The 72,089-nt window shown below is 46.4% G+C and overlaps 1 protein-coding gene and 1 long non-coding RNA gene across 2 annotated transcripts; one reads left to right on the top strand and one right to left on the bottom strand.

The window, feature by feature from the left end:
- Nucleotides 1–30,821: 30,821 nt before the first annotated feature.
- On the bottom strand, nucleotides 30,822–63,166 carry LOC113599334 (uncharacterized). Its single transcript, XR_003420147.2, has 3 exons — nucleotides 62,099–63,166; nucleotides 55,636–55,712; nucleotides 30,822–36,128 (listed from the first exon to the last, which is right to left on the bottom strand). It is a non-coding gene; the product is annotated as an uncharacterized LOC113599334 (long non-coding RNA).
- A 176-nt stretch (nucleotides 63,167–63,342) lies between these two features.
- On the top strand, nucleotides 63,343–66,083 carry JUN (Jun proto-oncogene, AP-1 transcription factor subunit). The gene has a single exon (XM_027059048.2). It carries the CDS (start codon nucleotides 64,315–64,317, stop codon nucleotides 65,317–65,319), a length of 1,005 nt encoding a protein of 334 aa, XP_026914849.1. The 5' UTR covers nucleotides 63,343–64,314; the 3' UTR covers nucleotides 65,320–66,083.
- The last annotated feature ends 6,006 nt before the right edge of the window (nucleotides 66,084–72,089 follow it).

Genomic DNA, 72,089 nt, shown 5'->3' with positions numbered 1-72,089 from the left:
TTTCCTTCTCCCCAATGCCACACCTGTGTCCAGGCTTCCCGTGACTTACACGCACTGAGAACGGAAGTGCTAATGGCAGCATCTAGGGGATTGGAGTCAGATCTCTCAGAAGAGGAAATCAGTTTGCCATTAAACTTTCTCTGCACAATAAAAATGCACACCCCTCCCCCCCGCTCTTTTTGAAAACCATGCTCTGCTAACTCATAAGAAGCGCATTTCCTCCCCATGACATCTCTGATCAATTTCAGCCAGCAGTAACCAAGTGACTAACTGCCTGGAGAGGCAAAGAGCCAGAACTGGTGTTTGACTTCTCCCCAGCCTCTCAAGTGCAGAGATGATTCTTGCCAGATACTGGTCCTTGGAGGAAATGGGACAGAAATTCAGCCTTGGCTCCAGCACATCAACCAATAAAGGAGGCAGGGAAAAAGCTCAGTGAGAAAGACAGACTACAAAGCCCTCTTCCTGGATTCTGGCAGATGCCAAAGGAGGAATCAGTGAGTGAGTAATTCTGCAGCCTGGAGTCCAAAGTCTGCAGCCGGAGGTCTGTGCCAAGAAGACAACGCAGGGTTCGAGAGAGGTGGGTGGCTCCTGGGCCAGCCTCAGCCGGATGAGGGACAGCTCAGTGTGAGTCAGGGACCCGGTCTCTGCTCCAAGGGTCTCCTGCAGGCCACATCCATTCAGAAGCACCTCCCACAAAGGGAGCTTTTCCTTGCAGAATTTCAGATGGCCTTGATCGTGGTGGTGTGTCATCAGCGAGAATTAAATGGAAATGATAGAAAAGTCCTGTGATCCCAGCTCAAGCCAGCACAAAACAGAATGCAGACAAGTCCGGGACATCGGTACCAGGTTTGCGCCCACGGCCGTGAGCTGTCAAGTCCCACACTGTAAATGACAACAGTTGTCATTTACTGATGGCTTACCAGGTTCTGGCACTGTGCTAAGTGCAAGCCACTCCATAGCCCTTACGTGCAACTACTAAGCATTATGATCTCCAGACGGCACAGGGAAGCTGGGAGAATATCAGGTAAACCATTTCCCCTCCCATTACCTCCTTCCGCATTGCAAAATGGGGATGATCTCTGCCTACATTATGGGTGATTTCGAGAACTACACCACGGTGATTCAAAACCCAGACTTTTGAGCCAGAAAAATTGGGGTTTGTGACCCAACTCTGCCTCTAATTTACTGTGTGACCTTGGGCAAGTCTCTTAGCCTCCTGACCTTCAGTTTCCTCATCTGTGATCATAAAAGAACCAATCTCGAAGGATTAAGACAAAAATCAAATGAGGTAATGAATGAACCCGCTTCCTCATCTGTAAGCCAGAGAAAATACTATACAGCTTTCATTGTTGTGAAAAGTAAATAATACTTAAAAATGGCTTAATAAAGTATCTCTTGATGAGTCATGGTTACTACTACTACTGCTATTATTATTATTAGCATCAAATGATTCATTAATGGAAAAGTTATTGGTAAATTTTAAGATGTTGTTTTTGATAAAATTTATTACTTACTAAACTCAAGCAGGGCACTAAATGTGGTAATTAATATTTTCATTATAGCTGCCATTTTTAAAAAAATCACTCTGATTTTTTTTTCATAAGAAGGTTAGGTTATATTGGGGTTTCTGACCTCAGATCCCTGGACTCAAAGGGACCTGAAGGGTGGTAAAGACAATGAGAGAGGGGTGTTTGGGTGGCTCAGTTGGTTAAGCATCCGATTTCAGGTCAGGTCATGATCTCACAGTTCATGGGTTCGAGCCCTGTATGGGGTTCCATGATGACAGCTCGGAGCCTGGAGCCTGCTTCGGATTCTGCATCTCCTTCTCCTTCTGCCCCTCCCCTGCTTGCACTCTGCCTCTCTCTCGAAAAAAAATAAAAAATAAAAAATAAAATAAAATAAATATTAAAACAAGAAATTAAAGACTTTAAAAAAAAAAAGACAATGTGAGAAAGGTACCTAGAAGTGTTTTCAGCATTCCAAAATACACTTGTCAATAATGCGACCTCTACAAACTTCCTAGAAAAACAGGTCTCTTTGCTGTAGACTGGGATTATAGTGGCTTGGTTTGCCTTCACTAGTTACTGCTATTCACCAAAATCTCCAGTTGGCTGAGTTGTGAATGGTAGCCTAGCTCTGTCAGTCCTACAGGGCTCTAGAGCCAGAATATCTGGTTTTCATCTGTGTGGCCTTTCTCTGGCCCTCAGTCTCTTCATCTGAGAATTGAGAATGACCATACTGGATGATGACATTATCTCCCCACAGGGCTACTGAAAAGAATTATACATGCAAACATGTAGGGACAGCCTGGTCAAGAGTAATTATCCCATTCTATGAGCTTTAGGGGCCACTGTTCTCGATACTAGACTTCAGGAAACATCTTCCCAAGCTCAAACACGGCTCATCAATGGTAATGATTGGAAGCATGCTCAGGGTGAGTTTCTGTGATAAGGAAGGAAGATAGGGAAGCCACTGGACAGTGGGCTATGTGGTATAGACATCATCCTTTTGGGTCTGGTCCACCACAATGTGAGATGGGTACCCTACCGAGGAGGAACCAAGGCTAAGAGGGGTCCCCAAGTCATGCAACCAGCAAGTAGAACCAGGATCCCAGTCCAGTCCTTCGGATCCCAACAGCATGAATTCTTGGATTATACCATGAGGATCCTAGGAGAAAATTAATTGAAAGGAGGCACTTCTTAGACAACTGGTGAATCGAGCCATTAGCTTAGGGTCGCAAACATTTGGTGAAGTGGGGCATTCCTCCCCTTTCCTGATTTTAACCACAGTGAGAATCACTTCTGAGCCCTTGGGGAGAAAAGGAGCCTCAAAATCTCCTTCTGCTGGCAGGCTCCAGCTACCCTTGGCATCCTGGAACTCTACACCTGTATTTATACTGGCAATAGATTGAGGTAGCCCCAAGAGACCTTGGGTGAAAACCAAACTCCCCATCTTTGCAAGTGGCAGAAATGCAATTTTTGCTTCCCAACCCACTTTGACTGGACACTTGATTAACGTATTCAGCTCAAGTCTTGAGAAGGTGGCTAAGAATAACTGACATGTATTCATTCATTCACTTCACCAACATGCACTGTGCCCTTCTCTGTCCCAGGTTCTTAGCTGGGTGTCAGGAACACAGAGTTGCTGGCATAAAGAGGGCCCCATCTCCTAGGGGCACAGACAAAAATACAGATGCTAACATTTACCATTTTAGTGGTGGGAGGCCACTAAGCACTCAGGTGCCTGACCCTCCCTAAGGAGCCCCTGAGAAGAGGTGGGGTCTTACAGGACAGGCAAGAGTTTGTAAAGGAGAGAGGAAAGAAGGAATTGCATCTTCTGCAGAGGGAACAGCACAAGGAAAGGAAGGACGGTATGAGGGATCTGAGTGGAGTTTGGTGTGGCTGCAGCATGAAGTGAGATTTACAGAGGGCTGAGCAATGAGGCATTAGTTACATGAAGAAGATGCCTGCTTGGAAGCTAGGATTCTATCCTAGGAGCCATTAAAGAACCTTAAACAGAGGAGAGGCATGATGATTCCCTGCATCTTCATGCATGCCGTTTCTGACCCGACCCAGTATGTTTCAGTCACATTCATGAAGGCCCCTGCCATGCCAGACCTTACATCTATCCCAGGAAATCTGATGATGAGAATTATTAAAGTAACAATAATCGTTGTCTCATATATTGAAATTTCCTCTTTAACCGTGAAGTCCCAGGAGACAGGGTCTTGTTGGTGCCATGCACCATGTCAGGCACACGGAGATTTTCCTCAAGAAACATGTGAATGAATGAACGAATGAATGAATTAAAGAATGAGAACCTGCCTCGTTTTGCTCAGTTTGTCCAACGCTATCATACTTAAATCTCTCACAACTCCTGTGAGGTATGTATGTTCCCTTTCCCCACCTCCTATTTTACAGATAGAAAAGAAAACAAACAAAAACAAAGCTGACCTTAAGAAGAAAGACTTCCCTTTCCATGATGATACAGGGACAATACAAGACAACATGTGTGGCAAGTTCCATGAAAGGCCCAACTAAATTACTTTAGTATTTGGAGGAGAATGCACTTGCTGCTAGCTGGGGTAAGTGGGGTGGGGGGAGAGGGGGGCAACCTCGAACTGAGCCTTGAAGACCTAGTGTGTGTTCGCTACCTCCCTTGACACCAGATTTCACCTGAATGATAATTGGTAACATTTACTGAGCAAGTACTATGTCAGGCACTGTGGTGAGTGCTTTGCATGCCTTATCTCACTATTTAGTGGGTGAAAAAAACAGAGGTTGGAGTTGCTATGTAACTTGCTCAGGTTTCTGCCGCTAGTGAGCAACAGAGCTGAGACTGAAACCCAGGTCTGTCTGACTCCAAAAACATTGCTTACAAATGAGGTAGGGCACCACGAGCGGTAACCTGGGTATCAAAGGATCACAAGTGAGCAAAGACCATAGAGAAAACAAATATGAACACCCCTGCCACCGCTTTTCCAGTCTCACGCCACAAGGTTGCCATGAAACGACCCCAGGAGCTGGGTGGACGGGAGGACAGTCTTCGCGCTCACTACAGAGCGTTATATAATAAACAGCGTGCTGGACTGGAGTCCCAATAATGTCAATATACTTCTTTCAATCTGTGGACCTTGGGAAGATGGCTGACTTTTCTGGGCTTCGGTGTTCTTTCTGCGTAAGGAAGGGGCTGAAATTGATAAATTCTGAACGCATTTTAAACCTGAGTTCCCATGACTCATCTAGACTTCTTTTTCAAGTCCAGTTGGAACTTTCCTGAAAGATGTTGCGTGTCTATTATTTCACAAGACCTGCCTAGCCCACATTTTACCAGTCTCCTATTTCTCCCTAAGGGAATCTTAAGAGGCTTCTCATTGATGACCAATGCTATATTGAAAATCAAAGAGGAGAGTTTTTCCACCCTGATCACAAATAATAATAATAATTAAAATATGGCTCCCTTGTTAAGGAAACCTGACTTGAATACAATCTTTCCATACATCTTCCTACATGTCCTCTGGCTACAGGTACACAAAGATGTTTCTCTTTTGGGGGGATAAGCCCTATGCTGTAGCAGTTAAAGGGTATGCTCACTAGGGCTCAGTTTCCTCCCATGTAAAATGGGGATTTTCACGACACCTGCTCTGCCTCTTTCATAATGCTGCTTTGTGGATAAAAAACAGATAACAGATGAAGTGGGTACCAGAAAAATACAAAGGAGATTATGATGATTATGGCTGTATTTGTCAGGGTTCTCTAAAGAAACAGAATCAGAGAAAGAGAGAGGGAGATTACAAGGAATTAGTTCGCATGACCATAAAGCCTGACAAGTCCCAAGACCTATAGCCAGCAAGCTGGAGACCAAGGAGAGCCAATGGTTAGTTCCAATCTGAGTCCAAAGGCCTATGAATGAGGATAGCCAGAGATGCTAATTCAAGTCTGAATGCCAGCAGGCTGGAGACTCAGGACTAGCTGATGTTTCAGTCTGAGTCATATGGCAGGAAAACTGCCCATGTCTCAGTTCAAAGTAGAAGTTTCTCTTACTCAGGGGAGAGTCAATCGTTTTGTTCTATTCAGACCTTCACCTGATTGGATGAGGTCCACCCACATTAGGAAGAGCAATCTGCTTTATTCAGCCCACTGATTTAAGTGTTAATCTTCAGGCGCCTGGGTGGTTCAGTCAGTTGAGCATCTGACTCTTGATTTTGGCTGAGGTCATGATCCCATGGTTCATGGGTTTGAGCCCCATGTCAGGTTCTCTCAGAAATAAATAAACGATTTTTTTAAATGTTGAGAGAGAGAGAGAGCAGGATAGGGGCAGAGAAAGAGGAGGAGAGAGGATCCGAAGTGGGCTCTGTGCTGACAGCAGTGAGCTCCATGTGGGGTTTGAATTCACGAATTGTGAGATCATGACCTGAGCTGAAGTTGGATGGTCAACCAACTAAGCCACCCAGGCAATCCATTAAATATTGTTTGAAATGTTAATCTTATCCAAAAACACCCTCACAGACAAACCCCAAATAACATCTGACCACATATTAGGCATTCTGTGACCCAGTCAAGTTGACAAAATTAACCATCACAATGATGAAAATGTAAGCTCAATGAGGGAACCAAATTTTTGTTGATTTTGGTCCCTGCAGTATCTCCGGAGAGCACCTAGAAAAAAAGTCTAGCACAGAATAAAGGGTCGCAATATATGGAACGAATGAATGAATGAGGAGGAAGAAGAAAATTCGAGGCCAGTGGAAAAAGAAATCCTATATATAACAATTAGCCGGGTCATTTCCATAATTTTTTCCATCAACAATTATATATTTAACTCTCAAGAAATTGAATCCTTACATCAACTTTGTGATATTAGCCATGAAAATTCTCCATTGTTCAGATAAAGAATGTGAAGTTCAGAGCGGGTAAGTATTCAACAGGTGTACCAACTCCATTCCACAACTTTTCAGGTTTCTTTTCCTGTCTCACCACTAACCACAATGTGCAATTATGTAATTGTTCGTTTATTTAATTTTATTCTTGCCTCCTGCAATGGGTTGCATGGGGCCCCCCAAAAGATATTCCCACCTCGCACCTGATAAATATGACCTTCTTTAAAAAGACCTTCGTTGATATAGGAAGGATCTTGAAACAAAACCATCCTTGATCAAAGTGGGCTTTAAATCCAGTGGCAAGTGTCCTAATAAGAGGAGAGAAGACACACAGAGGAGATGATATGAAGACAGAGATATGGATTGGAATGATGTATGTGTAAAAAAAAAAAAAAAAAAAAAGGAATACTAAGGATTGCAGGACAGAACCATGAAAGGATAAATTTCTGTTATTTTAAGACACTCAGTTTCTGGCATTTTGTCATGGTATCTATAGGAAACTAACATTCTCCCTGTCTCCACTCTGCCCTCCAATGAGACTCTGAGTGCCACACAGGCAGTGAGAAATTCTATTTTGTTCACTATTTTATATCTTCTCGTGTTGAGAAGGGCCAGGATCAAAGCAGGAGCATGGCAGATATTTGTCGAATAAAGGAAAGCATGACTAGGCAAATTTCAGATGCTTGTGGCTAGAAAAGTCTTCTAAGTGGGAGCAAGGAATTGTGGGTTTTCTGTTCTGCTCTCATCAGGAAATACATACTCCCTGGGACTAGCATCAGAATGTTCCGTGAAGTTCATTGTGTTTCTGGAGGCCTTGCTGGTGGGGAGGAAAGGGGGTGGGGGATGAGGGCACGTGTGTGTCCATCTACCAGTTTATAAAATGGGCATGGGCCTCCCCCCTGCCAGAGGCTTTGGAGGCCGGTGCCAGGTTTATCCACCAAAACAGGAGTGGGCGGGGTGCCCTGCCCAAGGAGACACTACTATTTCCAGAATCCCAAGCCCCGGTCTTCTGCATCCTGGAGGAAGGAATTCTCTTCCTCTGCTCTACCTGCCTTTTTGCCACTCTCTCCCGCTTCTCTAGAAGCTGCACCCAGGTGCCTTTTTGCCATCCATGTCACTGAATCCTCTGCTGAAGAAAGGGGTCAGAGTGCGCCCAGACATGCTCCTGTGGTGGGCTGTCAGAGATGCCCCCTAGACACAGCTGCCCCAAGGCTGGGGACTCATGAGCTCGGGCTCTACCAAGTCCCCCCCTCCCTCACCCACTGTGCACCCTGAGCAGGGCTCTGCCTTTCTCTAAGCAGGTCTCTAAAACCCTCTTCATTGGTTTACCCAGACTTTACTCGGAACCTCCTCAGGCCTGAGCACTTCCTGTTTGTCAGCAACTTAGGAAGCAGTCTCAAAATCCAGGAGGAAAATAGATCCATAGACCCTTTCAAGCAGCAAAACTGGGTTGAAATCCTTGGCTCTACTTACGTGGCAAGTTCCTTTGCCTCTTTAAGGATCTATAAATTGTGGTAATAAAACCCACCAATTTGAAAAGAGGACAAGAAGTTTTAAGGCATCCGAGATAATGTCTAATACATAATAGCTGCTTAAAACAGCACTTTACCTCCCTTTTTACTCTCTTTTCCAAAAGAGATAATAGACGTTGCATTCATTCATGCAATTCATTCATGGATACATTAAAGTACTTAATGTGACCGCTTAATTAAGGGCAGGTGCTATTTTTCATTCACTGAGCAACGAGAGCATCTATGATCATTTGGGATCGGAAAATGAAAGCACTGCAAGGCAGCTTCAGGAGCATGTAGCCTAGCCCTCGTTCTTCAAATGAGGAAACGGAAGCTCAGAGAAGGCAAGGGATTTTCCTGAGGTCACACTGCTGGTAAACTCAGAGTTAGGACCCCACGCAGCCTGCCGATCCTTCCCCTGATGACACATCCAGCCTCAGGCAGCGGTGAAACAGCCATTCAGCCAACATCCTCCGGTATCTGCAGCACCCAGGGTGAGCGCTGGCCACTCTGGGGGCCCTAAAGACCCTCAAGGGCCCACCAGAATGGGGCCAGCTGGAAGGAATTCCAAGGCAGGCATTTAAGGAAGCAGTTCCCTTTCCAAATCAAATGCATTCTTGCTGCTGCTCTCTAACACTCACATCCTAAAAATTGTTATTGAACGTGCTCTCCACATCCGAGCTTGACTCACTCTTTGAAATGGAAATCTGGGCGGTTTGGGTGGCTGTTCCTAAAGGCAGACAGGACAGGACGACGGTGCTGGTTGGCAATATCAACGGACTGGGACGGCCTTGACCTTCGGCCAGAGCCTCAGCCTCCAAGGCCACCTGGCAGGCTCCAGAGGGGGCTCCAGAGCTGGGGCCTGGGCCTGAGCAACCCTGACCTTGCCAGAGGCGGGATCTGTTTCTGATACGGTGTGGCAAATTTCTAAATCCCAGCTCTGGGATGGCATTTGCTCCTCGCAGAGAAAGAGCAAGGGGCCCAGGGGGTTCCAATTGATTTCAAAGTAGAACCAGCTGTTGGAATCCTGCAGCACTGATTAGGAAAGTTCACTTCCAGGTTGCGGTTTCCAGTTGATGAAGCCCTCGTTTGCCCCTCGCCCCCCCACCCTGGGCTGTGAGAGAGGCCCCCGAAAACTGCAATTGCTGCATTCGTTGATCCAGAGCTGGAAACCAGGCAGAGGCAGGAAGAGGGGCTAGAAACAATAGCCCCCATCTCTTGAGTACCCACAAGCGCCCGCCGTCAGGTTAGGTGCTTCGTAAATAGGATTTCCCATTCTTGAAACCATGTAGCAACACCAGCATCCCCAGATTTACAATGGAGGGGAGAAAAAAAAGAGATTCAGGGAAGAGTAATTATTATTATCATCATTAGTTTTCTATCTCACAGTTACTGAGGGCTCACCCTACCTTCCTGAAGCAGATTCCGTATCATCTGCCAATTTATTATCCCATCAACCCTGTGATCCCGGCATTACTATCGTCTTCCTTACACATGAGGACACTGAGACTCAGGGAAGGTAGGGAAGTCCTCCCTCAGCTTGAGATGCCAGCACATAGCTTGTTAGCGCCTGAGCTGGGATACAAATCCAGCAATATAAACTTAGTAATAATGACAACAGCTACCTATGAGCTCACTATGTGCCACATATACTATGCTAAGTTGGTTTTTTTTTTTAATGTATGTTACCACATTTGATTTTCATGACGATCCTCTGCTGTGTATCATATTTTCCTGGCTTTACCAGGCAAGAAACTAAGGCTCAGTCTGTGATCAAGAGAAGAAGAATTCAAATGCAGGTGCTTCTGCCCCCAGAGGGTTAGGTCTTAATCACTGTGATCTCTGCCTCTGAAAGTATCCTAAGGGCTCACATCCCCTGGTTTGAGTTTCTAAGTTTGCCATTCTTTGGTACAATTTTATCACATTATGGAAAAACTGGGAGCTAGCCTCAAGCTCAGCCCCAGGTTTCACGGTGACTGTTCTGTCATTCTTTCCAATAGCAACCTTCAAACGCCACTGTAAAAATGCATTTGCGATCTGAAACTTGCCATGAATGCTATAAACAGACCATTAGTTTAAACGAGTGTTGATTTTGTAGACTATTAAGGATGAAATGAGTTTGATATTTACTAAGTTAGAGGAACATGAAGTTTATGGTTTTTAAATTGCTTTTGAGGAGGCTTACTAGAATTTTCCCTTGTATAAAGTCAGGATGAATAATATCTTTGACAATGTATGTTATGTGTTCTCAAACCGGGGTCCACTTGGCCTCATAGACATCCGTTAAAGCAAGGTGAAATTGACACATCCACCCACAGATATTAGGCACACGCTGGAGTGCCTGTGACCACTGGACACTTTCCAGGAGCTTCCAGCATGGTTAGACTTGTTTGTTAAATTTGCATAAATCTGTGATATGGGTATTCATATGTTCACGCAATCATTCATTTCTATGTAAATGTTAATTAAATGCTTCTGTGTGCAGGGCACCATGGCGGATGCTAAACACCCAAGGGTCTTCCAGAATTTGCAAGTCTCAAGGGACATGACATGCCACTTAGAGGTCACCACTGATGCCACAGGAGCAAATGGAAGCTCCTAATGCAGGCTGGGGACAAGAGCAATCAGGAAAACATTCAGGAGGAAGCATCCGCTAAACTGATGAACAAAGGGCGAAGTGGAGTTTAAGAGAGTTAAGCAAGAATCCCACGTGAAGCGAAGAGATTCACAAAGGTCTCGAAGGGAGGCAAACAGTCATTGCTAAGTGCTGACAGGGGACAAATGACACCGTCAGAGTGGGGAGAGGGGAAGCTCAGGAGAGATGTGTTGGAGACGTCAGAGAAGGATGCAGAGGCTGGGGAGGTGTGAGGAAACACACGCATAAAGGCACCAAGGGCAGAAGTCATGTTGAAGGGTCCGTGAGAAGAGCCACCATCCTGAATGAAGCTAAGCATCCACACCAGCACCACCATCGTCCTCCTCATGGCTGACACTTACAAAGCACTTACAACACACATGGCCCTTGTTGGGAGACGATTCTCCATGGGTCTCCTGTATTTCTGCACATCTTGCCGCACACTGACGGCCTTTGTTCCAGACCGTCCTTCAAGGGTGTTCTTTCTGAACAGACATGCAAGATACAATGTTCTTCTCTATACCAGAGATCAGTTTCCCTCGTAGTTCATTAAAAAAGATTCTGGTTCCTTGAGCTCAGCGCTCCTCTCCTTAATGCAGCCCCCAGATCTCAGGTATCAGCTGGCCTTCTTCACGGCACCCCATGGGAGCCAGAGCTAGGGAAGGGGCATGAGAAAACACTGGAAATCTGACTGCCACTAGCTCCCTGACCTAGCAGCCATGCCATTGTGCCAGACTGACCTGTTTGCAGGTAGTATCAGATCCCAGACTCGCTCCCAATTCTTGAGAGCCCTGTTCTAAGTGATTTTCCAGCATGAACTCATTTAATCCTCACAAAAATCCTATGATACAGAAATGCTTCCCATCCCTATCCAGACAAGAAAAGCCCCCAAAGTGGGATGGTGTTACATCACGGAGGGTCTCGTGTGCCAGGCTGAGGAGTTTAAAGGATTTCGACCAGGAGAGGAGTCAGAGGAAAACAACATTTTCCAAAATCTCCTCTAGCCATAGTCTGTTGGATGAATTGAGCCGTGAGGAAATCCTGCGAGGAAACAGGCAGGCAAATGTTGGGAGGCAGCACCGGACTCCAGACAGGCTTGATGGATGGGCGAAATGTACCCATGCTAGAATTTCACAAGCCTAAATGTCAGGCCCTGGACAAGACTCCTTAACGCCAATGGCTCCAGCAAATGGCTGGGGAGACGTGACTTAGCAGCACAGCCCTTGAAAATGAGGCCGCAGCCTTCCAGGGACCAGGCAACCTGGGGTGAGTCAGCAAGGGCCGCACTGCCAAAAGGGCCACCGTGATCCTCGGCTGCATGAATAGGCCAGTGTCAGGCAGGAGGCAACAGTCCAGCTCTGGCTAGGCTCCCCGCCGCCCCCAGTCAGCTCGTATGCAGTTCTGGGCCGCACACTTTGAACGTGGCCATGGCGGATGTTTATTGAGCACTTGCCTCGTGTCAGGCTCTGCGTCGGCTCTTTGCCTTCACAATCGGATGTAAAACCCCCAGCAGACAGATGGACCATTATGACCCTCTTGCTTTACACACAAGGAAACCAGGTCTCAGAGACTCTTGCCTAAGATCTGTCTCCCAGCTAGTAGGTAGTAACACACTTAGGCCTAGTGTCATCACAAAGACTGTGTTCTTAAGAACACCAGCTGCTCCTTCCTTTTATTCTTTTTTAAGTTTATTTACTTATTTTGAGAGAGAGAGAGCACACAAGGGAGGAGGGGCAGAGAGAGAGGGAGAGAGAGAATCCCAAGCAGGCTGTGCATTGTCAGTGCAGAGCCTAATGTGGGGCTTGATCTCATGAAACCACGAGATCATGACCTGAGCCGAAATCAAGAGTCAGACACTGAACCGACTGAGCCCCCCAGGCACCGCAAGCTGCTACTTTCTGAAGGACATTGTCAAAATGGAAGAGGTTCATGAAAGATGCTCAAAGATGACAAGGAAACGAGGAACTGTAGCACTAGTCAAGGAGGAAAGAGATGCTCATGAAAGAGGAACCTGGCCACACACACAGCAGAGCACGCAAGCTATTCCCACGCGTAGGGGCAATCCCACAGAACTCATGTATGTATCTGTGTGGTTCCTCAGAGGCACCAGGAACCATGAATGGGTAAAAATCCCTCTTCGTTGAATTCCTTCCTTCTGTACCTCCGCATGGAGAATCCCGGTGCACCAAACCTGGGCACCACTCCCCTCAAAGCCTCCCTGGTCTGCTCAGGTGCTGCTTCTCCATGAATCTGCAAGACCCTGGACTTGATTTTGACCAACCTTTTTACCCTAGGTGAAGTGTTCAAGTCCCCCCAGCCAGGGAACGCCTCAAGGGTACAGGCTATGTTCAACTCTGCACTCCCAGACACCTGTGGATGCCTGGCCCAGAAGAAGCACACTGAATGAAGATAGCCCGAAGATGCCCTGGTAAGTAAGAAGGAAAGCTGTGATCCCTAAGAGACACAAAAGTCATGAAATGGATCCAAGAGTGCTGGTTTGCAAAGGCTGGGAAAACAGGGCCCAAGAGACAGGGCTGGACAGTGAGTAACTGGCTCTGGCCAAGGAAGAGGACATTCTGGTTGGCAGAGCTTTTCCCCCTCTTGTTGTGAACTGTCCCCAACAGCATTCAGGCATGGAGAGGAGGGGACAGGAAGGAACCATCCACCTCAGGCAGTCAATGTTCCAACATCTTAATATCCTGTTCTGTGCCAGACACATTCCAGGGAGCAAAAAAGAACAGGTGCCCTTCCTCCAGGATCCCAAATTCCCCGCACTTCCTTCCCACGGCTCATCACCCCGAATTCGAATTGTCTACTGGTGCCTCCACTGCCCCACCAAATCATGAGGCTGGGGCCATGTTTGTCCATCATCATATCCCTATTGCCAACACAGGACCCAATACAGTGAATGCTACAGAGAAGCATTTGAGGGAGGGCCAGAGCAGGAGGGCATAGAACCAAACTAAAAGCCATATTTGAGCCCAAGCAAAACCCCGGGGAGGATTTTCTGAGCCACCAAGGACCTGACAGATCCTGGCCCCATACTGCACTGCAGCACAGGGAGATCAGACCCGAATGAAATCAGGGTTTGGTCCTGCGTGCCTCATGATGGCCAGTGGTTTGGCCTTGCCTGGCCTTCTCTAAGCCAGACAAGTGCCCTCTCATGGGAAGTGTTCACTATCTCCATTCCCTTGCCTCATCCCAGCCCCCGTGTCTGAACCTGGATGTTCCGTCTGCCTCCAGGGGAATCTGAAGTCTGGAAAAGTAGTGCTCAGCAGCTCTTTCCCTCACGAAAGCACACCTCCTTGTACCTTCTAATTAAACATCTCAGCACACCTAGGAGGCCACGATTCTGTCCCTACCCCTTCCCTTTTTACAGTTGGGAGCCAGAAGGGGCTTTCTGGTGCCTGTTCCTTTTTCTGCTCCGGGCCATAGAGAAGGAGTCTGATTTTCAGGGCTTTATGGCTTCTCATCCTGTACTCACCCCTGATTTACCTCTTTCATAGAGGAACTGTGAGGGTAATTATGGCTCCTGGGAGCTTTGAAGGTCAGCATGCTCTGTGGCAGCAGAGGTGTCAAAGATGACGATTAACATCAACAATAAGTATCATGAACAGCAGGGCTTAGCTCTTTTGAAAGGGGGAATGGGCCCATAACTATTTCCCAGTTGCTGAGGCTCCCTCCAATGCTTGTTTTGCTCGTACGGAAGATGCCATACCAGAAAGGGGTGGGCTTGGGGTTTGGGCCACAGGCCTCCTATAAATATCATAGGCCAAATCTGGCCAAAGATGAAGAGAGGGCATTGGTTTGGTAAGTGCTCACTGTGGGACTAGCATTTCGTATCTCTCGAGATGCCTGATTCGGCCCTTGTCTCCCTCATCTTGAGCCATTCTCTCTACCAAGACACAATGGCCCTCTTTTGCTTCCTCCAGCATGCTCTTTCCAACCCCAGGACTATTGCACGTGCTAGACCCTCTACCCAGAAGGCCTTTCTCACACCCACGATGCTTCACTGAACTTATATCAGCGCATCCTTTGGTCTCTCTTCTGTGCTTCTGGGTGCTCTGTATTTCTCTTTTGCACAGATATTTACTCAATTTCTGCCTTCCCTGCTATGGTGACATGCATATGAGCACGGTCAGAGTTCATCTATGGGCCATTTCATTTCACCCCATTCTCAATACTAAGTTTGACAAAGTAAGTAGGTGCCTATTCTGTACATTACACCTCTTGCCAACCTCTCTTAAGTAAGGAGTAGAAGACATCTCAAGTGTAATCAGTGCAAGATTTCCACCTTATACTTCCAGGTAGGCCTGCACTCCCAGAACTGGAGCGTCCTAGAGGAACCGGAAGCCAGCAGAAGTATCCTCTTGCCATATCTTTTATTGCTTAAATTCCAGTTGTTGGCCACGTCTGTGCTTTCTGTGCTCCTTGGCCACATGGGGAGAGCCCGAGGACTGAGGTGGTCCAGTGGTAACACTCACACTCGGCTACAGTGATTTGTCCGAGGCATACACATGACCTACATCAGGCCAATCACGGGGCTTCCATGGGACTTTCTACCTCACGATCTACGAAAAAATTCTTCCCTCTCTGATAACAAGCTGAGAAAAATAGAAGCCTAAATGGTACATATATCAGCATGTATTTTTCTGTATATATTATATTTTACAAATTTAAAGAGACTTTACAAAGGTTGGAAGACAAGCCTGAAGCTTTAGTGATTATTCTAGAAGTTAATGAACATCAGGAGAGAATAAGGCAAATAGGCAATAAGTCAGAGAGCTCGAAGACAGAGGGGTGTTCTGGAACCACTGGAGACAGAGATCTACCCATTCCTGAGGCTGGCTCTCCCCCTACCCTTGATTTATCTGAGCAAATAAATAAAATTTGGCTTAAGCTAGATTGAGTTCAGATTTCTTTTACATGAACTGACTAACCACCAAGAAACAAAAATAATACTTTGTGTTTTATTTATGCCCACTTGGTTCCACAAAAAATTTAAAGCTAACACCATTCCTTTGTCTCACATTTTCTGATATATGAAAACTTTCCTCAAGATAATCTCTCAGCATAACTTTGTGAGGCAAGCAAAGCAAGTATAATTCACCCATTTTACAGATAAAATAACCAAGGCCCAAAGAAGTAAAGGAACTTCAGTCACACAGCTAATAAATGGCAGAGTCTTGACTGGAATCTAGGTTTTCTCCTTCTTCTCTCTGTTTTGTTAATAAATCATGGCTATGAGCACTAAGAGAGAGAGATTTTGGCTGCTTGGGTCCACAAGGTTCCCACAGCTTCTTACTGTGGGTAATTGCACGCCCTTTAAGAAGTGCGTTTTCATAGCACAAAAACACTTGCTAGAAATACTCCTGAGAAGTGTGAAAGTTGAAGACTATCACAGAGTCTTAGGGGTCTGTCCAGCTTGAAATAATACATTAATGTCACAGAGATACCAAGATCCTGACTTGTTTCCAAAGAGAACAGGGTGCTCAGAGCCCGGTGGAAGGAAATACTGGGTGCATTTGGTGAGGAAGCGTCCACTAGTGTTGAAAGAGGCAGGAGGTAAGAAGGACGAGGTGGGAAAGGTCTGCTTTCATTAACTGAGATGTAAGAAGAAGACGGGAAGTTGGAAACCACTGCTATGAAGCCAGACAGACCTGAGTCCAAATCTGGCCACCAAGTCCCAGTTAACATCTTGTGCAAATCACTGAATCTCAGCAAGCCTCTGGCTCTTTGTGTGTGTGTGTGTGTGTGTGTGTGTGTGTGTGTGTGTGTGTGTAATGAGGTTAATAATTCCTTCTTTCAAAATGCATGTATATGTATCATGCATATAAAATGCACCCAACAGTGTCTGGCACACAGTGGTTGCTCAATCAGTTTCTCTTTTCCTCATAGAGGTAATGTTCGCACTTTGTCCTCTGTAAGCAAGAATCCAGTAGGAAACATCTGTGTGACCCAAGGCAGAGGAGTACAATGGTGCACTGTGTTTCCGCGACCGGGCCTTTCACCGTGTGGCCCCAAGAGCCTTCTCCGCCATGATGCCCCTTCCCCTCTTCCTTCTCCCACACCACGCCAACCATCCTGACTGGTTGTCCTTGGGCCCAATCGCATCTTCCCCACTCCACCTGCACCTCAGTGTATTTCCAAACATAACGTTTTCCTGGATGGTTTATTTGCCAATAAGTCTTGCCGTGAAAAAGCTTCTAGAGGCATCCCTTCCTCAGGGTACTGCGTCTTTCAACAGAGAAAAGGGAAGGAAGCAGAAAAAGAAGGCAGAGGAGGGTCTGCAGGATGGAAAAAAAAGAATAGAGGAAATGTGATAGGCTTAGTGTTTCAAGGGCTTTCCCCAAGAACTATATTAATAGCCATAGGAAAAAGTTCCATTAAACATCATATTTACCAATTACTATACCCAAGTTTTCTATTTTTGGAAACTTGTACCACACACTCCATTCTCTTACGGTCAACATGCTGCATTAGCCTTCAAGGCTCAGCTCAAATGCTTTCTGAGCTGTGTTAATTAATTCATGTACTTGACTAATATCAATTGAATTCCAGTTATGTGCCACACATTGTTTTGGGTGCCAGGAATACATCGGTGACCAAGACAGACACCATCCCTGTTCTAACGAAGCTTTGGGGCTTGCCTGGTTTCCCCCTCAAAGATGATGAGTGCCCCCTCTCTCTGCTCCCATAACTTCTCCTACTGTATCTGGTTTTATATCCTCCTTCCTCTTTAAAAAGCCTATAAAAAAGCATGACCAACTCATCACAGTATGCTTGGGCCTTCCCTGGTTTCAGCGCTGAAAGGCCCATGCAACCTCTCGGGTCCCAGCAAACTAGGACACTTGCTCACCCTACTATAAAGTCAATGCTATGACAACAGCAACAACAAGTCTCTGAAGAAAATCACTCAGTCATCCACTCTTCAATTATTCATTGAGGCTGATTCTTATATTATTATAGCCCATTGTCTCTGTTTTATGTTATATCTCTCCCATTCTACTATGAGCCCATGTTTTTTTCCACCCTTTTGCTGCTGGGCCCCAGCATAAAATAACTTAATTTTATGCAAACCATTGTGTTTCTATTAGTAAACAGCGTACATTTGTGCAAAACAACATTAAAGTATGTGCTTCTACAATTGTTAAACACAGATCTCTATGTACTATCTTGTTTGGAATGTTTGGCAAGTGATAAGATCCATTAAGAACTCCCTCCTCTCCTAGTCTCCATCCAGGCCCTCCTAAGCAGGTACCGGTGTCATCCAGTCCCAGTTACATCTTTAGATGATCCTAGTTTTCTGTAAACTGACTTTAAATAGAAATCTTTGTGCCTTCCACCCATCGGTTGTGGTCCTTCTAGCACAGACACAAAAACAAGCCCAGAATCCTGTAGTAGCCCTTCATGTAGAAACAGTGCATTATCATGCTTTTTCCTTCCTGCCACCTCACCTGTGCACACCTGGGGTTTTCTTAGGCATTCTGACAGTTTCTCCAACTGTAGCCAGACTGATAAGATGTAGGATTCAGGTCAGAGTCCTCAGAATTTGTCCCGCTTCTCCTCCTTCATAAAGTACCTGAATATGAACAGTTCTTTGATGGGTCTGGCTAGAACAGGACTATCATTCCCACCTGCCCCTAGCTTAGTAAAATCCTATAAACATAGCATAAGATCTCACATACTTTTTTCTTTTTGTGTTCTGGGCCATCTACTTAAGTATCTGGCACATTTTAAGCTGTCAGTAGATTATTGCTGGCTGCCAAGGGCATCTGGATGCATGTATGCACAGCTTTGCTATGTGAATGGAACACAAGAAAGATTCTTAAAAATACAATCATAAGAAACAAGGACATTATACTGTGTTGTATAGTGGCCTCCCCAAATTCATGTTCACCTAGAATCTCAGAATGCGACTTTATTTGCAAACAGGGTCACTGCAGATACAATTAAACAAGTTAAGATGATATCATACTGAAAGGAAAATTGTAGATTTGGAAAACAAACCCCTACATCTTATAAGAAGAGAAAACAGAGGAGACCTATGCACAGAGGGAAGACAATGTAAAGACGCTGGGGGAGAACACCACGCGAAGATGTAGGAAGAGACTGGAGTACTGAAGCTGAAAGCCAAGGAAAACCAAGGATTGCTGATCACCACCAGAAGCTGGGAAGAGACAGCGGGTGACACCCCTTAGAACCTTCAGAAAGAGCGTGGTACTGCTGACACCTTGATCGCGTACATCCTCCAGAACTGATGGAATAAATTCCTGCTGTTCTAACTCACCCAGTTTCTTTCTTTTTTAAATTTTATTTATTTATTTAGAAAGAGACAGAGATAGCACAAGTAGAGGAGGGGAAGAGAGAGAGGGAGAGACAGAATCTCAAGCAGAATCTGCACTGCCAACGCAGAGCCTGATGTGGGGCTCAAACTCATGAAACCGTGAGATCATGACCTGAGCCGAAACCAAGAGTCAGATGCTTAACTGACTGAGCCACCCAGGTGCCCCTCTAACCCACCCAGTTTCTGGTAATTTGTTACAGCAGCTGCAGAAACTAATACAGACAGATTAAATGTTTCACTCTTCCTTTCTTACATTCATCCTGAGAGGATGCTATGAGTGTATTGGAAGAATAGTCAACAAAGTTAGGAGAGGGTTCAAATCATGGTTTTATCATTCACAAGTTGTGTGACCCTAAAGAGTAATCTCACTTCTTTGATCCTCAATTTGATCACTAGCAAAATAGGGACACAAATATATAGCATGCAGAATTAGTTTGGGGACCAAGAGTAATAAGGCATAGGAAAGTGCTTTACAAACTATAGAAACTTTTCAGATGTCAGTTGTTTTTTCTCTTTTTTTTAGGTAGATTTTCTATAAGTATGCCTATTTTATTCCCCCCGCCCAAAGAACCAGCTCATGAATATATTTATGAACTATACTATTTTGTTGATTTTCTTTTTTTTTAATTTTTTAATGTTTATTTATTTTTGAGAGAGAGAGAGAGAGAGAGAGAGAGAGAGAATGTGAGCAGGGGAGGGGCAGAGAGAGAGGGTGACACAGAATCTGAAGCAGGCTCCAGGCTCTGAGCTGTCAGCACAGAGCCCAGTGTGGGGCTCAAACCCACAAACTGTAAGATCATGACCTGAGCCAAAGTCAGATGCTTAACCAACTGAGCCACCCAGGCACCCCTATTTTGTTGATTTTCTAATTTATTTATTACCTTTGCCTTTTTTTAATTGTCCTATTTTTCTTGGTTTTGCTTTGCTGCCCTCTTTCTAAAGTCTTAGGTTAGACATTTCATTGCTTTCATTTCATCTATTATTATTTTTAAGTGAAAGAATGAAAGCTATGAATTTACCTCTGACTATGGCTTTGACTGCAGTACATACATTTTCAGATCTAGTATTCTGTAGTATTTTCTTTTTTTCCCTAAGTTATTTACAATGTGTATTATGTAAATGTTTCATCTTTGAGTTATTATTACTATTATTTTATACTTAGCAGTGTGTGCTAGCATCACTGATCCAGGACCACATGGTGTTGTCATCACTATTCTCAAGCTAGAGTATTACAATTTTCTATAAACATCTTTTAAACATGTACATCATGACTGAATTTTTTTTTTAAGTAGGGAGTTTTTATTTTCTCATCATAAAAGCATCGGCCACAAAATATTTTGGATTCAGCTCTTTGGATTCAGACATTTGTCAGTGAGTATATTTCTAAAGTTTTCTCATATCTTTCTCCAAATTCACCAACAACAAAAGATGGAAAGGAAAGTGTTAGCAGAACTAGTCAATGGCCCTGAACTTGGTTATGAATTATGTTCCCAGGATTGCAGTCTAAATATTAACCTTCATTTATGTTTAACGTAGGGCCTGATGTCTCCTTGAAAGCTTCACAAACTACCTGCACACAGGGGGTCTCTCCTTTCTCAGATCATATACTTTGCTGAGTCAAGGACTCAATCTTAACTCCCAAATGAGACTGTAAGCTCCTTGAGAGTAAGACCATTTCTTTTTCAAAAAATTATTTTTAATGTTTATTTTTGAGAAAGAGAGAGAGAGAGAGAGAATGCACAAGCAGGGGAAGGGCAGAGAGAGGGGAAGACACAGAATCCAAAGCAGGCTCCAGGCTCTGAGCTGTCAGCACAAAACCCGACATGGGACTCGAAACCACAAACCACGAGATCACAACCTGAGCCGAAGTTGGACACCTAACCGACTGAGCCACCCAGGCGCCCTGAGAGTAAGACCATTTCTTATTCTTCTTTTCATCCCTCCTTATACTCCCTAGTATCTAGCTCCAATAAATAGCAGCAATGTTTGATTATAGTTCTTGAAGATCATTTCTTGAGAGGAAATTTAACTGTGAAATTTAGGCCAGACACTTTAAAGTACTCACATGGTAAAATAAAGGGCCTTTTAAAAACCTTTGAAAAGCTTGAGACTAATACCTTGGATGCACCTTTGTAGAGAAGAGATAGTGGTATCCCAAACATCAAGGGATTACATTTCTAGACACTGCAAAAAACAAAAATATCATGTTGAATATCATAGTTGTTCAACTAGAGCTACTTTGGGCTTATGTTCTCCCAAGTATTGTGGTGATGGCCATGGGGTCCAAAATGATTCTAATAAGACTGCAGCACATGTGTAAAATACTTTACAGTTCACAAATGCTCACTTGATGCTCAAGATGATGCTCATCTGTAAAGAAGGCAAGTTAGGGGCTATTATCCCCATTTTTAAAAATTTTTTTAAATGTTTATTTTTGACAGAGAGAGAGAAGAGAGAGACAGAGCATGAGTGGGGAAGGGGCAGAGAGAGAGGGAGACACAGAATCGGAAACAGGCTCCAGACTCTGAGCTGTCAGCACAGAGCCTGATGTGGGGCTCGAACTCACGGACCTCGAGATCATGACCTGAGCCAAAGTCAGACGCTCAACCGACTGAGCCACCCAGGCGCCCCAGCCCATTTTGAAAAACAGGTGTTTGGGGTTCAGAAGACATTGTTAATTGACCCAGTCACAAAGCTAGTAGATAGTTGGAACAGAAATTAAGCCCAAAGTCTCCGATTATCCATCCTAACTTCTCTAGGCCACAGCTACTTTAAATTGATTTGGATACTCATGATATAAATCTCTGCACTCAGCCATCAGTTTCAGTGGCTAAATATTCACTCACCAAATACCCTTTGTATATCCACATGCTTGGAGATACCACACGTAGAAGACACAGTCGCTACCCCTAAACAGCTCACAGAAAAGTAACCTGATTATTATAATGTGCATGACAAATTGTATTTGTCGTGAGTGCTAAGAGAATTAAGATAAATAATGAGGATGATAATAAGTCACATTTATTGAGAACTTACTATGTACCAGTTTCTGTCCTAAGCACATTGCACTGGGGGTAAGTAACATTATGTACCATGATGCCTGGTACGTGACAAGAGTTTAAGTTAGCAACTATGATTACTGCTATAGTTTAAAAAGAAAAGAAAAGAAAAGAAGCCCAGGGATTATTATCTTAAAAAGTGGCTGGGGGCGGGGGGGGGGTGGGGGGAAGAATACTTAAATTTTAAATTATCCAGAGCAACGCAGCAGAGGAGCCCCTAGCCATCTGGGAAAATCAGAACCAAGGGGGAGATGTTGGAGCGGAGTCGTCAAGGACAATTGAGGGCTTGCAGACAGGGAGGGGAGGAACATGCCAGACAGAGCAAGAACACTTGCAAGGACTTGGGCCCTGCGCAGCGGGAAGGGAGAGGCAAGGAAAGGAGGCATTGCCCTTTGGGCAGCCAGAGACAACACACAGAAGAGGAAACGGTGGTGGCTTCCAGCTAGAAAGCAACGGAGGGTGGAGCTCTCTCCGTGCCTGACCCAGGCACTGAGGGTGAGGCACAGATTTTCCAAGGCTATTTGTTTGTAGGTTACATTTTTCCTGAACAGAATCCAAATTCCTTTGTTTTCACAAAGAGCACCATAGTTTCCAAAGAAAAGAAAAAACAGACTTCTTGGTCCAAGGGCTTTCCCTGAGAAATATCCTCATGGCTAGGGGCCAAGACAGGGTTCCATCAAGCTCTGCACTCACAGAACAATAGAGCAACAGGCTGGAATCTTCTCCAGAACCTACAAGAAAATGGGACTTGGAAGTCTTTCCCTGGGAGGTTTTTAAATACAAGTGCTGGGTCCTGTTGATTCTGCCCCGACCAAACCCTCCCACTTGAAGTTCCCAGAATACTGCATGCAGTGTAAAAAGTCTGCGCCTTGGCAGGCTCTGTCACTTACAGTGACAGTCCTTCCTTCTCTTCTCTTTAGGAGAGGCCAACCTAAAGTCTCCTCTGTGAGCCTTCCCTGGCAACATTCCCACACCTCGGTCCCTAACACCGGGGTGGGCAGGTGAGTGGATGGCTTTGACCTCCGTTCTCGTACAGAGCCGTGGACCCAACTCTGTGGGGCAGTCATCCCACTGCCCTGTAATTAGAGCATATCTTCTCCACCAATCACCCCCACCCTCTCTTTCTCTTAATTTTGTAAGCCAGTGATGAACCAAGAATGGGAGGTAGGAGCAGTCCTCCCCGGGTGCAGGTAATAAGGGGGTATGTTATCTGTTACAAACTTGAAAAAGTAAATAATTTTTTAAAATTGTTTGTAGTAAGTCAGTCATTTTCACTGTCACCCTGTAATTCTGCACTATGTTAGAGATAAAATGTTGCTCCTCTCCAGAGCAAAAGGTATGTAGCCAGGGGTACACCCTTTGGTATATCCCTCCTGTGAACACTCCCATTCCTGCTGTGCGGGGGAAAGAACATGCTGTCGGTGGTCACATGTGATGTAGGGCAGAGCCTTTAGTCAGTCGGCAGTTACTCAGTAAGGCCATTATGTGCCAGGTACCGTTTTACATGTTTTGTAGCCAATCTTCCCAAGGGCCATAAAATATCCGCACCCGTATTTGGTTGTTTGTCAGATGAAGAAACTGAGTCTCGAAGTGCAGTTCAATGATTTGTCCAGAGTTCTACCACAGGGAGGTAGTGGAGAGGAATTCGAACAAGATCTGTGCAGCCCAGTGTCTGTGCTCTCTCCCCTGTGCCTCCAACAGCATATGAGCCTCATACCAGGGCCTAGAACGGCCCGCCACACAGCCTCTTCTTGAGGATATCACAGCCTAACCGAGAAAGGACCTCACACAACCCGCCATAATTCAGCCTAGCGTGTGACAAGTGCGTTGGGAATAAACCAGACCAACCCCCCAAGAAAATGCAAGAAATAAAGCAAGAAAAGTAAAGGCCGAATGATTTACAGAGCAAGAATATCAGTTAGGCGCTCTGTCCTAAGCCAGAGTTCATTTGGTTCCCAAAAAACAGAAGTTGGCATTTTCATGGTTTCAGAGACATAATAGGCACCAGTGGGGACCCACAAGACAAGGCAACGTGATGGTAAAAGTCTGGGCCTGGGAATTATTAAATGTTCTAGAAGAGAAATATCAAGGCTCAGAGAGGTTAATTAACATGCTGAAGCTCACACAGCACTCCATGCAGTTGAAAATGAAGATGGAATCTGAATCTCAGTCCTTCGGACTTCACATTGCTTCCCTGCCCTTTTGCAGTAAAGTGTGTATTTATCTCCCCTCCAGACTGAGTAAAAACAAAGCCAAAGTTTGCAAATAAATAAATAAATAAATAAACCTTTTCAAGGTTTATTTATTTTTGGGGGGACAGAGAGAGACAGAGCATGAACGGGGGAGGGGCAGAGAGAGAGGGAGACACAGAATCGGAAACAGGCTCCAGGCTCTGAGCCATCAGCCCAGAGCCTGACGCGGGGCTCGAACTCCCGGACCGCGAGATCGTGACCTGGCTGAAGACGGACGCTTAACCGACTGCGCCACCCAGGCGCCCCAGCTTCCCTGCCCTTTTGCAGTAAAGTGTGTATTTATCTCCCCTCCAGACTGAGTAAAAACAAAGCCAAAGTTTGCAAACTGTGCCTGAGGGCCTGGGGGCCTGGGCCCCTGGTTGTCCCTTAACTGTCCTGGATCCCATAATCACTATAGGATGAACGTTACATGCAGGAGGCAGCCCTGAGACAAAAGAACTTCCAGATCATCCTCTTTTATTCTATCCTTATTGTATCAGATAATGTCACTGTTCCAACCACATTCCCTTGGGATTCGTTTTTATTGTTTCCTGGGTGGGGGTGGGGTGCACCCACCTCTGTGTGCCTTCAATGGCCAGTGCCACAGCTATTCCTGGGAAAAACATCAGGTGCCATAGCTCCCTGGCCTAGGCTGGGGATAACTCTGGGATGTAACCCACACTCCAGAGTCCCCCAACAGGGTCAAGCTGAAGCCACCTACCCTCTATAGCTGGCATCTTAGTGCCATCCCCAAATTTACGGTGAAAGTAACTTTTACATTTCAGTTAAAATAACCATGGGATGGATTAGGCAGATCCTTTTTATTTTTTGATTTTTCAATGTCTTTTTTAATGTTTATTTATTTTTTTTTAATTTTTTTTTCACGTTTATTTATTTTTGGGACAGAGGGAGACAGAGCATGAACGGGGGAGGGGCAGAGAGAGAGGGAGACACAGAATCGGAAACAGGCTCCAGGCTCTGAGCCATCAGCCCAGAGCCTGACGCGGGGCTTGAACTCACAGACCGCGAGATCGTGACCTGGCTGAAGTCGGACGCTTAACCGACTGCCCCACCCAGGCGCCCCAATGTTTATTTATTTTTGAGAGAGACAGAGACAGAATGCGAGTGGGTTGGGGCAGAGAGAGAGGGAGGCACAGAATCTGAAGCAGGCTCCAGGCTCTGAGCTGTCAGCACAGAGCCCAACGTGGGGCTCGAACTCCCAAGTCATGAAGGCAGATTCCTTTTTAAAGCACAAACACAAGGGGCACCTGGGTGGCTCAGTCGGTGAAGCATCAGATCTTTGGTTCAGGTCATGATCTCAATGGTTCATGAGCCCAAGCCCTGCATCAGGCTCTGTGCTGACAGCTCAGAGCCTGGAGCCTGCTTCAGATTCTGTGTCTCCCTCTCTCTCTCTGCCCCTCCCCACCTGTGCTGCGTTTCTCTCTCAAAAATAAACATTAAACAATTTTTTAAATAAAGAAAAAACACTAAATGCCACCTATTTTACACTCAGAAACTCATCCTTTGCTCCACTTTGATCATTTAAACTCATTTTTAAAATCATATTGTTCTTATATTTTGCCCCACAAACCTTCATTTGTTTCTGACTAAAAGTTATAAAAATATGACCAAAGTGTTTGGTCCAATTTCTTGGCTAATCAGCCATGTTCCATTCATTCACTTACTCACCCACAGCGGGGTTGAACTCAGAACAAGCTGCCAAGGCTAATCTTATCTCACCTACTAAATTATCATCTGACTCCAACAGCTGCCATTGAAAACAAACCAATACCTACCCCAGCCACTGTCCATGCTGTCACTTCAGCCATGCTATTGTTCCTCAAGGTATCCAGTTGTTTCTACCCCAGGGCCTTTACACTTGCTGCCCCTTCTGCTTGCAGTATACTTCCTACAAACCTTTTCTGGCTCCCTCCCTCCCTTCATTCTGGGTTCTGTCAAGTGTTTCTTCTTCAAAGAGCCTTTCTTGACCTCCCCGTCTAAAATAATCTGCCCATCCCCCACTCCATGTGTCTTTCGTGGTCTTGATCTTTCTTCATAACATTTATTACCAGTTGAACTGATATATTTGCTATTTACTTATTTGTCTTTCTCCTCCAGGAGAATGTGAATGCCATGAGAGGAGTTTTTTTTTTTCTACCTTGCTCATCATATCCATGATTCCAAATAGCACCAGGACAACAAAAGCCAAGATTTTTGGAATAAACAAAGAATGAATGAAAACAAAAGTTTTCTCCCGCGCCTCTTGTTTATAAAATAAAACCTTCCCAGGGAAAGATTATAAAAGCAAAGGTGTGGAAACTGGGAGAGTTACAGCTTCAATCCCATGAGCAAGTTTCTATGGATCAAGGAACTCTCTACCCCCAAAACCTGCAGTGGCTCCCTATTACTTCAACAGAGGTCAATTGTACATAAGAGCTTATAGCCTGGGTGAAGTCTTAAGACTATTACAATAAAAAAATAAAAAAATAAAAACAAACCCTGATAGTGACCTGTGTGTGTATGTGTATAATGTATTTCATACACATTTACTAAATGCTTGCTGTATGCCAGGCCTTCTGCTGAAAAAAATATATAAAGATGTGGTTCATCCCCAAACACTGTAATTTTGGTAGTAGTGGTGGTGGATGCCCCGAGAGGCCAAAAGTGCTAAGAGAGAACCAGAGCCACAGAGACAGGGAGAGAGGCTTGCAAGCAACTCTTAAATATTAACAAATACCAAGAGATGCTTCTACACAGGCAGGCAGGGAAGAGGAATCAATTCCCTTTATTTGGATGTAGGTGAAAGTCCAAACGACTTCCTTGAGAGAGCTGCATTTCAGCGGAATCTTAGGGGATAGGAGTTCACCCAGCAAACAGGAGAGGGTGGGGAGTGAGGGCTTCCAGGCAGAGGAACAGTCTGAGCAAAGGCCTGAAAGAATGACACTTTCTGGAAATACAGGTGATAAAGTCGGCCGGAACTGTGGACTCTGTGATAGGTCAGGATGAGAGACCAAACTGAGAGGTAAGCAGGTATACTTGGAGGAAAGACACTGTACTTGGAGTCAGACAGCCCCAAGTCCAAGTGCTGGCCATGTCATGAGCAAGTCCCAGTTCCCGGGAAGTAAATGTGCTGGGGGTGGGGGTCAGATCCACAGCTCTCTGCTGGGGACTGAGGTGAGGAGCTGGAACCAGAAGCTCCAAGGAGGCTTATTCTGCTTAAAGACAGAATGCTGAAAACTGTGTCCTTTGGCTCTGATTTTTTTTTTTTTGAATCATGATATTTCAATGATTTTGAATCAGAAACTCATTAGAAGGATGTGAGGTTTCTGTGTTTATCTAGGGTGACCTGGGTTATAAAAGAGGCAGAGAATCCCCGGCTGAGCTGATCTTAAAGTCCCCTCTGACTCTAGCCTCCAGTTCTAAAATGACCGACAGCTAGGCACACAGGAAAAAGCAGACTCCTGCCATGACTCAGACACTGAACTTGGAGTCAGACCCAAATTCCAGCTCAGACTCTGCCCCTTATTCTCTGGCAACTTAGGCAAGTGAATGAACTTCTTGGACTGTCAACTTCTTCCACAGCTTATTTTCCTCACAGACTTATTGTCAGGTTCACTTGAAACAACGGACTTCCAAGCAACTGGCACATAGTAGGTTTGCAATAAATGTCAGTCGAGGATAAGGTCTCTAACTGCATCCCAGTCCCGGATTTAAACAGCTTTCCCTGAGCGCCTACCACGAGCTGAATGCTCTCCACAGGCCATCTCATTTACAAGAAGAAACTCAAGATTTAATACTATGTCATCAATCGAGTTCCCCGAATTGTCTAAAGGTGGTTTTGACCCTTTAGAATGCACCTATGATGAATGATGGGAACTTAGGGTATGCTGTCTGGAATCAAACCAGGCTTAAAATCTTTTAAAATTTAAAGCTGCTTTTTATTACTCTGGAAACCTACCCACTGCATGCTTTTATTTCTAACCGTCACAGGTTCTCTCTCTCTCTCTCTCTCTCTCTTACTTTCCACATTTAACTCAAGGCTTCAAATGCAAAAGCCAAGCTTGAAGTGATCATAACATTTAAGCGATGAATGTAAGGACAGCTTACACTTGCATTGCAGGAAGATCTACATTCTATATTTAATAGCTTCAACCACTTACAGCAAGAGTTATCACAGGGACCCCACAGAGGGAGGGTTGGAAAGGGAGAATTCTACAGCTTTGACTAAAGGTGTCAGAGTCATAAGCTCTCTGGGAAATGATTAAGTGATAAATACAGTAAATTCACCCTCAGTTCTGGGAACCCCACAGCACAGATAGTAACTCTCAGAGGCAGAAGCAATTATTATTATTAAAAGGTCTAAACCTTAAGGGTGTGCTGTTTCGGCCTATGTAACTGGAAGATCACTAAGTACAGGAAAGGAGGAACTCAGGTGTGCAAAGCACCTACGGATACCAAGTGCTCTAACACCTAACACACCTCGTGTCCACACTCCATGTAAGTACTTTTAACTGGTCCAAATACACAGGAAGGGGGAAACAATGTTGAGTACCTCCTGTATACCAGATGAATACAACATGCCCATAAAGTATAATAAAGTGCATGCAGTGCTTAAGCAGACATAAGGAAGGCCAGTAAACTCAGAAAGGAGCCCCTGCTCTTGTTAAGGAGGTGAGTGCTCGATGTTCTTCCTGGATGCATCCCCACGGCCTGGCATAATGCCTGGTACATTCAGTAGGGGTTAAGAACATGGAACGTGGAGCCAGATTTTGTGGATGCAAATCCTACTTTGTAGCTGCGTGACCTTAGGTATGTAACTCAACCTCTCTGTGCCTTGGCTTCCTACTTGTGAAACGGGATAACAGTGATACCTCTCTCATACTGTAATTGTAGCATTAAATAAGCTAATAAGTGCAAAGTGCTGAAGACATGGCTGGCAAACAACAAAAGTTGCAAACGTAAACACTTGTGGACTTGCCAGATACTGGGGAGCTCATCTGTGCTCACCCCCACCCTGTGATGTACAGTGTAATAAAGCTCCCTTTTCCAGGTGGGGTACCTGAAGAACGTACACCTGCCAGGTCATTGAGTTTAATTGGCCTAACTTAAATTCCTACCTGGGCCCGCCTAACATTAAGAGCAAAACATAGCATTTAATTGTTTTTGTTTTTAATATTCTAGGCTTTGATGGATAGGCACACATTTACTTTTTATAGCAATTACATGACGTAGTAAGTGTTGCTTACCCCCATTTTACGGATACAGAAACTGAGAGTGAGCTCCTAATTTTCTCAAGGCCTGATAATTAGCCAATACCAGGATCGGATTTAAGTCCAGACTCGACACACTGTCCCCACACACAAGGAGAGGGCCTCTGGTCCCAGGTGTCTGGGGCAGTCCTGGGTCCTGCGCCCCTGAGGAGACAGATGGCCGAGAAGAGCTATGGCAGGGAGGATCCAGGGCGCTCCCACTGCGGGGCCCCTGGCGGTGGCCCCGCCTGCGCCGGCGCCTGGGTCGTCCACCCGCCCTCCCAGCCCCTCACCCGCGTGTCCCTTTCGCTTTCAGCCCCAGCCACGCTGGTAGCCTGCATTACTCAGAATCGCCCCCACTTGGCTGGCTGAGTGACAAAGATCAGCAGCAGTTGTCCGAGGAAACCTATTTGCAAAATAGGACTCCCGCCCGCAGCAGAAAGCACCCGGCGGGCGGCAGGCTGGGAGTCCGGAAGTCGCGGTTCCCCGCCCCCGCTTTGCTTCTCGCGTTCAGTGGCTTCAGGCCTCAGTTTGCCCGGCTATGTAAACAGTGTCAACAATGCTTCTGCCCAATAGATCGAAAGATGAACGGCGTGTAAACAGCCTGAAATTTCTTTGAAGTCCCCTATTTTCAGCTAAAATGATTACAAGAGCTTTATATTCTTAGCCATCATTACTTGTTTTACTAAGAATCCTTTTTTTTTTTTTTAATTTGAAAAGGAGTAAAATTCTCACCCAGGAAAAACAATCTGTGGCCATCTGCGGTTCAAGTCCCCCTGTGAGACCCCTAAGGAAGCTCTGGAAGGACCTTTCAACTCCCACTCGGCTGTTGATCGGGTTCGTTGTGGTTATTTTCTATTCTTTACCGTTAAGACCTTTAGGAGCTCACGGATGACAGGTGGGATATAGAAAAGACTGGGTTTTGCAACCAGATGTGTTCGGTTAGGGTTTCTTGTTCGGCCGTTTTTCGCCTGTGGACCCTGGTCAAGCCATTTAAACGTGCTGAGCCTCAGTCTCCCGTCTTTAAAATGGGGAGAATACCCCCCATCTCCCCACCCCCCCGGCAGGGTTGGTATTTGTCAGTGGATGCGGGCGCTAATGGGCGGGGACTCCGAAGGTCTAGGCCCCGGGGCTTCTGCCCTCGGCTCCGCCTGGCGGCCCCCAGCGCCCCTCTCTGCGCCAGTGCTGGGCGCGCCCACTCCCCGACCTGCCAGGCCCGCGCCGCGCGGTGGCACCGGAGCCGCCCCCCGCCCGCCCGCCGGCTCTGCCCGCGGGACCCGCGGCGACCTGCAGGCGGAAGGCCTGGCTGTATTTACACAGAAAGCAGCCGGTGGAGGCTGGCTGTGTACGGACGAAACGCTGGCGGGCTGGGACCGTCGCCAGGGGAGGCCTTCTGATAGGAATCTGTGAATAAATCAACACGCGAATGAAAGAGCGCGTTAAAATGGATCCCAGGAACACGACCCAAAGGCGGCCTTCGGAATCAGCCCACACGCCCCGTCCCACTGGGTAGTTCGGCCGACAGAGGCTCAAATGAGTGATGGCCAAGCCAGACCTCCCGCCGCCGAGACCCCACTGTCTAGGATCTCCTGTGTGGCGCGACCTCGGGTCGGGCGAGCAGTGGAAGCTGGATCCTGAGCAAGGAAGGGAGAGGGAACCCCGCCGTCTGAGCACCCACGACTCGCTGGGCACTGTTCTGTGTCCTCTCACAGACCTCTCCCACCACGCTTTGAGCTTGGTGTTCCCATGTTTCACCTGGGGAAACTTCGGCTCCGAAAAGCGGAGTCAACTGGCCCCAGAACACAAAAAGCCTGTAGGTGGGACAGCCGGGAAGCAAACACAACTCTGGCCAGGCTCGTCCCACCCAAACGTGCTGCGGGGGTGGCCCAGGGGTAAGGCACAAAATGCGCGCTTGCGACGTCAGTGGAGCAGCTCGGTCACCCGGCCGTTTCTGGGAGCCGCCCCTTCCCTCCTGTTCCTTTCCAGGCAAACGGGAGGCCCAAAGCCTCCTCCAGTTGTACCTGTCAGCTGATTCGCCGCTGCCCCTCCCGCTCGCCTGATTTAGCAGCCGGAAGTCGCACTCCCGGTGACCGCTGACCCAGAGCCCCTAGCCGTAACATTGCCAAAGCTAGCGTCGCCCTGGAAGACCTACAGGTGCGCCCTGGGCGCGCATTTCTCCTGTCTCCGCCCGAGTCGTCACCGGGCTGCATCCGGTCCCGGAGCAATTGAAACCGGTCCAGCCGCCCCTATCCCGGCAGGGCCCCGCCCACGCCCACCCGGGGGAGGCTCAGAACAGCTTTCTTCACTTTCCCTGGCCCAGCTCCTGCCGGGGGCGAGCAAGGGAAGCTGGTTGCTCAATGTGCCTGAGGACTGTTCTGGTTCTCATGCGATGTGTTGACCAACCGTCAGCCAGAGGAGCCCAGCTCAAGCCACCCAGCACGTACAGAGACTTGGGCGTCCGGGTCCACTAGGCAAGCCCTTAGGGTTCCTCATGGGACACCTGGACCCTGTGCTCTGTGCCAGCCCTCCAGCATCAAGTCCCATGGAGAGGGTGGGCAGGATGTGGTGGGCTACCCTAGCCTTCTGGGTCCCTCCTGCTGTCAGAGGGTGTGGGGGGGCTGATGTCAGGCTTGATCCAAGCCTGGCACACTGACCTCTGGGTGGCCCTGCATCAGCATATGTCCAAGGATCTATAAGGCCTTCTTCCCAAAGCCTCAGCTCCTTTGCTTTAGACCTCTTGGCCAAGAGGAAGGCTTGAGCAGTAAAGCCGGGGAAGTGACAGAAGGAATCTATTCACAAGTAGTTACTGAGTGCTAGGCACTGTACTAGGCCCTGGGGAGAACACCATGACCCGGAGACAGTTCCTGCCCTCACCCGGTCCCAGACCGGGGAGGCTTCAGGCAAGTAACAGGTCACTTTAGCTGCGGGCAGGGAACCATTTCCTGGAATGCATCTGGGAGAGGACCCAAAATTGGCTGGGGGTGAAGGTGGGAGGCCTGAGGAAAGACTTTCTCAGACTTCAAACACTGCCCCTTTCCTTCCTTCTTCCGCCTTTCTGCGTGCGTTTCTGGGGTGCCTGAATCATGCTTAAGAGCTCAGGGCACAGTTGGTAGTTTTCAAGGGGCAGCAGGTCGTGGATGTCATGGTGTTGTGGTTAAAATGCCAGGGCTCTGGCTACAGCCACTTACTTTACCCTGGGTGATTTGCATAATTTCTCTGAACTTGGGTTTCTTTACCTGTGAAATAGGGCTAATGATAATACTGGCTTCATAAGAACAAAGCCCAGCCTAAGGTAGGTATCAGTGAATGGAATCTATTGCGTTATTTTGTTGTGGTTCACATTTTCTTCTGATCCTCTTGACAACATCTTGTGTGGCATGGCACGGGTAACTTCGTACCCATTTTACAGACGAGTAAGCTATCTTGAACAAATTAACAGGATTGCCCAGGTCTGGTACGTTTTCAAGATTAGGACCCTGAGGACAAATGGCCTCCGGCAATAGGAGAGATACTATGACCTTCACCTGCCCTCCCTGAAACCCCAGATGACTGGCTGAGACTGAGCTGTCTGGGGAACTTCCTTTGACCTAAATCCTATCAGCTATACTGAAACGGCAGCCAGAAAATACAAACAGCCGCACCCTCAGCATTTTTGTCCCAACATGCATTCCATGCCAGGGGATTTCTTTTTCAAGGACTGCTTTAAAAAGGGGAATAATATATGCTAACTGAACACCTACTATGTGCCACACACTACAGCAGACATGCTCATGTGGGTTATTTCACTTTATGTGGGCAGGGAAAGGAGGAGGAAGGAGATCAGGAAGGATCAACTTACCACAACTGCTCTCCATAATGGAACTTGACATATGCACATATAACCTTGAGTGTTCTTTTTAAAAATGCAAATGTGACCATGTTATTCCACCTCCCTCACTTAAAAATCTCTCAGTGGTCTCCCACTGCCTTCACACAAAGTCCACACTGCAGCAAGGCATACTCAGCCAGCCACATTATCACATCTGCTGCACCCATTTGCCTCCTAGCCTTTGCACATGCAGTTCCTTCTTCCTGGAGTGCCTTTCCTAACTCTCCGCTTCCTTTCCTACTTTTATTTGGCTAAATGCTATTATCCTTCGGCTCTCAGCTTTAGATGGCACCTTCTCCAGGAAGCCTTCCTTGTCCATTCAGACAGGGCCAGCCTTGTCTATACTCTATTGGAAATATTTGTTTAATGGTCTGTCCCACTAGATGGTGAGCTCCTTAGGGACAGGGACTATGCTTTGTTCCTCTGTCCTCAGCACCAAGCATAGTGTGGCTTATAACAGGCATTAAATAAATGTTGAATGGATGGATGAGAAAAAGTTGAGCGTGAAAATTATTCCCATTTCACAGAGGAGAAAACCAGGTCTCAAAGAGGGCAAAACTGTCTATCTAAGGTCAGACAGCTGGTTACGAGATGAGTTAAGCTAGAGCTAAGTCCCTGTAAATCCACTCAGTCTTGAGTCACCATGTCACTTATATTAAAGATAATACAACCTTCTAATATTTCTCCTCGAAGTTGTTCCTAGCACTGGTTTTCAATATGGCACAGAATCAGGACCCGAGTCCTGATAATGTAATAATTATAAACACCAATCATCAAGAGTACAGTTAGTCCCAGGTCCTGACTATAGTTGCCTGAGACGTATTATACCTCATAACCTCTTAGGTCAACTTTGTGATGTCTATTTAAAAGATTAGGAAGCTGGTTCAGAGAGGTTAAGTGATTTGCCCAGGGTCCCACAGCCTTCAAACCCAAATCAGTCTCCAACTCCTAAGCCCGACTTCTTTCCGCCTCCTCAGGCAGCCTCTTGGCCATGATCCTGGAGCCAACCCTCATGTGGCCCTTGCACCCCAAATGGGCCCCCTTTTCTCTCGTGATGGGACACAGATGAGACTCCATAATTTTTCATGGTCCTCTGGACTTGGCCCAAGTGTCATACAAACACTGGCACCTTTCTCTGGCCACTCTTCTCTTCTCCCCTGTGGTTCCGGCATCGGTACTGGCTCCTCCTCTGGGGAAAACACAAGGCATGGGAAGCAGTCATTGTTCCTTGTTCCCAGTAATGGCCCCCTTGAGAATCGGGCAGGTAGGAGCAGATCCCTCATTCTCAGGTGTCTCAATAAACAAACTCTTTAGCAATTACACACACCCTTGGCCAGAGCTCCCACGACCTTTCCTGACTCCTAGAAACTGTTCCCCAACTCTAAGGTCACCCCAAGAGCTTCCTTAAGGTGCTTGCATTGACTTATTTATGCAAGATGTTCAATGAATATTTGAGCATCTATTACATGACTGACATCGTTCTTTCAGCTAACAGTGTTTCCCTGGGCGCCCCGTCCCTTTAACTATCTGAGATGAGGGAGTTCAACCGAGGCATCTACACCAGACTGGAAGGTCCGAGAGGGCAGGCACTACCTCTGCTGTGTCCCTCTGTCCCCATCACCTGACATATGGTAAGCCATTATTAAATATTTGTTGGATGGCTGAATGGCTAAATATTACAAGATCCATTCATCCCTTAAAATTGCCACATGCCCTCCACTTAGAGAGATAGGCTCATGGCATGTTACAGTCAAAAGAGACCACAGAGGGAAAAAAAAATACCTACTCTAATCCCCTCCTTTTGCAGAAAGGGAGGCCCAGGGAAAGGAGATACAGAGTTCAGAGAAGACTCTGAAGTACGATCCAAGTCTCCTGACTTTTGCCCAAGTAACCTTCTCTGTGTTGGGACCCTGCTCCAACAGCAGAAACATATTCCCATTTAATCATCACGACCACCATCTGGGGACAGGAGCAAGGAAGAAAGAGCATTGCCACTGCCAAACACCACAAGAGAAAACTGGGGCTCAGAGGGGAAGTGGAGTGTACCCAAGGTCACACAGCCAGAGCCTAGGCTTTCTCCACCACAGCCATGTTAAGAGCCCACTCTCCCCCAGCCTCTCCGCCTGTTTGCTCCCTGCTTTTATGAACCTTAAAAGAGTTTTGGGTGGTTCAGTTGGTTAAGTGTCAGGCTCTCGGTTTCGGTTCAGGTCATGATCTCATGGCTGGTGAGTTTGAGCCCCACGTCCGTCGGGCTCTGCACTGACAGTGCAGAGTCTGCTTGGGATTCTCTCTCTCTCTCTCTCTCTCTCTCTCTCTCTCTCTCTCTCTCTGCCCCTCCCCTGCTTGGGCTTTCTCTCTCTCTTTCTCTCTCTCTCTCTCCAAATAAATAAATAAACTTAAAAAAAAAGAGAGAGAGTTTTGAAAAGAACTGGCCCTAAGGTTGCAAAGACCTTCTTCTTTATCATTCATTCCACTTCTGAAGGTTTGGTCAATCTGTCTGCCCAGTGCAAAACCCGAGACCATTCAGGTATTCAAAATCGTCAGCCCTTAAAAGGGCTGGTGGCCCCACTGCTCGTCTCAGAGGCCAAATGTTCTCCAATGGCACCGAGGACTTCTTTCTACCTGCTGTGGTGACACTGTGCAAGTAGGGAGCCAGGGCCTTTGGTCTTGGAGACTATTTGAGCCCGTCTGAAATCTCAGAGGCCCTTCTGGATGCTGAGCACAGAGGCTTCTCTGACCATAGGCTCATCCACACTATAGGTCCAGCCCGTACCTTCATGGCCAGCGCCACCTCAGGAGCCAAGTACTGTGGTGATAACAGAGAAAGGTCTTCAAAGGAGGCCAGATGCCTTAGGAGAAAAAGAAGAAAAAAAAAAAAAAGCCAAATGAGTGAGAGTAGCCACGTTCTACCCTCAAGTGACCTGACTCGAAGATTTTTATCTCTGGGTCAAAACACTTCAGTTACTCAGGAATGAAAAGATAAAGCATTACTTTTTCTAAAAGAGCAGGGGTGGAGTCAGTATGCCAGCATCCTGGGTCATGAATTAGTAAAGATAATTTACAACTTAATTGAAAAATGAAATGTCTTACCGATAACTTTAAAATGCCAGGGTGGGGGTGCCTGGGTGGCTCAGTGGGTTAAGTGCCTGACTCTTGATTTTCCCTCAGGTCATGATCTCACAGGTTGGGGGGATTGAGCCCCACATCGGGCTCTGCACTGACAGCTCCCTCTCTATTGGTCCCTCCCCTGCTTGGGCTGCTTAGGCATATGTGCACCCTCGCACGCGTGCTCTCTCTCTCCCAAAATAAATAAACAATAAAATAAAATAAATAATAAAAAGTAAAGTAAAATAATAAAATTAAAAATAAAATAAACGTAAAGTAAAATAATAAAATTAAAAATAAAATAAACGTAAAGTAAAATAATAAAAATAAAATAAAAGTAAAGTAAAACAATAAAATCAAAAATAAAATAAAATAAAATAAAATAAAATAAAATAAAATAAAATAAAATAAAATAAAAATGCCAGCATGGCCTGCTGTTTGGACAGCGCTGGGCAGGAGCCCCAGCTTGCTCCACACCAGCAGGGTGATCTTGAGCAAACAGCTGCACCTTCCTAAATCTGTCTCCTGGGCCGAACAATGGTGCCCACGGTGCCCCCTTGGCAGGGTTTGCAGGGATTTAAAGTGATGTTACAGATGTAAAGCACCCAGCACCATGCCTGGCACCAAGTGGGTGCTACCCAAATATTACTTCCTTTTTTTTTTTTTTCAAGAATAGAGAATGAATTGTGCTTTGGAAATAAAATAGTCATGGAAAAACCCAGGAGCCCCCAGTGAAGTAAAGTTCCACCAGGGCTAAACAGAGCCATTTCCCAATCGTTTGTTCAAGGACCAACCCTCGCCCGTGTGACCGGCTTCCCACACAGAGGGCTTGTATGCTTCCTTTCCTGTTCTCCTTGAGCCGGGCCTTGCCAGCAAAAATGCATTTAGCCTCTCAAAAGGCAGTGAGGACAACTCAGTGGGAAGGCACATCAGCATGCCGGTTTTTTGACATATGCACACAAATACTAAAAACGCACGCGATGTGATGCACCCTGATGAAACACGGGGCTCCCCTCCACATACATTCAGCAAAACAGGGGAGCTGAGGGGAGACAGCGGGAGCTCTGGAGCCTGATGAACGTGGGTCCAAAGTCGGTTCCTTCCTTTAACAGTGGTCAGATTGGGAGCAAGTCCTTGGAAGCGCCAGTCGCAAAAGATGGTAATTACAATACTTAGCCTTGGGGCTTCTCGCAAGGATCATATAAGACAATGTCTGTAAAAGAATGGTCGAGAATGCTTAAAGATAGTTGTTGCAAAAATGCCAAGAATCTGATATGGGAGGAGAGAGGGGAGTCTAGCACTGAGCTCACTTTCTTTATGGTGTTTTACCCAATAAACTGGCCTCATCTGTTTCTCAATTCCTTTGGGGGCTTTTTGCCTCTTAACAGGAAGGCTTTGACCTTAGCTAGCTTTGCTCTGTCATAGGACCTCTTTGCGTTTTGCCTCTGCAAATAAGCCAGCCCACCATCCGAGTGTGAATGCCATGCTTCCCTCCTACATCTCCCGCCACAAGCCACTCACAATCCCCAGTGCCCAGCACACAGCTGGGGATAGCAGGTCCTCACTGAAGGCTGGGAGAAGAGAATCGAATTCATCTCTACCCTCAAACCTCTTCCCCAACCCCTGCCCTCCTTCCCTGCCTCGTTTGAGCCTGGTTAGATGGGATGGCCAGCAGTGAGCAGGAAGGACAGGGACAAAGAATGGCACAAGAGTGACAGTCCAGATTAGGGTATGTTATTTTGGAACGGGAAACAAACAAAAAGGCACTGCAAACATAGAAATTTGCCCCCTCCTCTCCTTCTCTTTTATGTGACAAACTGGAAAAGGAAGGTCAAGTGAAGCAGTCCAGACCTGAGACAGGTTAGAATCTGAGGATCCCATTAGCAACTATCTTGCATGACACTTTCCCCAGCTTTGTCTCATTTCAATCTTTACACCATCTTGGTGAGGCAGATGCTGTTAAGCCCATTCTACAGATGGTAAAACTGAGGATAACAGAAGCATAGCCATTTGCCTGCAATCAAGGAAATACCAGATATGGGGCTCAAAACTGAGCCTGCCTACTCCAGATCCCAGGTTCTTCCCATTATGGGGGCCGTTTACCCATAGGACAAAAATGGAATTCTGAGCCCTGGGCCCATCACAGACTCTCCTCTATCCTGGCCCAACCCTGACAATCCATACACCTAAGCGACATGGAGCTGCTCACTTATTCAAGCTGTACTTGTGATCTGCGTTTATGCTATAGTTCTTTTAAAAAGATACAACATAATAAATACAATTTTCAAATCTATTGGCACATCACTTTTCACTAAAGCCTTTTTCTAATTTTTATTGAAAAATGTTTTTAATTTTTTAAAATTTCTCTGAATGCTGATTTATATTTGAGAGAGAGAGAGAGAGAGAGAGAGAGAGAGAGAGAGCATGAATGGGGAGGAGTAGAGAGACAGGGAGACACAGAATCGGAAGCAGGCTCCAGGCTCTGAGCTGTCAGCGCACAGCCCAATGAGGGGCTCGAACCCACGAACTGCGAGATCGTGACCTGTGCCGAAGTCAGATGCTTAACAGGCTGAGCCACCCAGGCGTCCCTTAAAAAAATTTTTTTAAGTTTATTTATTTATTTTGAGAGAGACAGAGACAGCGTGAGTGGTGGAGGGGCAGGATCTCAAGCAGGCTCTGTGCTGGCAGTGCAGAGCCCAACTCAGGGCTTGAACTCAGGAAACCGTGAGATCATAATCTGAGCCAAAACCAAGAGTCAGACGCTTAACCGACTGAGCCACCCCTGCGCCCCTCTAATTTTTATTTTTCAAAGCACCCTATACAATCTGATCCCTTGCCTGCCTCTCCAGCCCACCAGCCCCTACTTTGTGCAGAACCCACAGAAGCCAGGCTTTCTCTCCTCTGTTCCTTCTTCCCAGAACTCTTCCCTCCTCCCTCCTCCCTCAGGCCTCAGGTGTGGCAACCCTTCCTCCAGAAGTCTCCCGAGCCAGACCTGCTAAGCCTCACAGCATCGGGGCCCAACCTCCCGCATAGCCCGACCATTCTGAGCTGGAAGTGCCTGTTCCTCTGTCGGCCGCTACCAGTCTGTAAACTCCTTGAAGGCAGGGACTGTGCTTCATAATTCCTACTTCCCAGCACCCAGCTCAGCAGAGACTCAGCAGGTGTTTCTGGGTCAAAGAATGAATGAATCAATCCCTACCCGCCTTCCAATAGGGTTTGTTTTACTCTTTACTTGAAACTCTGGTGTTCTGCCCCTTTGCCCAATCTGATATTCTTGGCGGGGGGCACTGTAGTCGGTTGAATTGTATCCTCCAAAAAGATATATCCAACACTCGGTACTTGGAAATAGGGTCTTTGCAGATATAATTCAAGATCTCAAGGGGCACCTGAGTGGCTCATTCGGTTAAGCGTCCTGCTTTTGATTTTGGCTCAGGTCAGGATCCCAGGGTCGTGAGATAGTGCCGTGCACTGAGCATGGAGCCGGCTTAGGATTCTCTCTCTCTCCCTCTGCCCCTCTCCCCTGCTTGTGCTCTTTCTCTCTCCCTCTAAAATAAAAAAAAAAAAAAATTAATTGTGGGTGTTTTTTTTTTTAATAAAAAAAAAAAGGATCTCAAGATGAGGTCATTCTGGATTTAGGATGGGCCCTAAATCCTATGACTACTGTCCTTATAACAGAGAGGAGACGGAGATCTGAGACACGGAGACACCTTTTTTGTGTGAGAATAAACGTCTTTTGTTTGAAGCCACGCAATGCTGTGGCATTTGTTACAGCAGCCCTAGGAAACTAATATGAGCAGCAACGGTGCCTCTCACGGCTGTGATGTCCCACCCACCCACCCAGAGTCTTCAGAAACCTCGCCATGCAAAGAGTAAACCTTACAAGGTACTGCATCTGAAAGGCCTTGCCTGTATTTTCAGCTGGGTTGCCCATTCTAAAGGTTGACCAAAGCGAAGGCAACGTGACCCAAAGCCCACGGTCATGTAAGTGAGCCAGCGTGGAATGCACCAGCATCTGTGTGTGCTCACCACGAGCTAGCCACTCTCCCTGGGGTCACATTTAGTCGTCTCCCACTCCGCAAGTATTCTTGAGTACGTTCTCAAGGCCCATCTTAGAGAAGAGGGAACTGAGGCTCAGGGAGATGGCGTAACCTGCTTGAGATCTCCCAGTGATCTCACTGTGGGTGTTGGGTCTGGAGCCCTGAGCTCTCAGTGCAGGTTGTCACTTCACTAAGCTGCCACACTGTGTGACAGGAACAGAATCAGGACAGGGGGAAGGAAAGGAAGGGAGAGACCAGTGGAGGAAAGTGTTTCGGTTAGCAGATTTTGTGTGTTTGCTTTCATAGTCTGGGAACAAGCCGGTCTCCTACCTCTAACTTCCCATCTGTTGTGGCAGTGACAGATTTAAACCTTGAGTGATCCTTATCTGGGATCGGTATGCATCTGTATGAGCAAGATTAATCATATTGTGAAGCTGCCATGGGAATTCCAGACAGCCCAGCAAGTATGGCATGAAGTGCAAGTGTGAACACAGGCACGCCACTGCCACACATGAAAGGGCATTGGTCCTGGGCGCACATGGGTGAAGGGAGTGGGCCCCTAATTCCTCCTCCTCGATGCTGATCACTTCAGTCTAGGGAAGATAAACGCTAGTCAATGAGCCATCCAGGCCTGGCATCACCTGTAGCATTGATGCAGGCTCTTCCCTGACATTTCAGGGAGAGGTCACACGGATTCGTGTACCCAGCAACTCTTTTTTTTCAACGTTTTTTTTTTTTTGGGGGGGGGACAGAGAGAGACAGAGCATGAACGGGGGAGGGGCAGAGAGAGAGGGAGACACAGAATCGGAAACAGGCTCCAGGCTCCGAGCCATCAGCCCAGAGCCCGACGCGGGGCTCAAACTCACGGACCGCGAGATCGTGACCTGAGCTGAAGTCCGACGCTTAACCGACTGCGCTACCCAGGCACCCCTGTACCCAGCAACTCTTTACTGAGCACTTACTGTATTTCGGGCTCCGAGGACACAGCAGAAAACCATCCTATTGTAATAACATTGTAGGGTGGGTGACAGGTGGTAACTACGCTTATTGTAGTGAACATTTCCTTTTTTTTTTAAAAGTTCATTTATTTATTTTGAGAGGGAGGTTGGGACAGAGAGAGAGAGAGAGAGAGAGAGAGCCAAGCAGGCTCTGCACTGTCAGCAAGGAGCCCGGTGTGGGGCTCGAACTCACGAACAGTGAGATCATGACCTGAGTCGAAACCAAGAGTCAGATGCTTAACTGACTGAGCCACCCAGGCAACCCGGACATTTCATAATGTATATAATTGTAGATTCACTATGTTATGTACCTGAAACTGATATGACATCATATGTCAACTATAATACAATTTAAAAAATAGAAACAGGGGGAAAATAAACAAAATCTATTCGTACAAAGCTCTCATTCTACTGGCGGGGGGGAGAGACCGTAAAAAGTAAATAAATATATAATATCTCACTGGGAAGTGAGAAGGAAAATGCAGTGGGGAAGTGGGAGAGGCTGGGGGTGCCATTTCATGCAGATCATCAAAGAGGGCCTTTCTGATAAGGGGACATGTGGGCAGAAGCCAGATGAAGTAAGAGTGAAATCTACAGATACTTGGCAGAGGAGGGAACTGCAGGTATAAAAGAGCCAAAGGTAGAATGTGCTTGAAAAGTTCCAGTAAGGCTAGGAGACCTTCGAGGCTGGAGCAGGGGGAATTGAGACAGGGCATGAGGAAGACAGGTCCGAAGAATTTTCCGGGACAGGCCATGGTGAGAGCCTCAGACTGCTCTGGGTGTGATGAGAAGTCACTGGGGGTGACTATCCAGGGTGTGGGGGGTGACTGCTCTGGGTGTGATGAGAAGTCACTGGGGGGTTGCTATCACAGAAGGATAGCAACGTCCATGCAGGTTGTGGAAGGATAAATAGCAGCGGGCCGGATGGACGCAAGGAGGCCAGGGAGAAGGCTGCTGTAATCGTCCAGGGGACAGATAATCCTGGATGGAGGCCTTGAGTCACAGTAGATTGGAGCAGATTAAAAAAGACAAAGAAAAGGAAGTGAAGGGAAGGTGAGGGGAAGAAATAAAAAGGCTGGAAAGGCAAAAATAAAAATGGAGTGTGACAGGGGGCCCCTGGCTGGCTCAGTCGGTTAAGCGTCCGACTTCAGCTCAGGTCATGATCTCATGGCTCCTGAGTTCAAGCCCCACATCGGTCTCTGTGCTGACAGCTCAGAGCCTGGAGCCTGCTTTGAATTCTGTGTCTCCCTCCTCTCTCTGCCCCTCCCCTGCTCATGCTCTGTCTCTCTCTCCTTCAAAAATAAATAAACATTAAAAAAAAATTTAGAAAATGGAGTGTGAGAGAAAAGGATGTTTTACATATCAAACAAGAACTCAGTCACCAATTATTGAATGTCAGACTCTGGGATAGGCAAAAGGGAAATGGATACCTCCTATGTGCTAATCTCTGTACTAGGTGTTCATATATCCCACCTCATCTTCTAACAATCATTCGAGGTAGGAATAATGAGCTTGTACTCAGAGGAGGAATCTGAGGCCTGGAAAACATAAGTAATTTCTCCAAGGTCACACAGCCAGTATGGGAGTGCTGGAATCAGAGTCGACAGGACGTCTAAGTCCAAAGCCAGCTCTTTCCAAACCTCATTCTGGCTGGGTGCAGAGAAGATTGTAGACATAGTCCCTGCCCTCAAAAACTTCCCTGACTTACAACAGCCCCACAAGGTCAGAACTGTTATGATCCCTCTTTTTAGAAACGAAAAAACTAATGCCCAGAGAGGTTAAGTGACTTGCCCAATTCACAACAGCTGGGAGGTGGTAAAGCCAAGACGCAAACGCTGGTCTAGCCCCTCATATCTTAACCACGACTCTGTGTCATTACACAACACAATGGTTTTGAACTTCAGTAAAACATATTTTTAAGCTTCATTTACAGATAGATGGTAGGTAAGAAAAGAACCAAGTCATCTAAGCCCACCAGTACTCCAATACTTTACATATCAAACAAGAACTCAGTCACCAATTATTGAATGTCAGACTCTGGGATAGGCAAAAGGGAAATGGATACTTCCTATGTGCTAATCTCTGTACTAGGTGTTCATATACCCCACCTTATCTTCTAACAATCATTCGAGGTAGGAATAATGAGCCTGTACTCAGAGGAGGAATCTGAGGCCCAGAAAACATAAGTAATTTCTCCAAGGTCACACAGCCAGTATGGGAGTTCATCATACTTCTTGATGAACACACACACACACACACACACACAGACACACATGTACATTTATCGACATGTATACATATACATATAGATATGGACACACCCATAAAGCGCATGCATACACAACATTCCAAAGTCGATTACTTCCCAAATTAACCTCTGTTATCTGGATCTCTGAGGAAGTTAAGTCATTTGCCCAATTATAATATACTGCCAAAGCCATCTTGTCCATTCCCAAGAAGTACACAGATGTCGTCTTCAAATTACTTCTTAAAAAGTCAACTGAAACACTCTGTTAACATTTCAAGACCCTCAGGGAAAGGGTGATAGTTGGAAGGTTGAAATGTCAAATATTCATCACGGAGCAACAGAAGACTCCTCAAAACACCAATCCCCGGTGCCTTGCTTCTCTGGACATGCAGACTCAAATATACTGGTAATCCAATTCCAAGCAAAGGGAGGGAAAAAATCTCCTGTTGAGAGGTGCTCTGATGTAGGGAAATGTGTGGAAGCTAAATCTGTCCTCCAACAGTCCTGAGTTCTAAGCCTGTTTCCAGCCCTTCCCGGCTATGTGATCTCAAAGGGGTGACTGGGTTCCCCTATAAACAAAACAAGGATAATATAATACCTACTTCTGAGCTGTCATGAGGATTATAAAGGATTCCTTAAATAAAATGTCAAGCACACAGCTGATGTTGATGGAGGCCAAAGTTCAGAGTCTTGACCTTTCCCCTACAAGGTAGAGAGTCACTAACTCCCAACCAATAGAACCTATAATTACTATCTTTGGCCACCATGGGAAGGAGTTTAAAAGAGGGGGGGAAAAAAGCAGTCAGATGTTTTCACGCAGAAAGGCAGGTCCGGGCATCATTACCACGTTGCTAGGGATTGTTAAGCCACCCACCTAGCCCTAGAGTGGGCAGCAATTAATGTAATTAGTGCAGTGATGAGTGTCCTCTGCAATGATAAACAGCTCAGTCCTGCAGAACTTGACAGACCTGCTGGTCCCATGAGGCTCCTGACCTCGAACTTCCACTTGGGGAGTGTGGTGGAGTACGGTTTAGTGGAAAGAGACAGGCTTTGAGTCAGATGGAACCAGAAGTCCATCCTGTCTTTGCTAATTCCTAGCTGTGTGACCAAAGGTAAGCCGTGTCACCTCTCTGAGCCTTAGTTTCCTCATCTCTAATATGGAGTTAATAATATTTTCACAGCGTTGCTATAGTTATCTCTATCATCATCGCCATCGTCACGGAAAACCCCAAAGCAGGCTGGCGTTGAACTGGCAAAAGGGTCGACACAAACATTGCGGGTACCTACAGCTGGCACAGCCCCATTCTTTTTCTCTGGCTAAAGTCAAAGCGTGTGCAGCACTGATCTGATCGGCTTTAGGGAAACTGCCGGGGTTTAGAATGAGAAGCATATGGACACCTAGAAAAAAAATGGAGAGAAAGTACTCCTTGACTTGATCATTTAAGATAATGTTATCAATAATCACCACAAGTATTATCAGCAATTTGCAGAAAACAAAAGCACCCAGGCAATCTGGCAGTTGCTAATAAAGCACAAAGCCTGCTTATATCTTTGTATCTATATTAATGATATTCCATGTTAAGAATTAATACCCTCACAAGATGTCAAATAATCCAAAGGTTATTACAAGTATATAAGTGTGCGGTGAGGGTCCTGATAATCATTGAGAATTCACTAATTTGTCCAACAGTTACTAAGTGCCTATTGCCACCAGGGATAAAGACCTTGAGTGTAGGGACACACACACACACACACACACACACACACAATTAGGGTCCACTGAAATGAAGGTTCTGAAAAGGTCTGTAGAGTGAATCAAGAGGGAGGGATTTATGGGGAAACTACCAAGCAAAACTGAAGTACAGTCCCTGAGTCTAACATGGGAGAGAACCACATGGCTTCTTGGAAACATGCATATGAAATGGTGTTAAATGAAAGAGCCAAAGAAAAAAAGAGGAAGAATCACAGGACTCAGAGAATGTCAAAACTAGGAAGAGCCTCAGAGAACACCCAGTTCTCTATTTCATTCAACCCTTTCCATGGAGTCCTGGGGACAGGTGAGGCTCACTATCCTAACAGTCTAGGCAGAGAAAACAATTTCTGGGTAATAATATTAAACATTTCCAGCTGCTAGCTGTCACGCCACTGTTTTCTCTCCCCCTAGAGAAAGCTTTTCAGTACACCGGGGAGTACGCTGAAGCTATGAAAGGAATAACCTTGAATCCACTCTAATTTGTTTAATAAAGTGGAGGTTGGGAGTCAACACTGTAGTTGAAAACCAGTGGTCTGGCCCAGGCCTTCATGCTATTGGTGGAGAAGCTGAGGCCCCGGGTGACCCATCTAGCCTGTCATACTAACACATACTTCTTGCTCAATACATATTCGCTGAATGAGGATTCATGAATGAATAGGCAAATGAGATGACATGGCCAAGGTTACCTAAGCTGTATGTGGCTAGTAACACGTACTGATTAAAACTTAGGAATTGGGAGTGAATTTATCTATCTATATATCTATCTATTTATAATATGGAGCGCTTCCCAAATTTGTGTCATCTTGTGCAGGGGGCCAAGTTAATCTTCTCCGTATCACCCCAGTTTTTGTGCCAAAGTGAGCACTGGAATTTGGAATGTGGCACCTAGAAACACATGTTCATTATGTTTCCTTTCTGTATTTTTGCTCAAGTGTAACCTGAGAACTAAAACAACTGCCCAACAGACAAGGCGGTGTAGAGGGAGCCACAGTCAGTCTGAAAAGACATAGAGTTCTAGAATCTTTGGGATATGGATGAGACCAGTGTCCCGGCTCCAGTGATTAAAAGCCACAACTGAGAGCTCCCCATACAGTAGACACTTTAACTGACCGATGGAGAACAGAAGATCTTTTAACAAAATTGACCTAGTGCAGAGCCCGTAGAAGAAAGTCCTCGATACCTAATCATCGGTGATGGCTCTTCCCTGCCTTTCCTCTGCCCAGAATGCCCTTCCCAAACCCCCTCCTCTCCCAGTGTCAGTTTTTACACCCTTTATATTGTAGCCCCTCTTTAGAGAGGCCCTTTCTGATCATCCACTTTAAGCCCCGTTTATCTTTTTTTTTTTAATTATTTTTTAATGTTTATTTATTCCCGACACAGAGAGAGACAGAGCATGAGTGGGGGAGGGGCAGAGAGAGAGGGAGACACAGAATCCGAAGCAGGCTCCAGGCTCTGAGCTGTCAGCACAGAGTCTGACGCGGGGCTCGAACTCACAAACCGCGAGATCATGACCTGAGCTGAAGTCAGTCGCTCAACCGACTGAACCACCCAGGCGCCCCATCGTTTTTCTTCTTTAAACCCAGAAATACATAGAGAACTTCTAGGACAGTAGCTCAATTGTCCCCCAACTTCCCTGTTAGGTAACGTTCACATATTCTACTAGCTACACCCCAGGGAAAACATAGCTCCAGGTTATATGCAATTCCCACCTTGTTTTTTTTTTTTTCCACTCATAACACTTCCTGCTTATTGTGATTTCATATTTATTCAGCATCTATACAGAGCAACTCTAATACTGGTATTACAGTTCATGTTTATTGGGCACTTACTGGGGCAGGTACTCATCAATTCGTTTAATATTCATAACAACCCTCTGAAAGAGGTTCTGTTACGAGCTTGTTTTACAGATGAGGAAACTGGGATTCAGAGAGGAATCTGACTGAGTTCACACAGTGCGTAAAGGACAGAGCCAGCTATCAGCTACCAGACGATCTGGCTCCGGAGGTTAAGTGCTTCACCTCTAGGCGATATAGACGTACCATGAGGGCGAACTCCATGTCTTTTTTGCCCACCGGTTCATTCCTAGGACTTTGTATACTGTGTGGTGTGGGATAGGGCCTCAATCAATATTTGTGGAAAGAATGAAAAGAAGGGAGGGGTGAGGGAGCAAGGGAAGGAGGGGTGCTGAGGAGGAAGATAAGCCACTCGCCCCTTCATGCTCTTCCATGGGTAAAGTAGGGCCAGGACGCACTGAGGAGTCCCCACCTCCCTTGGAAGCCATAGAGGTGCTGGACGTAGAGCTGAATGAGACCCTGTCCCTGTCCTGGCAGAGTGCCTACATCCTCATAGCAAAGCGGTCCATTGGTTCCAATGCACTCCGGGGAGCTCAGGAACCCCTTCAGTGGGTCCAGGGCCCTTCCCCGCCCTATGAAAAGGGGTTCAGCTGTAATGCAATCATTCGGCTTCAGGGCCCCTGTGCGGGCCCTCAGGTCACAGCAGTGACGATGACAGAGCCCTCTCTTGAGGAGTCACAGGCTAGTAAGGAAGAGCAAGCCTGGAACCAAGGAGAGGAGGGGAAGCAGACCGGTCAGACTGTGAAGGGAGGGAAGGAGGCACAGGGGGAGAGTGCCTGGATGGACGTATTCTACCTCTGGAAGCCTCTGCTTGTTCAGCTCACGAAGCCTGGGACTGGGGCAGGCTCTTCGTAAAGAACTGCACTCCTCGCCCTCCACAGCAGTGTATGTGGGCAGCCGTGCTCTACTACATGATAGTGTGACACATGTGACTTGAAGAGAAGCTAAGACTGACCACCAGAGCAACGAGAGCAGTGTAACATACATGCAAGCCACCTCATTTCACGCTGGTCTTTCCCAGGATGTTAGCATTCTGCTCCACTGAGGAACGGCAGCGGAGCAGAAACCGTACCACACGGGGACATACAATTGCCTCAGAGGCATACAGAACCCGGGGTACTGGGTGTAATGCCCTTTCACCCTCCATCCTCCCGCTGGGCTGTTCGCCTACGTCCTCTTTCTTAAAAGAGCTAATTGCTCGGTGTGCCCCTGTCTTTAAGCATCTGCCCACACCTCCATAATTCAGCAGCCTCTCTCTCTCCCTTATGCCTTCCATCAAACAACCTTCACCGGGTTTTTTTTATGCTTATTTATTTTTGAGAGGGAGGGAGAGAGAGAGGAGAGAGAGAGAGAGAAACAGAGCGCAAGAGGCGAAGGGGCAGAGAAAGAAGGAGACACAGAATCTGAAGCAGGCTCCAGGCTCTGAGCTGTCAGCATAGAGCCCTATGCGGGGCTCGAACTCACAGACCGCGAGATCACGACATGAGCTGGAGTCGGACACTAAACAGACTGAGCCATCCAGGCGCCCCTAGCTTTCACCAGTTTTAAGGTCAAGTCATATTTGCTATAGTGTGTGTGCATGTATGGATTTCTTTAGTCAAAATTTAGCAGGTCTTTTTAAAAGCATTATTATTTCTATTAGGATATTTACAGTTTTATCTTAGCATTGTGGCTACAATATAATACAGATTTTCACTGGTCGCCTCAACCTTATTTTTGCAAAAAGTTCTGTTATTTTTAACGTACAACTCTGCAGAACACAAAGCTTTTCAGGAATATACATGTCACATTATAGCAGAAATGCCTGTATCAATGCATCAAAGGCTTTCCCATTTGTTATTATGGCATTCCTTATGTAAGTTCTTTGAAGTAAGCTTAAGTGGCAGATGAGGAAACTGAGGCTCAGAGATGTTAAGTGACTCATCCAAAGGCAATGAAACAATACTTGAATCCAAAAGCCTTCAAGTCCATTTACCCAGTTTTCACTGTACCCACACTTAGCACATTTCCTAGCAATATGGTAAGCAATTGATCAGTAAGTTATTCAAGGAACAATTAATACTACCAACAGATCATTCATCTATCCAACAACATAGTCCATGAAAGCCACTTTGAAAAAAAAAAAGAGGGAAAGAAGAAGGTAGCTACGTTTTTTGAACTCCTACTGTAAGCCAGGAATGATATTCAATGCTTTTTGAACACACATACACACATCAAATACACATACACACATCAAATACACATACACACATCAACCATACACACAGAGACATACATGCTATGAGACAACTGTTTTTGTTCCATTTTATACGTGAAAAATTGACGTTCAAAAATGTAAGGAAATTGCCTGAGATTATACTACTTGGAAAGGAATGTACTGAGATTTGAACCGAAGTCTCCTTGATTCCACAGCCCATAGTTTCCAATAGATTAGTGGAGAATGCCTACCTCCTGTAGAATAAGAGAATACTTTCAGTGGTATAAGGACAAATCTGTTTATTTTAAAGACTATATATTTATTTTTTACATGATTTTACAAAGATCTAAATGCTTATGGCAAGTGATATTTGTTATCAGTTTACAACTGAAATGCATCATCTCCTATAAAAACATCTTTGAGTTTTAAGAAAGTAAATCTCTTTAAGAGAAAAGTATTAAGACTGTAAATGAATACAGCAAAATGGAAAAAGTGATGGGTAAATCACTGAAATTTGAGGAACACAGCTCTTAATCCTAACAAGGCCCTTAATAAAACATTTTCCTTGTGCAGTTGATTCCCCTGAGCTAGATCAGCAGACATTTTCTAAATTACCTCGAATAGAAAGGAAATGAAAATAGGCGTGATTCCTGGGCAGTGTTTTCAGGAATTTAACATGGTGCTCTTTATTTCAGTGTCTGTACCAACTGGTGTTTTCTTCGCAGGCCTCAGAGGTAGTTGGTCGAAGAAGTGCTCAAGTTCTCTTAAGACAGAGGGAGCAGTAGAAAAAGAAGACAGTATGTTTTTTAAAGGGAGTAATGGAACTTTCAGGGCCTAGTGAATACTCCCAAATGATCAAACATACGCTTGATGTTTACGTTACCCAGAGAGAAAAGCAAAAAGCCCTGGGCCTAATCTAGACACCTGTGTTTAAATCTCATCTTAGCCACTAATTTAATGGGTCACTCAGGTAAGTGACAGCTGGGGGGCTCACTGTCCCCACTAGCCAAATGAAGGAATTTTGATTTCCAAAACTACTTTCCAGTAATGTAAGACACACCCGATCGAGAATAACTATCACTGGCAAGAGCAGCTATCCATGTAAGTTAGAAGGCACCTGCCTGCCATGGGCACCAGAACTCTTCCTGCTCTAAGAATCTGTGACTTCATGATTTAAGTTCCTCAGACTGCAGATGACCATACAATAGCCGGAATGCACACAGAGGGCCATTAAAGTCTCTGAACTATGCTTAGACTGTCACACCACGGGCTGCACACGCCAAGCTGGTGTAAATGCCTCCCTGCCCTTCCAGGCAACGAGTACCCTGGTTAATTAAATGTCCATGTTCATATGGACTATGCCCATTATAATTGTAAATATGGAGTTTGTATTTTTAAGAAATGTTTAATGCAATTTGGGAATACATTGAGCACAATTTAAACTTTCCCAGCTAAGTATTCTTTCCCTCACTTTATTGTTATTTTTAATAACTAACAAAGCAAGGAATGCTGATTGTAGTAGACGACTGTGCCGCGAACATTCGTTATCTCCTTCCACAACCTCCATGACCTCCCAGCTCCACTGATACTGGACTTGGCCACGTGACTCGCTTCAGCTAATAGAAAGTGGGCAACAACGATAATATAGTGGCTCTAAGCCTAGACCTTAAAAAGTTTCCTGTGGTTCTTTTTGCCCCAACCTCTGCCACGAGAAGAACAGTTCCCTGATAGATCCTGCCTCTCTAGGATGGGTTCCAGAATGAGACACATAAAGGGGAACTGCATTTGACCCCAACCCTATTTCTTCAGGGTGCACACGAACACACGCAGCTGGGCACTAAAATCAGCAGTTCCAGAAAAAGCCACCATCGCTACTCAGAAAACTCCAGGGGAGGCACGTGCAACGGAGAGAAGAGGCCACTGAAAGGGACTTTAGGAAGTGTATGCCACCTCAGCTGACCTGCAGACCCATACGCAGGAAAACTATGCTTAACCTTGTACAGCACTCTGATTTTGTGGTGGTTTGTTTCATGACAAAAGCTGATTAATCCACCTATTGTGACAAGTAAAAATTTACAGAAATAATATATTTTAAAAATGAAGTGCAATCTCTTTAATCCCACCCTCAAGGAAGGTAGCTGACAATAAGCATTTGATAGGTGACTTTCTACTCCTTTTTCTGGATTTTCGAAGGATTAAATGAGCAAATGCATGTAAAGAGCACTGGGCACAGGGATGCGCATATGACGTAGGCACTCATTAAGCATTAGCTGTTCTTACTAATATTCTCATGCAAATAAATATACTCAGATATAGAGTTTTTGTAATTTATGCAAAAACAAGACCATGCTACATACCTTACTCTACAACTTGCTTTCTTCGTGTAATGTGGTTTCATGGATTTTTTTTCTTCAGGTCAACTCATCTTTTTAAGGGCAATTAACTCATTTTTTAAATTAGCTACATGATATTCCATGGTTTAAATGTACCATAATATATTTTACCTATTTCCACCTTGTAGATAAAGAAACTGACACTCACAGAGCTGAGGCGTTTGTCAAAATCTTTGCTGCTCCGCCCTGTCAAGCCCTGGGACACCCTCTGGCCAATCAGAGGTGAGTGGAAGTGACAGGTGAGCAAAACTTTTAAGAGCTATCTCCTGGTGTTACCTCGCTCTCTTCCCTGTGGCACACAGCAGCAATATTTCAGACAGGGAGCTCCTACATCAGCCTGTTTCAAAGAAAGAGCCCAGGCCTAAATCAGGAAGGAAGTGTAACATGCGCATGGAATAAACTCATTTGTTTTAAGACTCTGAGATCTGGGAGGTGATTTGTTACCAATTTAGAGAACGTTACGACAGTGTTTTAAGACTTTCAAGTGTTTGGGTGTTCATTGTAGATATTCATCACCCACTGGTTTGGCCAAGCAGCATGCCGGTCAATCAAGATGTGGGTTGAAAGAATAATGGGAACCAATCTCTTCCCTAACATCCTTTTAAAAAATTATCAGTAGCCCTCTCCCCTTAATGACAAATCACTAGGCAAAGGACATCTAATGATGTATCACAAAAAGCAAGTCTAATGATGCAGTCCCATAGGTTGAGGACATCCTTTTTATGTGGGGAGCCTCTTAGGTAGGTCAGGATCATGAGAACGTTGACCCATTTTCTCCACGTTGCCAACTACATACACAGAAACACACAACATGACACTAATGTCAGCAGTTCCAAGAAAAGCCATCATCACTACTTAGAAAACTGCAGGGAAGGCAGGTGCAAGGGAGAGAAAGCAGGCTGAATGGGACCTCAGGAAAGCTAATCCCAGCTTCACCGGGTATCACCTCCGGGCCTCCATTTGCTCAGAGGAACTACCGTGAGGATCCAATGAGGGACAGCAGGTGCAGTCACAACTAATAAGAAAAAAACATTTATTTCTTATTTATTACGTGTAATACACGTTGATTGCAGAAAATTTTAAAACAAAAATGAAAACATGAGGAGGAAAATGGAAATTATCCAAATATCACAACTGTTGATACCTTGATGGTTAATCAGCCGTATTTCCTCCTACGTAAACGTGTACACATTTACTGCAAGGCCTTCTGAATGCATTCATTAAGTGTGTGCCCACAATTACTACAGGTTCCTCCTATCGTGCTCATCCTCTCCATTCTTCCTTTCCAGTTTGCCTTGTGGTCCCTCCAAGTATGCACCATAATCTTGCCCTATAGACAGACATTTGTTCATTCATCCCCTTGTCCTAGAACAACTCTTCTCCACCAACTCTTCTTCTGGCTACTCCTACTCATCCTTCAAGTTTCAATTTATTCATCACCTCCTTAGAGCACAATTCTCTGGCCACCACCCTTGTCAGATGTCCCTTCTCTGTGCATCCAGAATGTCCCAGCCTTCTTTCTCATAGTGTCATCCTACCCAACTAGTCTTGCCTCCTTATTGTCTATTTTCCTTGCTATACCCCAACTTGTACGCAGCTACTGTAGCTTTTGGTCCCCACTGTTTACCCGTGGCCAACCCATAGTAAATGATCCAAAATAGTTGAATAAATGAGTAACACAGTTAACAAAATGTGCTACCTGTATTTCTTTGGAAAGACACCTGGCACTTCTCAACAAACATCCAGTGAAAGATTAAATATAGAAGAGGATATAACACATGGCCACATGCTTCATGAAGTTTACAAATTATATGGGGGGAAAAAAAGCATTACCAATAGGAAGCATCAGTATGGAATTAAGTGCTAGGTCCTTTACTTCGGTCTCCCCCATTAATTCGCTTCAAACAGGAAAGGGTAGAACAAAATCCCTAACCTCAGTTCCACATGTATTCCCTGACAGTATTCTGCAGCACCAGTTGGAATAAAGAAGACACTAGCCATGTTAACATATATGCTCCCAAGCCTTGGCAGTTCAACACAAAAAGTTGATTTCCCATTCAGGCAAAGTCGGATGCAAATTTTCTGGTCAGTGGACAATCTTCCGTGTGATCATTCAGAGACCCAGGCTCCTTTCATCTGTGGCTCTGTCCTTCCTTATGTCCCTTACACTTCACCAGGAGATCGGGAGAGATGGTTTTAGGAGACAGGCCTGTAGCTATCACACATTACATTTATCCCCTCTGTATTGGCTAAAACTCGGCCACATGGCCACACCTAATTACAAAGGAGGCCAGGAAATGTAGTTCAGTGGTACACATAGAAGGAAAAGGGGTTTGGTGGACACTTTGCAGTTTTTCTGCCACAAATATTTGTTATACATTAGAGCACAGAGAGTATCCAGTCTCAAGTGGTCCCAGGTACAGGGCACTTTGGTTTACGAATACTGAAAACGCTTGTTGTCCTGATATAAGAACGTCCATCGAACTAACATTGCACATGAGAAAACATGACCTCAGATTTTCAAATTTTGGGAATAAAAAAGGGTCAATTCCAGAATTGATAAACCACGAACGTTGGTCACCATCCCCAGAAAAATTCTAAAAGAGAATATTTAAAGATGGTTTTTAGGAACCTTCAAAATAAAGTGACATTTACCACGAGTTACTACGAGCTCACTAGGAATGATCATAAACTAAGGCAGCATACTGTCTGCCACATAGAAGACAACAAATATGAATTGAATGAATGGCCTTCAATTCTACATTTAAGGCAACTTTCCCATTGGTAAATAACCACGACTTCAGAAATTTCTTCCTTAAATACTGCCGTGCTTTCCTTTCTAACCTCTAAACATTACCCTCACTGTGACCTCAAAACCTACCAAACGGGCCAACTGTCCTGTGGAACACCTGCACAGCTATTTGAAGCCTTCTGTCTATGCTCTCACCGTCGTTTCCTTTCCCCCCAAGTTCCTTTTCCGTGGGACGTGGTTGCCAGCTTCTCGCCATTTGACTGACCTCCTCTGAGATCTGGCTGGCCAAAACTGCGTTCCACAATTTCACGTCGACAATGTTCCCAATGAGATCCAGCCAGCAGCATTCAGCAGGATTACCTCTCCCCAGCTCTGAATATCACCGGAAGTACATAAGTAGTGACGATGATGCCAAAGGGATTCCCATACTGGGAAAGGGGGCAGGCCTTGAAGAGGACTTCCACTTTATGATCTCGGAAGTTGTGTGGAAGTTTTGAGTGCCGAAGAGACATCACCATAAGGGTGATGGTGTGCACCCCAATTACCCATGCCTCTTTGACCAAAACTTATTTTTTTCATTTTGTTTATTTTTGAGAGAGAGAGAGAACACAAGTGGGAGAGGGGCAAAGAGTGAGGGGGACAAAGGTTCCAAAGCGGGTTCTGCACTGACAGCAGAGCACCCAGTGTGGGGCTCAAACTCACGAACCATGAGGTCATAACCTGAGCTGAGGTCGGATGCTAAACCGACTGAGCCACCCAGGTGCTCCAAAAACCTATTTTCTTAATGTTTATTTATTTCTGAGAGAGGATGTGCATGTACAGGGAAGAGGCAGAGAGAGGAGACACAGAATCTGAGGCAGGCTCCAGGCTCTGAGCTGTCAGCACAGAGCCCAACAAAGAGCTCGAACCCACGGACCAAGAGCCAAAGTCAGAGGCTCAACCAACTGAGCCACCCAAGAGCCATTCCTTGACCAAAACCTAGTCCATGCATACTTTCCAATGACTCAGTAGTTCACTTACTTGTATTTCAGTTTTTATTTTCATTTCTGCCTCTTTACTCCAGTTGTGATGTGAATGCACATATCCAAGCTGACAACCTGGGGAAGAAAAAGAAAAAAAGCAGGTGGAGGATGAGGAAGATAATGGAAAATTCCAAGATTGGAAAGCAGTCTCAAGCAAACAGGAATAAATTTTACAGAGAGTTGATCCAAAAGAAGGACTTCCACAGGGGCTCTGATGTGTAACCAAGATTTAATGAGCACCCTCTATGTGCCAGGAACTGTTCTAAATCCTGTGGATACAGTGAAGACCAAAGGATGTACTGATCCTGCCTCTGGTGGGCAAAACAGATCTCAAAATAACAATTAATAAGGGAAATATGGAATAATAAGCTAAGGTAAATTCGACTGAAACAAAGAAATTTCCATTTCCTTGGCTTCAGCTTTCCAGGAGGGGACATTTGCTAGAGTAATTTCTCATCCACTTTCTCCATCCCTTATTTCCTCCCCATGGGGAAGGTGTGGGTTATCTGATGGCTGAAATCTATAGAAAGATCCAGCATGCCCACCCCAACCATTGCATTCTCTTTTCAGGACCCATTTGTCCATAGGATGCACACACTCCCTGTATGTTTGGAAGTGGCTTGCAAGTTCCCACCTTTGCCAGAGACCAACAGGTAAGTTTAATTCCAGGTAAAGCATGAGGAAACCCATTGTGGCCTTGTGGCTGCATGCCCTACAATCTATCCTATATCACAATGACACTGTGATGTCCATTCATCTGATTCCTATCTTTAACGTCCAGCTGGTTCTGAACTCAAGAGGGAAAGAAAGGGGTGTTATTTATTACACTCCGGAGTTCCCAACCGCTATTTAAAAAACAAAAAACAAAACAACGCAGAAAACCAAAAATAAAAAAACAGTCTTATGAGGTATAAGAGGGGAGTCGAATTTAGATGGGGGAAGGGTGCAGTAGGAAAGGAAGCCTTTTCAAGTGTTATTTAAGCAAACATCTAAAGGAAATAGAAATTGACCAAGGAATAGCGAAGAAGGGAGAAGGCTGATATAAAGGTTCTGAGGCAAGAAACAGTTTATCTTGCTTGAGGAACTAGAGAAGTCCAGTGTGGGAGTCATCAGGGCTGGTCACCAAATGCTTACAGTTCTCTGCCTTCCAGGCAAACAGGATTGCACTTCCTGGTCTCCTGGTGGCTGGGTGGGGCCATGAGACTAGTTCTAACCAATGAATTGTGAGAAGTGACTTGTTACATTCTCTGGCAAAGGTGCTTAACTGCCTGGCCAAGACCCTTCAAAGTTTGCTTTCCCTCTACCACGAGATCTGTAATGTTCCTGAAAGTAGGTGCTACATTAGGCTGGGTCCCAGAGAAGGCAATGTGATCAGAGAGTCCCTGCCAACCCTTGACAGATATGGAGCAGGAATAAGAAATAAATTTTTTTGGCTTAAGTCACCAAGATTTGGAATTTTATAATTGTAGTTTAACCTAGGCTACCCTGACAGATATGGTCAAAGCCAGCATGGCTATAATATAGTTGGTGAGGTAACATAGGCCAGATCAGGTGAGATGTTATAGGCAAGGTAAATAATGCTGGGTTTTCTCCCAAATGCAATAAGATACACTCAAGGAGGCTTCAGCAAGGGAGTTCCAATTTTTATGCGTTAAAACAAAGTACTGCTGTATTGACTATTAAAATGCCCCCTTAATTCCACTATAGAAAAGGCTATTTAAAAAAGAATCCATCGACAAGCATTTATTGAGCACCTTCTAACCTTCCATGTGCCAGGCACGGCACTAAGCATTGGAGATAAAAAAAAAAAATGAATTAGAAAAAATAATAATAATAAACATTAAAAAAAAATAAATTCGACACAGTTCCTGGATTTGGAGTCAGGGATACAAGCAGACATCTACGAGAACACGTCATAAACATCCTCCGCTTCAGGTATGTGCCAAGTATGGTGAGAGCTGAAGAAAATAATAACTGGGGTGCCTGGGTGGTTCAGTCAGTTAAGCATCTGACTTCGGCTCAGGTCATGATCTCACGGTTTGTGAGTTCGAGCCCTGCGTTGGGCTCTGTGCTGACAGCTCGGAGCCTGGAGCCTGCTTCAGATTCTGTCTCCCTCTCTCTCTGCCCCTCCTCTGCTCACACTCTGTCTCTATGTCTCAAAAACAAATAAACATTAAAAAATTAAAAAAAAAAGAAAATAATAACTATTTTAGGATAGGGTGGGAGATAGGGTAGCAGAAAGCTTCAGAGAGAGCAATAATTTGAGCGGGGTCTTGAAGGGTAAGTAGGAGTTTGCCAGGTGGCATTTTGATTAAGGATAAAATTAAATGGAAAGAAAAAAAACACCAGAGGAATTGACAATGTTTAGGGCAGCTGAGACCCTGTGTAGTTCAGGGCACGGTGGACTGTATTACTATTTGCAAACACTTGCTGCCTGGTCCCACTGACATCAGGCTTGACAATGAGAACTGCTCTCAGCAGAAGCTTTAAGTACCACGCTCTTTTCTCTTTGCCATGACAATCAGCAATGTTTCAGAAAGGGTCCTAGAGGAATGATGATATTGTGTGAGGCAGAGACACAGCCAACCCATAATCGGCATGCAGTATGAATGAAAAATATGTTTTGGTTGTCATCCAGTAAGATTTTTGTATTGCTACCACAGCATAACCCAGCCTGTGCAGAGGTGTGCATTTCCAGCTCTTGACTTCCAACACATAGTGGGATCGCATTTTCTTGCACCCTTTAAGCAATACATGATCGTGTGACTTGTTCTTGACCAATAATATGTACATACAAGTAATGTGCGTCATTTCTGGGAGGAAACTTCACTGCCAATGTGAATTAATCACGTTTCCTTTCCCTGTTGAGGTGATTGGGATGATTATGTAAAGCATTTATCAAGATGAAACCTTCTTCAGACTCAGTCTCTGAATGAGTACATTGAGCAGAGCCCCTCTGACCTTGAACATGTAGTATGAGCAAGAAATAAAGTGTTTTTGTTAAGCCACTGAGACTTTAGAATTGTTTGTTATGGTCGCAAACATGGCCTATCCTTAATGATATAAAAATTAGCATATAGGGGCGACTGGGTGGCTCAGTATGTTAAGTGTCCAACTCTTGATCTCGGCTCAGGTCCTGATCTCCCAGTTCATAGGTTCCAGCCCTGCATGGGGCTGTGCACTGACAGCAGGGAACCTGCTTGGGATTCTGTCTCCCCATCTCTCTCTGCCCCTCCCCCCCTTTCTCTCTCTCAAATTAAAAAAAAATAAACTTAAAAAAATTAGCACTGAGACATGTGGTAATGTAACAACAACAAGAACAAAAGTAAACATTCATTTAGAAGGCAATAACTAAGAACACTGTTATCAGAAGCTAACAGGATGGTGATCCATTTGGTGGACATATCACCTGTAATAATGGAGAAGGCATATCATGAACCTAATAAATTAAGCAAGAGATTGTAAAATTGTAAAACAAAATGTTAGCAGCCTGTGTTGGTGACTGTTGGATACATTTGGAAACTTACTACAAAAAAGAAATGAGCGAGCTCACCGAGGATTTGCCCAGCTTGTAAGCAGAAATGAAAGAAAGCCGGGACAATCTGTAAATTCAGAGGTATTTAGAGGGTTAGAAGAGGCTATTGTTTTGCAGTCTCAAGCAGTAAAATATAAAATTAAGACATGTTTTCGGCCAAAAAAAAAAATAAATACATAAAGACCAGTTAAAATCAGCCTTGAAGTATGGATCAAGTCAAGGGTATGGCCTCAAACCTATTGTTATAACCTCTGGATAAATTAAGATGTTACCCAGCACATGCTTTCAATTGGATGAACTGGCTTTGGAAAAGGGAGGGAAAGTGTCACTCTCCCACCAAAGCCCAGTAAACCCAAAGCACACAAAACCACGTCAGGAGAGAGTGGAGGAGAAGTGGGGGGAAGTGAATGAGAGAGAGAGAGAGAGAGAGAGAGAGAGAGAGCAGGCATGAGAGCAAGAAAGCAAAGAAATACAGCAAAACGTGGAAGCGTGTCTAGGAAAGAACTGGCTGTGGCTGTTAGCTCATGGAACGCCTGGAATCACACAGATAAGAAGGCTGCATTTTTGTGAGAGTTGTGCTGCCAAAAGTGCATCCGCCTGCATTAAAGGAGACCGGATTCGAGACTTAATATCACTCTGTACCTCCCCTAATGTTTAAAAGCGAATTTTAAAGCTTTTAGGGCTGCTTTAGATGTAGAAAAGGAAGACTTTCTCAGAGAGCAAAGCCCGGGGTCATGGAGGGCCATGGGTAGGGCAGCTACACACAGCGGGCAGAATCAGGGTCTAATCGGGGTGCTGAACATGTCTGCTCAGCGGACTGCCTGGCGTCTACCGTGGTTTCCCATTCCTTCGCTTTCCAAACCGTGTGCCGGTTGCAGCTCTCCCAGCCCCGTCCTACTGTTACGTACTGAGGATGCGCAGGGTAGACGCCTCGCGTTTAGAAAAAAAAGAGTCACATCTGGAGCTGATACAGAGTCGACTACGAATCACCCAGAACCTGGAAAGTGAGCTTGACATACTGCGACTAGATGAATCTTTAGGATTGTCCCCCCTTATGGGGGAAAATGAGGAAATTCTGCCTGGGGTGGGCAGGGTAGGGGGAGACAGTAAGCCAAACATTCGGTGAACAGAAAGGAGACTGCTAGAGTCATTGGTGTTTGTTCCGCAAATATTCCCGGCTCTCTCCCTTCCAGACACTCGGCTGGAGTCAAGTTGGACCTCGCCACGTGACTTGCTTCGGCCAATGACAGCCGAGCAGAAGCGCAGCAGGTCTCACTTCCAGGTGGACGCTTCAAGAGCCAGTGAATGGTTGGTTTGCTGCCTTCTCTCCCCCAGCCAAGATAGCAATGAGAAGCACGGGTCAAGAAGTCCTCAAGTGTCCACCATGAGCAGAACTCCCCTGCAGACCCAGAGTGGAGCATGTAGCATGAGCAAGAAATAAACTTCCCTGGGGTAAGTCACTGAGATGTCAGGCTTGTTTGTTAGGGGAGCAGAGCCCAGCCTTTCCTGACTGATACTGGCAGTGACAGATGAGGCAGGAGAGCAGGATGGGACTGTGAAAGACCCCTTCTCTCAGGCAAACGCCTCTCTGAACTCTTTCCTGGTCATAAGAGGAAGCCATGAAAGCTTTCAAGCAGGGGCGTTAACATGAACAGATCTGTTACTCTTTGGATGAAATAGGCTACTTCTCAACATAAGGAGAAAAGAAGCCTGCTAAACCACATAAGGCAGAGAGAAACACACAGAACCCTTAGGCAAAAGATAGAGAGAGAGAGACAGAGACAGAGAGACAGAGTCAGGTGCGGTCATTTCTTCTTCCACACCATCCAAGTGCCATTTCCCCCACAGCTAGTACAAAAAGGCTCCCAGAGTGGAGCAGATACAAGGGAATGTAACACAGACCTGAGGTCGATTTCCTGTTGTCTGTGTGACCTGAGCCAGATACTCAACCTCTCTGGCCCTAGTTCCTGATATGTTAAATCCAAATAATAATGTATGCAGCTCGACACGGTTGTAAGAAGAAACAGCATATTTCAATTCCTCAGGTGAATGCCTGGCTGGTGGTAGGTGTTTAATACGTGAAATTTATTTTTGCTCCCATTGACATACAAAATCATTGAGAACACCAGCTCCCTGATTACAAAAGAAAATGACTCAGGGCCACAGAATAGAGAACGTCTCCTCCCTGAGAAAAGTAACTGGAATTGTCATCACTGTATCCCTAACACCCCCCCCCCCCCACACACACACACCTCCATGCCCAGTGCTCACAGGAGCCGCTGGGTTTTCCTCTGCTGCCTGAGAAAATGAGAGGAGTGAAGAAAAGACTTCCCTGACATTAGCTGCTGTCGGGCCATTGAATCTGAACTCTCAGAGCCACAAATACCCTAAAGCTCTGGGCTATAAACCCAAGGCTGAATTCCCCTAAGTTCAGAAGCTGAAAAGCCAGAATTAGAAGCTAAGTATGTAAATTGCTGCAGTTCCAACTTCTTGCCCCAGTCCTCAACAGGAGGCACGGGAAAGTGCTGACTTCTGCTCCTTTCGTCCCGGCTTCCTCCCCTCACTGCTCCTCACAGGAGTACACCTGCTCCTGCCAACTCACACTCCTATCCTGGCATTCCATCGAGGCTCTGGGAAACCCTGAGGCAGGGCAGGGACGGGGGCTGTTAGGCGACCGCCTCCCGGCCTGGAGGCGATGATGCTGCACTATCTCAGCCCTGTGAGGTGGGTCTCACCGGCCCCACTTGCAGATCTGAAGGATCCCAGAGAAGTTCGGCGATTTGTTCACGTCACACCCTGGCAGCTCTGGCCACGAGAGAACCCACGATTCCCGAGTTCAGTATTCTTTCCGCCATACACTTTTGTCCCGAAGGGGTGCGGGGTAGGGGGAGAATAGAATAACAACCGCGGAAAAGGAACCACTTACATGTGTCTAGCGCTTCCTAGAGGCTACCCAGGATATGGGCCCACCACCCGGCCGGGAGCGGCGAGATTTTAAATCCTGGTCCTATCCCTGACTCGCTCACTCGTTGCGTGACTTTTGCTGAGTGTCTCACGTTCTCGTTTTCCTGTAAGCAAATCAGGACCGGAGGGTGTGTGTGTGTGTCTGTGCGTGTGTGCGTGTGTGTAAAGTGTGTCTAAAGTGTGCTGGCATGTTGTGCGGGGGCGGGTAGTAGACGATCACCGGGGTTCCCCAAGTTTCAGATTCCCTATACGCTCGTTTACAACTGGAAGTTGAATTGCCCCCCAATTCCACCCCCTATAAAAAAAACTTCGCCATCGAAGCAAAACTGAACCCTCGCTCCCCTTTTCCCATGGTTTGGAGAGGGCATTAGGGGGTGCAACGCGGACTTAGCTGAGCGCCCAGTTTGGAGCAATACAAATCACTTGGTTTCTAGGCGCAGCCAGACAGCAGCGCTGTCCGTCGCTTGTGAACTTGACCGGGAGACAAACTTCGGAGCGTCCTCAACGTGGGGGGCCCACTGTCTCGAGACCGCCCCTCAACTTAAGCCCACTTTCACTCGCCCCCACAGGGGACTTAACAGAGCCACCTTAAGGGCGGTGCTCCCGCCCCCCGGAAGTGCGGGGGGGCACAGAGCCTGGCGCTCGGCCTCCAGCCCTGCACCGAGGCGAAGTGCCCGTGGGGGACAACGAGCCCCCCAAGTGGGGAAACACCTCCCTCCACCCCGCGCCCTTGGCCGCAGACACCTGGCCGGGTTCCCGAGCCTTCCGGGTGCCTGCATCTCCTGCCTTCCCGCCCGAGCCCTGAAGTTGAGCCCGCTTCGGTCAGAGGCGGCGAGAGCCCGCGTCCGCCCGGCTCGCGGCAGCCACCGTCACTAGACAGTCAAACCCCAAGACGTCAGCCCACAATGCACCGGGCGGGCCGGGAAAGACGCGCCGGGGAGGGGAGAGGGAAGAGCCGGGCGCGAGTCGCGCTGGAGGGGGAGGGGGAGAGGAGGAGAAAGAAGGGCCCAACTGTAGGAGGGCAGCGGAGCATTACCTCATCCCGTGAGCCTCCGCGGGGCCAGAGAAGAATCTTCTAGGGTGGGGTCTCCATGGCGACGGGCGGGCCCGCCCCCTTGAGAGCGACGCGAGCCAATGGGAAGGCCTTGGGGTGACATCATGGGCTATTTTTAGGGGTTGACTGGTAGCAGATAAGTGTTGAGCTCGGGCTGGATAAGGGCTCAGAGTTGCACTGAGTGTGGCTGAAGCAGCGAGGCGGGAGTGGAGGTGCGCGGACTCAGGGAGACGGACAGATACAGGCAGGCAGGCAAGACGGCAGCAGAGTCCGAGCTGCAAATCTTATTTTCTTTTCCATTTTCTCACCAACTGCCCAGAGCTAGCGCCTGTGGCTCCCGGGCTGGTGTTTTGGGGAGCGTCCGGAGAGCCCCTTCTCCAGCCGCCCCCAGGAGGAGAGCCCCGCTTCCCCGGAGCTGGTGACAGCGCAGAGAGCGGCGACAGTCTGTCCGGGGAAGTCCAGAGAGCCGCTGCAGCGGCAAAGAACTTTCCTGACCAGGGGGACAGGGGACAAGTGGCCCGAGTCCCGGAGCGAACTTTTGCAAAGCTTTCCTGCGCCCGAAGCTGCCGCGGCGGCGAAGACAGGAAGGCGGCGGAGAGAGGAGACCAAGGAGGGACGTGCGCTCAGTTTCACTCGCACCGGTTGCTGAACTTGGGCGAGCGCGAGCCGCGGCTGCCCGGCGCCCCCTCCCCCTAGCAGCGGAGGAGGGGACAGTCGTCGGAGTCTGGGCGGCGGACACCCGCTGCCGGCCGGCCACCGCGGGATCGACGCTGACTGCCGCCGCCGGCAGGGCCGCTGTCGTCGGGAAGCTTGTTCGTCTGCGGGCTCCCAGGGACGGCTGCGCCAAGAGCGCTCCGTGAGCGACCGCGACTTTTCAAAGCCGAGCAGCGCGCGCGAGCTGACAAGTTAAGAGTGCTGGCGGCATCTGAACCCTGAGCGCCTGGGAGCGAGCCGGTGAGCAGGGCGCAGGGGGGAGGACAGCCGGCGGGTGCGCGCGCCCCTCGAGAAACTTTCCCTGCCCAGGGCCCCGGGAGGGGTGTCCTCCGCTCGCCAGCGCGCTGTTGCGGCCCCGAAACTTCTGCGCGCAGCCCAAACTAACCCCACGTGAAGTGACGGACTGTTCTATGACTGCAAAGATGGAAACGACCTTCTACGACGATGCCCTCAACGCCTCGTTCCTCCAGTCCGAGAGCGGTGCCTACGGCTACAGTAACCCCAAGATCCTGAAACAGAGCATGACCCTGAACCTGGCCGACCCGGTGGGCAGCCTGAAGCCGCACCTCCGGGCCAAGAACTCGGACCTCCTCACCTCGCCCGACGTGGGGCTGCTCAAGCTGGCCTCGCCCGAGCTGGAGCGCCTGATAATCCAGTCCAGCAACGGGCACATCACCACCACGCCGACCCCCACGCAGTTCCTGTGCCCCAAGAACGTGACAGACGAGCAGGAGGGCTTCGCCGAGGGTTTCGTGCGCGCCCTGGCCGAACTGCACAGCCAGAACACGCTGCCCAGCGTCACGTCGGCGGCGCAGCCGGTCAGCGGGGCGGGCATGGTGGCTCCGGCGGTGGCTTCGGCGGCGGGCGGCAGCGGCAGCGGTGGCTTCAGCGCCAGCCTGCACAGCGAGCCGCCGGTCTACGCCAACCTCAGCAACTTCAACCCGGGCGCTCTGAGCAGCGGCGGTGGGGCGCCCTCCTACGGCGCGGCCGGCCTGGCCTTTCCCGCGCAGCCCCAGCAGCAGCAGCAGCCCCCGCAGCCGCCGCACCACCTGCCCCAGCAGATCCCCGTGCAGCACCCGCGGCTGCAGGCCCTGAAGGAGGAGCCGCAGACGGTGCCCGAGATGCCCGGGGAAACGCCGCCCCTGTCCCCCATCGACATGGAGTCGCAGGAGAGGATCAAGGCGGAGAGGAAGCGCATGAGGAACCGCATCGCTGCCTCCAAGTGCCGGAAAAGGAAGCTGGAGAGGATCGCCCGGCTGGAGGAAAAAGTGAAAACCTTGAAAGCGCAGAACTCGGAGCTGGCGTCCACGGCCAATATGCTCAGGGAACAGGTGGCACAGCTTAAACAGAAAGTCATGAACCACGTTAACAGTGGGTGCCAACTCATGCTAACGCAGCAGTTGCAAACGTTTTGAGGAGAGGCTGTTGGGGGCTGAGGGGCAACAGAGAAAAATAAAATTCACCCAGAGAGACAGACTTGAGAACTTGACAAGTTGAGAGAGAAAGAGAGAGAGAAAAGTGTCCAAGGACTAAAGCCAAGGGTATCCAAGTTGGACTGGGCGGCGTCCTGACGGCGCCCCCAGTGTGCACGAGTGGGAAGGACTTGGCGCGCCCTCCCTTGGCGTGGGGCCAGGGAGCGGCTGCCTGCGGGCTGCCCCGCTTTGCGGATGGGCTGTCCCCGCGCGAACAGAACGTTAGACTTTTCTTTAACATTGACCAAGAACTGCATGGACCTAACATTCGATCTCATTCAGTATTAAAGGGGGGAGGGGGAGGGGTTACAAACTGCAATAGAGACTGTAGATTGCTTCTGTAGTACTCCTTAAGAACACAAAGTAGGGGGGGAGGGGTTGGGGGAGGGGAGGCGGGAGGGAGTTTGTGAGCGCGAGGCTGAGCCTGCAGATGAACTCTTTCTGGCCTGCCTTCCTTAACTGTGTATGTACATATATATATTTTTTAATTTGATGAAAGCTGATTACTGTCAATAAACAGCTTCATGCCTTTGTAAGTTATTTCATGTTTGTTTGTTTGGGTGTCCTGCCCAGTGTTGTTTGTAAATAAGAGATTTGGAGCACTCTGAGTTTACCATTTGTAATAAAGTATATAATTTTTTTATGTTTTGTTCCTGAAAATTCCAGAAAGGATATTTAAGAAAATACAATAAAATATTGAAAAAGTACCCCTCCCACAACCTCTTTTCTGCATTACCTATGGATTACCTATCTAGACGGAGTCGAAAGAGCTCAAAGAGTGTCAACTAAAATCACTCTCAGTGCTTCTTACTATCAGGCAGTGAAAACTGTTCTCTGCTGGACTTGAGAATAACTGTAGCTGAAGCTCTCATCAACTTATACTCTTCCCTCCCCCAACAATCTATATAGAGTTGCTTACAAAGGATAGTGTGGCCCTTCAGAAGGCTGAGGAAAGGGAGGTTGTGGTGGAGGGGAACAGACAGCCCACTGGGAAGTCAAAGAACTTAAAAGTCTGGTTCATACCAAGTGGCATGTGCTGTGACCATTTATGATGTTAGCAGAAATTTCAGAGTAGCTGCGAATTCTCAAATGAGGAACAGTGGCAGATTTTTACAAAAGATGTATCCTTCCAATTTGGAATCTTTAACAATCCCTAGATAAAAAAGATGGTCTTTGCTTATGAATATTTATAACAGCATTCTTGTCACAATAAACGTATTCAAATACCAATAACAGATCTTGAATTCCTTTCCCTTTACTACTTTTTTCTTCCCAAGCTCTACACTGAAGCTTTTCTTTTCAGTTGCTGGGGTTAACATTACTGCCAGCTAAAGTTACTGGGTAATTAAGAAGCAAAGAATTTAGGAAGAGTCAACACAGAATTTGCAATCTGGATGAAACATTCTCCCAGTTTCATTAATATTCCCCCCCCCCCCGCCTCTCTCCCTCTCCCTCTCTCCTCCTCCCCACTCCCCTACTCTCTCTGTCTCTCTGAAGTAAACACCTATACTTAGACAAATTACCACTATAGCCATTTGCCATTTGGGATTCTTCTGCAGTTTATTTCTTAATTTGTTTCTAAAATAACCAGCCTTGTTTAAGTTATTACTACAGAATCAGCCTTAAAAGATGGTAATCTATACAACATGGAAAAGATTCATACAAGAAAACATGAACACCAACACAATGATGACATGTGTAAATCAAACCTTAGCTCTGGGGAAATGGCAAGCTTAAATTCTGTCTACAGGTATAACTTAGGAGATCAACAAGGCAGTATGCAACAAGGGAACAATTTTTGCTTGGTTGCTCTTCATCCCAAGAGCCAGTATGACTATCAAGCAGCAAAAGCAATTTGATATCCAGGAATATTTCACAAACCACTAATTGAGGCAGGGCTGTTTGCTCATTAGCAGTGCTCCAGTACCCAACAGGTCTGAGAGTGCTAATATCCTGCCTGTGGCTGTAAATCCAAAGACAAAGAGTTTCTCCTTAGGAGTGTATCTAGGAGTGGAAGAGATTGGACAGACTTGTAAGCTATCAGATCCACTCCGTTGTAATAACACTTCTTTAACAAAGGGTTACTGGGAGCAGAGCCGAGTTTGCCAAAGAGTGAATTTGCCGATGTCAGCAACCCGGAAGGTGAGTTGATTTTGACCATATGTAGGAATAGTCAGCAGAGGGACAATAAAGCACTTTGGGGTGGGGCTCTATGGAAGCTAAACAAGAGCCAACTAGAAAAAATAAGCAGGCTGGGGAATTAATTACCTGCAAAGGTAGACTAAGCCCAGACAACAGAGCAGCACAGAAAAGCCACACCACTCCCCAGCTTTATTTAGATTCCAAGTGTTTAAAAAAAAAAAAGGCAGCCTGAAATTCAGGCCTCTCCCCACACTTGTTTGTTTCAACTAACATTCTAAATGTGTGTACATATATATATATATGTGTGTGTGTGTATATGTATATATGTGTGTGTGTATATATATATATATATATATCCCTGAAATTCTAACCATTCTAACAAAAGGGGTAAAAAAAAAACAAAAAACAAAAAACAAAACATTGTGGTTGAGGAAATTAACCAATGACCTTTGGAGACAAAAAAATCAGCTAATTACTTGTAGACACACAAAAGTTAATTTTATTTTGGCACTCAGTGAGTTATTATTAATGGAGAAGATGAAGCTAGTGGCACCTAAAACCATTAATTCACTTCTGATCTGTTTTATATATGTATATTTCCATCAGAGATTCTTAACGCTTTGTGTCCATTGGGGCAGAGGGTTCATGAACTCAATGAAAATGCCTACAAAATCATATATATGTGTACGTGCATACACATGCTCCCTTGGGGGAAGAAATCATTAGCTTTTATTTGGTTTTCATGGAGTCCCATGACTCAAAAATGCTTAGTAATTCCTAAACTTAAGGGCTACACACTCACTATGAGAAACTTACCTTTGTGTGAATCTGAATCCCATATGCCTTTTCACCCTTCCATGCTTCTGCTTGTGCTCATCCATCTACCCAGAATACCTTTCCTTCTGGTTCAGCTGATGAATCCTACTCATTCTTCATGGCTTGGCACACAGCACCTTCTCTATGAAGCATTCCTTGCTAACTCTATCTTCAGGTGGAACGAATATTCCCACTGAGCATTCATAACATTTTATCAAAACTTCTATGATAGACTTATCAAAGTATTATTGTGAAACTCTGTGTCTCTTGGCTAGAGCCATATCCCACTCATCTGTGGACCCCAGACTACTAGTACAGTGCCTGGTACTAGGAGATGTTTATAAAACAACAAATGTGTGATGAGTGAACAAGCAATTGAACTTAAAACCTCCTCCAAAATAATCCCAGATCTCAATTTCTTCTAGTGAAATATACCTCATCCATTTCCAGGTATGCAACTCCAGATGGATTGAAGACCCCCAGAAAATTCAAGCCCAGCCAATTTTCAGTGAATGTTCTAAAGTCTAGTTTTCAATGAGTGTTCTTAAAATCATTACACTGTTAGCATGTTCTTACAGCCACACAATGTCCATTCTCCCCTCTGCTAATGCAAGTGGGCATCTTACATGAAATGAGTCAGCCTGAAACATTAGGCATGGAGGTGGGAATGGGCAAGGATACTACGTAACCATTAAGCAGGCACAAAAAAATAGTTCCAGATATGGCTTTATTAAAGCAACCACCTCACTGGCGATGGCAGAGAGGACTTTCTGTTTGTAACGTTAATGTATCTCTGGGGTCTCGGAGTTAGTACTTGGTATTTGCTGGATAGAGATAAGGATCATGCTAAAATGTCTATTCCCCATGTCTTTTTATTGTCAGAGAAGATATGCATTGGTGGAACTAAGAGAAAAAGACAATGCCTTTTACTCTGTCCTACCCTTGCTTCCAGTGGAGTGTTGTGGAAGATGGGAACATGTTAGAATATGGGCTAGCCGCAGAATGTGAAATTATCTCCTCCTAACTCTGGACTCTGGTCCCAGTTGTTTGCTTGTGGACTTCTGACATCCCAAAGAAGGGCATTCCCCCAGGCCTGGGTCTCATTGAGGCCCTATGCTGAGCATGGGGGTTCAACGATGAGCAAGACACAATCCCTGTTCTCCAGGAACTCCCAGTCTGGTGGGGAGAAGCATAGAGATGAAGCACAAAGAGGTGCCAGATCTGGAAAGGAGGAACCGTTATCAGGATAGATTTCAGAGGAGAAGTGACATCTGAGCTGAGCCAGTGGAACTCACCAGGAAAGGAAAGTTGGAGGAGGAACTTGTGTGCAGGGGCACAGGGGCACTGGAAAACACAGCGTGTTCGGGAAACTGTAAGCTGGAAATGAATGTATGAGAAGCAAAATGAAGGGAGATTTGAAGCAGGAAAGTTTAGGTCTCAGGTTGTGAAGTAATATCCGTTCCATGCTGAGTTTGGCTGTCACCCTCTAGATGACAGAGAAATGTAGAAGAAAGCAGAGCAGGGTAATGGACTGTCAGCTTGAGAAAGATTCTTGCTGGTAACAGTTTGGATGATGGACTGGGGGAGAGGAGAGGCTGGGTAAGGAGGATAATACCAAGGTCAGGATTCAGTTTAATTTAGAAGGTCCGTGGTCTTTAACGCCGCCCTGGGGTTGGGGGTGAGATGGGGAGGAGATAACTGAGGCCCGGAGGAGATAACTGAGGCCCAGCTCTGTTATGCCACATTTCTTCCTACACAACCTCCTGGCAAGCTAGGCCTGCGGAGGGATATCAGGAAGTTGACGCGGCACCTTTGCTACTTGTCCTGAACTTAAGCTTTTCTCTTCACTGGGTCGACTTGACATCTAAAAGAAAGTCCTCTTGTAAAATGGTCCAGAGGCCACCTGCTTAGTGTCAGGATGCTCAAATAAACAGATGTAAAAGACAAAGACTTGTGACCTCACCACTGCAGGACCCAAGCCTGATTTTATCTTGTCCCCCATAATTGACTAAGCTCCGTGGGACTAACTGACCCAAACTATACAAACATTTCGACGCAAATCAAGAGACCAGTGTTTTTCCTTACATTGGGGAATTGCATGATTAACACCTTACATTCATGCGACACTCATTTTATTCATCAAGCAGCACTAAATTTCTATTTTGTGCCAGGCACCAGGAATACGATGGAGAGTGAGATCCACAGGATGCCTCCCCTTTTGGAGTTTTTATTCTGTAAGGGACACAGGAAATCGAAATCACCACTAAATGTGTGATTCTACACTTTGACAAGCACAGTGAAGAATTACTGGGCACCGTGAAAGAGAAAAACTATCCAAACTGGACTGGGGAGGGGGGCGGGAGGGTTGGGGGGGGGAAGGCCTTTTTACAGAAATACCGGAATTGAGACTTCCTAGATGATGAGTTCATCAGGTGAAGAGCAGAAGAGAAGGGGCAGCAGGTGGAGGTGCAGCATGAGGGAAAGCTTGAGAAGGATTTCTGGGCACCCTAGGGGTCAAGAGATGGTCGACTTTCCTGGAGCAGAGTGAGCAAAGGAAGCTTGATGCGCAATGCGATTTGTACCAGTTCACACTCCTATCATTTCCAAAGTACTTTTGTCCCTTCCATCTCATTTCATTTTCACCACAGCTCTGGCTACGTCGTTGTTAGGAGCCGTGTCTCACGGACACAGTGACTGAGGCTCTCAGTGAGTCTTAAGAGCTTTTGTCAAGGTCCCTCAACCACTGGCTGGTTTCAATTAGGCTTCAAGAACCCTACTCTTCTCCTATATTGTTCCAGGAACCAGATGCCCTGGTGATCCTGGGTTCCTTACCCAGAGCACGTCCCTGCTTCCACATCAAGGACCCCGAGGAACTGAATTAGTCATCAGAAGGTTCTTTGATGTGCACACCATCTGAGCAAAGGTAATCAGATAGTCCCCTGGGATATTTCATCCATGCCACAACAACGGGTAGTGAACTCTCCTTGCCCTGCTGTGAACCCCTCCTCTCTGGAGGGGCCAGAATACTTACAGTCCTGAGAAGCCCTGACAGTTTCTTTCCATGCAAACTTCTTCCATGTACATCCACTGAAGAACAGTGCCTGATGGTTGCCTCATTATTGGATTACCAGATCATTAATTTACAGCCTTCTTAGGTTATTGCTACTCACTGGCTACCTGGACAGAATGTGTGTATTTCCTAGATCTCAGGACTGTCAGTCCACCAGCAGAAGCGGATGCCTAATCTCTTCCAGAGAGTTGATTCATCCAGGTTCATGCTCAGAGGGAGGGATTTTCCCTGACCTTATTGTAAGTCCTGGAAAAAGGTGGGCAGGAACCTGGGCTGTTATATAATTGACCACACTAACAGTTAGGATGTTTACAGGGGCCAGTAACAGAAGACACAATTTAAACAAGAGGTCCAGACATGAACCAATCCAGGACTCAATGACCTCATTCACTGACATCATCATGGGCCTGGGGGCTATCTTTTCATGTCACCATTCGTGGTGTGTCAGAGAAGTTCCTTGTGTGGCCTCAGAATAGCTCTGGCAGTTCCTGGCATCATAGGTAAACACAATAATCACTAGCAATGCAAGGATGTTTACTTTAATCTTTCTCTTGGGGCACCTGGGTGGCTCAGTTGGTTAAGCGTCCAACTTCGGCTCAGGTCATGATCTCACGGTTTGTGGGTTCAAGCCCCGCATCAGGTTCCGTGCTGACAGCTCAGAACCTGGAATCTGCTTCAGATTCTG

The sequence above is a fragment of the Acinonyx jubatus genome, chromosome C1 (assembly GCF_027475565.1).
Source record: "Acinonyx jubatus isolate Ajub_Pintada_27869175 chromosome C1, VMU_Ajub_asm_v1.0, whole genome shotgun sequence".
Lineage (NCBI taxonomy): Eukaryota > Metazoa > Chordata > Mammalia > Carnivora > Felidae > Acinonyx > Acinonyx jubatus.
The sequence above is the reverse complement of the archived record's forward strand: the minus strand, read 5'-3'. Positions and strand labels throughout refer to the sequence as shown.

Bases quoted from the DNA above. Each gene is read 5' to 3' on its own strand.
- JUN (XM_027059048.2), top strand. From the start codon at position 64,315: ATGACTGCAAAGATGGAAACGACCTTCTACGACGATGCCCTCAACGCC.